Consider the following 72,089-nt stretch of genomic DNA (forward strand, 5'->3'; position numbering starts at 1 on the left):
GTGGGATTCTGAGGACCAAGGTGAGATTTTTTCAAGAACACCGATGCTGCTGGAATAGATGGCAGATGAGGTTGAGATGACAGAAGCGATCTGTCAATGGTGAGAAATGTTGTTCCAAGGAGGTGATAGTGGATAAAGAGTTCACTGACAACACTTCCAAAGTGCATACAGCTCAAAAGTCCCTTCCAAATCCTGAAGCCTTGAGCTTATGACATTGGAAAGTGAACAACTGTGAAATTGTCACTTTTAAACCACTTCTGCAGCTGTCAACTAGTCAAAGCAATGGAGAGTCATTGAGAAGCCAACACACTTACCTGGCATGTTCCACGAGGGACTGGAAACTCGTCAAAAACTTGGTAAAATGGTAAGTGCCTGGTTAAAATCCTTTTAAATACCTTTAAAGTACCTGTTATGCATATTCATTGACTGGCCCACTGCTTGCTGTTGCGTCTGTGATCCGCTTGAGACACTGATACGGAGGCGGTTTAAAAGCAGACTTCTGACCTGCTGTCAATCAGGGCCATTTTGACAGCGGGTCCACCTCCAAACCTGCACTCGCAGGGCTGGGAAAATTCTGGCCTTGAAGCCTCCTTCAATGCTATTATGATAGAAAGATCTACAGGAAAAGGCATAACTGAAGGTAACTCTTTCCTCTGTAAAGTCTTACCTCCAATGTTGCAACGTTCTGCTTTCCAACTGCCCTACACCAGGATATCTGCTAGCTTTAGAATCATAGAATAATACAGAGCAGAAGGACCCATCATGTCTGTACCGGCTCTCTGAAGAGCTACCAATTAGTTCCACTCCCCTACTCTTTTCTTATAACCCTGCAAATGTTTCCTATATATCCAATATCCCTTTGAAAGTTACGACTGAATCTGCTTCTTCCACCCTTTCAGGTAATTCATTTCAAAGCATAACTATCTGTGTAAAAAAATATGTCTTCACCTCCCCTCTGTTTCTTTCACCAATTACCTTAGAGCTGTGTCCTCTAGTTACTGATCCATCTGGCAATGGAAACAGTTTCTCCATAGTTACTCTATCAAAACCCCTTATAATTTAGAATAGTTCTATTAAATTTGCCCTTACCCTTCTCTGCATTACGGAAAACAACCCAAGCTTTCCGAGTCTTTCTACATAACTGATATCGCTCATCCATGATCTGATTCTGGCAAATTTCCTCTGCATCCTCTCCAAGGCCTCACCATCCTTTCATAAAGAATTGTTCACAGTATTCCAGCTGAGGTTAACCAGTGATGTTTAAAGGTTTAGTATAAGTTCCTTGCTCCTATACCCTGTGCCTCTATTTGTAAAGTCAAGGATCCTATATACTTTTTAATAGCCTTATCAACTTGTCCTGTCACCTTCACTGATTGGTGTATGGTGTAGATCTCTCTGTTCCTGCACCCCCTTTAAAATCGTACCATTTAGTTTATATTGCCTCACATCATTCCTCCTTCCAAAATGCATCACTTCACAATTCTCTACATTAAATTTCATCTGCCATGTGTCTCATCTCCCATTTCACCAATCTGTTTATGCTTTCCTCAAGTCTGTTACTATCCTCCTTACTGTTTACTACATCCTGCTCTATACTAAAAATAATATTTTATTAATTTTTATTTTCCCTGGCTAAAATTCAAAGACCAATTTTTGATGAGCGGAGAGATAATATAGAAGAATCTTATTTGGTTTCTTCTCACTTCATATTTTCTCCCTTTCTCTCTTTTCTCCAGGTTTTAATTAAATAAGTCTAATTAGAGAGCTGGCGGGGAGCTCAGTCCTGTGGAGTGCACATCCTCCGGCATGTGGGAAGACCTGGACACTTCGCGCAGCCTAGACAACCATGTGTGCAGGAGGTGTCTCCAGCTTCAACTATTCGAGCTCCGCATTTTGGAGCTTGAGTAGTGGCTGGAGTCAATACGGTGCATCTGTGAGGCTGAGAGCCACGTGGATAGCACGTTTCAGGTGGTCACCCCGCAGCTTAAAAGCGTGCAGGCAAAGGGGAAGTGGGTGACCACCAGACAAAGTAAGAATAATAGGCAGGTAGTGCAGGAGCCCCCCCCCCCCCCCCCCCATGAGTCCATCTCGCTTTCAAACCATTATTCACTTCTGAGCATCGGTGGGGGCGATGGTGCCTCAGGGGAGTGCAGCCAGAGCCAATTCCAAGGCACCACGGGTGGCTCAGCTGCACAGGGGGGAGGGAGGAAGAATAAAAAAGCTCTAGTGATAGGGGATTCTATAGTTAGGGGAACAGGCAGACAGAATGGTATGGTGCCTCCCTGGTGCCAGGGTCAAGGATGTCACAGAGCGGACGCAGGGCATTCTGGGGGAGAGGGTAAACAGCTAGAGGTCGTGGTCCATATTGGGAGCAATGACATAGATAGAAAGAGGTCCTACAGGCAGAATTTAGGGAGCTAGGAAGAAAATTAAAGGGTAGGACCTCAAAGGTAATAATCTCCGGGTTACTACCGGTGCCATGTGCTAATGAGTACATGAATAGAAGGATAGAGAGCATGAACGCGAGGCTGGAGAGTTGGTGTAGGAGGGAGGGCTTTACATTTTTGAGGCATTGGGACCACTTCTGGGGTAGATGAGACCTGTACAAACTGGATGGGTTGCACCTCAACAGCGCCGGGACCAATATCCTTGCTAGTGCCTGTTGGGGAGAGTTTAAACTAGCTTGGCAGGGGGGTGGGAACCTGAGAATAGATTCAATACGGAAGGAAGTAAAGCAGAAATTGGATAGCAAGAATTTAGAAAGCGAATCTGCAAGACAGAGGAAACAAGAATTAGTAAGCAGTAATCAAGGAGGTCTTCCTGTGCTAAATGGTATATACTTTAATGCAAGGAGTATAGCGAATAAGGCGGATGAGCTAAGAGCACAGGTAGATACTTGGGAGTATGACATTATAGCCATTACAGAGACATGGCTGAAAGACAGGCAGGTTTGGTAGATCAATATTCCTGGTTAAAGGAATTTTTAGACAAGACAGTGAGGGGGGTAAAAAGTGGAGTGGGAGTGGGGCATCATGGTATTGATTAAAGAAACTATTACATCAGTGAGGCAGGATATGTTAGAGAGATCATCAAATGAGGCCATATGGGCCGAATTGAAAAAGAAAAAAGGGGCGGTCACACTGCTGGGCATGTATTCAGACCCCCCAACAGTGGGGGGAAGATAGAGGAGCAAATATGTAGGCAAATTGCTGTGAAGTCCAAAAACCATACGGTAGTAATAGTAGAGGATTTTAGCTATCCTAATATTGATTGGGACAAATACAGTGTGAAGGGTATAGAGGGTGCGGAATTCTTAAAATACATTCAAGAGAACTTTTGTAGTCAGTATGTAACAAGCCCAACACGAGAGGGGACGATTTTGGATTTCGTTTTGGGGAATGAAGCTGGGCAGGTGGAAGGGGTTTTAGTGGGAGAGCACTTGGGTGATAGTGACCATAATTCAGTCAGATTCAAGTTAGTTATCGATAAGGACAAGGATAGGACTGGAATAAAAGTCCCAAATTGAGGAAAAGCTAACTTTGCTAAGTTGAAAAGTGATTTGGCCACAGTGGACTGGAAACTGCTACTTGTGGGTAAATCAGTGTCGGAACAGTGGCAGGCATTCAAGGAGGAGATCCGGAAGGCTCAGGCCAAACATGTGCCCTGAAAGAAAAAGGGTGGGAATAACAATTCTAGAGCCCCCTGGATGTCTACAGACTTACAGGGGAGGATAAAGAAAAAAATGGAAGCTTATGTCATATAACAACAGCTAAATACTATGGAATCTTTGGAGGAATATAGAAAGCTAAGAGGCAAAATTAAAAAGGATATTAGGAATGCTAAGAGAGAGCATGAGAAATTCTTGGCTAGTAAAATTAAGGAAAACCGTAAGATGTTCGATAAATATAATAAGAACAATAGGGTAACTAAAGAAAGGGTAGGGCCTATCAGAGATCATGAGGATAATCTTTGTGTGAAGGCGGAAGATGTTGGCATGGTTCTTACTGAATACTGAAAGGGGCAATGCAGATACTGCTATTGAGGAGGCGTGTGAAATTCTGGATGAAATAAACATAGTGAGAGAGGAGGTATTAAGGGGTTTAGCAGCTTTGAAAGTAGATAAGTCCCCAGGCCCGGATGAAATGCATCCCAGGCTGTTGAGCGAAGTAAAAGAGGAAATAGCAGAGGCCTTGACCATCATTTTCCAGTCCTCTTTAGATTTGGGCATGGTGCCGGAGAACTGGAGGACTGCTAATGTGATACCTTTGTTTAAGGGAGGAAGGAATAGGCCGAGTAATTACAGGCCTGTCAGTCTAACCTCAGTGGTGGGAAAATTATTGGAAAAAATCCTGAAAGACAGGATAAATCTACATTTGTACAGGGCCTTGGTGAGGCCACACCTGGAGTATTGTATACAGTTTTGGTCTCCTAACTTGTGAGGAAGGACATTCTTGCTTTTGAGGGAGTGCAGCGAAGGTTCACCAGACTGATTCCCGGGATGGCGGGACTGACATATCAAGAAAGACTGGATCAACTGGGCTTGTATTCACTGGAGTTCAGAAGAATGAGAGGGGACCTCATAGAAACGTTTAAAAATCTGACGGGTTTAGACAGGTTGTGGTGAGGCAGACTGGTTGGGCTGGGTGCTCTTTACCTTTCCGCCATTGTTCATTGTTCATAGGTTTATATGTAACCTTCAGGGCTGCTGACCGAGGGCCGTGCACTCTTTGGCGGCCGGCGCGGAGACGACGGGCCGAATTGGCCTCCTTCTGCGCTGTAAATATCTATGTTTCTATGGGCCCAACTTTCCACACGATAAAAAACGGGTGCCCCTCCGAGCTGGGCGCCTAAAAAAAAAAGAATCGCAATTCTGGAGCGTTCTGCAGCTCCTTCTCTGCCTGGCGCGGCGTCAGGGGGGCGGAGCCTACACTCGCGCCGATTTTGTAAGTGGGAGGGGGCGGGTACTATTTAAATGAGTTTTTTTCCTGCCGGCAACGCCGCGCGTGCGCGTTGGAGCATTCGCGCATGCTCAGTGTGAAAAAAAACATTGGCACTCGGCCATTTTTGTAGTTCTTTGTAGCTGTTTAATTTTTGAACATTTTTTTAATAAAAGCACATTGCCATCAGCACATCAGCACTTGCAGCCTTCTCACTGTCTCCTCCCCCCCCCCCCCCGCGGGAAAGAACGGGCGCCTCCTCTCCCCTCCCCCACCCCCCCCGCGGGCAGAATGGGCGCCTCCCCACCCCCCCGCGGGAAGAACGGGCGCCTCAGGCTGACTGCAGAATTCTCCCTGGCTGAAGCACTTTCACACAGGTAGGAAGATGGTTTATTTAATCTTTTCTTTGCTTATAAATGTTTATTGAGGTTGGATTTATTTGTATAATATTTGTAGAAGTATAAATAAGGATTTATTGTAGAATTTAATGACTTTCCTTCCCCCCCCCCCCACCTCGTTCTGGACGCCTAATTTGTAACCTGTGCCTGATTTTTTAATGTGTAGAACAGGTTTTTTCAGTTCTACAAAAATCTTCACTTGCTCCATTCTACTTTAGTTTGGAGTACGTTTTCACTGTGGAAACTTTCAAATCAGGCGTCAGTGGCCGGACACGCCCCCTTTTGAAGAAAAAATTCTGTTCCAAAGTAGAACTGTTCTACCTGACTAGAACTGCAGAAAAAAAAATGTGGAGAATTGCAATTTCTAAGATAGTCTGTTCTCCACCAGTTGCTCCTAAAAATCAGGTGCAAATCATGTGGAAACTTGGGCCCTATGTTTCTACATTTCCATAGGCAGTTGGTGTTCATGGACTACCTTACTCAAGTGGCCATTGTCCATGTGTGAATCTTAACAGACCATTTAAACATTGGGACAATTATTATGAAATCAGTCATCTCCATACCCAATGTTCATCCATGCAATCTTCCATTAAGGATTATTAATTGCAAAGTAATCAGAGCCAGGAATCATGGCCAAGTTTTCCCACCTATAGGCTGGAATCTTCCCAACCCTGCGAGTGTGGGTTTGGAGACGGGCCACTGTCACAATTGCTGTGATTGACAACAGGGTGGAAGTCCGCTCTGAACCTACCTTCTTGTCAGTTTCCAATGTACTGGGTTTGGGTGCGGTTAACAGACCTGACACCAAGCAGCGGGTCAGCCAATTAACATCATTAAGAGGTACATTAAAGGTATTTAAAAATAATTTTACCAGGGACTTACTATTTTTCTAACTTTTTAGAAGCTTCCCATCACTCGGGCTTCATGTCAGGTAAGTGTGTTGGGTTCTCACTGACATTCCATTGCTTTGACTAGTTGACAGTTGCAGAAGTGGTATAAAAGCTACCATTTCAAAGCTGTTCAGTTTGCAATCTCAGAAGCTGAAGCCTTCAGGATTTGGAAGACACTCTTGAGCTGCATGCAGTTTGGAAGTGTTTGCAGTGAACTCTCTATCCACTGTCACCTCCTTGGAGCAACCTCTCTCACCATTGACAGATCACTTCTGTCTTCTCAACTTCAGCTGCTATCTATTCCATCAGCATCAGTGCACTTGGTCCTCAGAATCCCACCATGGTTAGCCCCAAAACCACCATCATTAAACACACCAGCATCACCACCAACAATACCAAATTTCTCCGCAATCACCTGATGCTGCACAGGATAGAGGGCATCAGCACCCGATCACATTGTTGCCCGGGACACCAGGGATGACCTCACCATGCCCAGATTTACTTCACTTGATGCTGTACACCCTGGCTACCACATAATACGCCAGGTTGGTACCACCCCACACCAGCATCTTAAGAACATAAGAACATAAGTAATAAGAGGAGTAGTAGGCTATTCGTTCCCTCGAGCCTGCTCCGCCATTCAATATCATGACTGATCTTCTACCTCAACTCCATTTTTCTGCACTATCCCCATATCCCTTGATTCCCTTAATATCCAAAAATCTATTGATCTCTGTCTTGAATATACTCAATGCCTGAGCATCCACAGCCCTCTGGGGTAGAGAATTCCAAAGATTCACCACCCTCTGAGTGAAAAAGTTTCTCCTCATCTCAATCCTAAATGGTTGACCCCTTATTTGGAGACTGTGACCCCTGGTTCTAGACTCTCCAGCCAGGGGAAACATCCTCCCTGCATCTACCCCGTCAAGATCTCTAGGAATTTTGTATGTTTCAATGAGATCACCTCTCATTCTTCTAAACTCTAGAGAATATAGGTCTAGTCTACTCAAGCTTGCCTCATAGGACAATGCCCCCATCCCAGGAATCAGTCTGATAAACCTTTGTTGCACTCTCTCTATGGCAAGTATATCCTTCCTTAGGTAAGAAGACCAAAGCTGTATATAATACTCCAGGTGCGGTCTCACCAGGGCCCTATTTAATTGCAGTAAGACATCTTTACTCTTATACTGAAATCCTCTTGTAATAAAGACCAATATACAATGTGCTTTCTTAATTGCTTGCTGTACCTGCATGTTAACTTTCAGTGATTCGTGTACAAGGACACCCAGGTCCCTCTGAACACCAACACGTCCCAATCTCTTATCATTTAAACAATACTCTGCTTTTCTATTTTTCCGACTGTAGTGTCTGGAGAAAGAGTCAGACTGAACACTGTGAGTTCAAAGTAAAGTGTGACCGTAGTCTTTTATTGCAGGTCTCCAGAGTGCCTCTCCAACCTGTGAAGCCTTCTTAAACACCTGTGCTCCCAAGGGATTATGGGATCCCTTGGGACTCCGGGGAATGAGCCCTCTGGTGGCTGTACAGAGTAAATACAAGTCCACATATATAACAACATTCCCCCACAAAGTCAATATGATAACTATTTACAATGTGAGTCGACCTGTGGCCCTTCTTGCCCTGGTTGATCGTGTCGGTGTGAAAGCTTGAGTTGTTGAATCATTTGTTGGGCCCTCGCTGGGCTGCTGTGCAGCTGGCCTTGCTGGGCTGCCTGGTGTGTTGGGCCCTGCAGGGCTGCTGTGGATGATGGGTTCTGCTTCATGGTCAACCGTGGTGTCGGTTGCCACTGGGCTGTGTGTTGGGGGATCAAAAAAGGTAGGGTCCAAGGTGGGTTGATCAAGGTAGTCCGTGAATCTGAGTTTGATTTGGTCCAAGTGTTTCCGGTGAATGAGTCCATTTGAAAGTTTGACCCGAAACACCCTGCTCCCCTCTTTGGCCACAAGGAGTGCCGGGAAGCCACTTGGGACCTTGTCCATAATTTAATACAAATACAGGATCATTGACTTCAATCTCGCGTGACACATTTGCGCTATCATGGTATGCACTTTGTTGAAGCCGCCTGCTCTCTACCTGTTCATGTAGATCAGTGTGAACTAACGAGAGCCTTGACTTAAGTGCTCTTTTCATGAGCAGTTCAGCAGGTGGGATCCCAGTGAGTGAGTGGGGTCTCGTGCGGTAGCCAAGCAGGACTCGGGATAGGCGAGTCTGCAGTGAGCCTTCAGTTACCTTCAAGCCTTGCTTGATGGTTTGCACTGCTCTCTCTGCCTGACCATTGGACGCTGGTTTAAACAGGCAGATGTGACATGTTTCATCCCATTACGGGTCATGAATTCTTTGAACTAAGCACTGGTAAACGTGGCCCGTTGTCGTTCACCAGAACATCGAGTAAGCCGTGAGTGGCAAACATGGCCCGCAGGCTTTCAGTAGTGGCAGCGGACGTGCTAGCCGACATTATCTCACATTCAATCCACTTGGAGTACGCGTCTATAACCATAAAGAACATTTTACCCAAGAATGGGCCTGCATAGTCGACGTGTACCCTTGACCACAGTTTGGAGGGCCAAGACCATAAACTTAGCGGCGCCTCCCTGGGTTCATTGCTTAACTGCGAGCATGTAATACATCTTTGAACGCAGGACTCTAAGTTCGCATCGATACCGGGCCACCACACGTGGCATCTGGCTACCGCTTTCATCATTACGATGCCTGGGTGGGTACTGTGGAGGTCATTGATGAAGGTGTCTCTGCCCTTCTGTGGGGACCACTACTCGATTGCCACACAGAAGGCAGTCTGCCTGTATAGACATTTCATCTTTGTGCCGCTGGAACGGCTTTATCTCTTCCTGCATTTCAACTGGGACACTGGATCAGCTCCCGCGAAGCACACAGCTTTTGACTAGAGATAATAAGGGGTCCTGGCTTGTCCAGGTTTTGATCTGCCGGGTAGTGACGGGTGATTGCTCACTCTCAAATGCTTCCATAACCATGTCTAGATCTGCGGGCTGCGCCATTTCCACCCCCATGGTGGGCAATAGCAGCCTACTGAGAGCATCGGCGCAGTTTTCTGTGCCTGGCCTGTGGCGGATGACATAGTTGTGTGCGGACAACGTGAGCGCCCATCTCTGGATGCGGGCCGATGCGTTGGTATTTATCCCTTTACTCTCGGAAAACAGAGATATAAGTGGCTTATGGTCAGTTTCCAATTTGAATTTTAGCCCAAACAGGTATTGATGCATTTTCTTTACCCCAATAGACACATGCTAACGCTTCTTTTTCAATCATGCTGTAGGCTCTTTTGGCCTTAGACAGACTCCTGGATGCATAAGCAACTGGTTGCAGTTTCCCGAAATCATTAGCTTGTTGCAATACACACCGGACGCCATATGACGACGCATCACATGTTAGTACCAAACGCTTACATGGATCATACAACACGAGCAGTTTGTTTGAGCATAACAATTTTCTCACTTTTAAAAAGGCATTTTCTTGGTTTTTGCCCCAAACCCTAGCAGGGCGCTGAGACCCGGTAAGAAATTACTAAAGTAGTTCAAGAGTCTCAGAAATGACCGCAGCTCCGTTACGTTCTGTGGCCTCGTTGCCTTCTCGATTGTCTCAGTCTTCACATTGGTGGGCCTGATGCCGTCAGCCGCAATCCTCCTTCCCAGGAACTCCACTTCAGGCACCAGGAAAATGCATTTCGAGCATTTTAACCTGAGCCCCATGCGTTTGAGTCGACTGAGAACCTCCTCCAGGTTCTGCAGGTGCTCAACCGTGTTCCGACCTGTGACCAAGATGTCGTCCTGGAATGCGGGACGGACTTCAGTAAACTTCCCATGTTTCGCTGGAATATCGCCGCCGCTGATCGGATTCCAAACGGGCATCTGTTACAAACAAAAAGACCTTTGTGCGTGTTGATGCAGGTGAGGGCCTTCGATGATTCCTCCAATTCCTGCGTCATGTAGGCTGAAATCAGATCCAGCTTCGTGAACGTCTTTCCTCCCGCCAGCGTTGCAAAGAGGTCATCGGCTTTTGGTAGTGGGTATTGGTCCTGCAGGGAGAAACGATTGATAGTTATTTTGTAATCGCCACAGATTCTGACGGTGCTGTCTCCCTTGAGGACTGGGACAATAGGACTGGCCCACTCGCTGAACTCGATCGGTGAGATGATGCCCTCTTTTTGTAGCCGGTCTAGCTCGATCTCTACCCTTTGACTCATCATGTACGGTACTGCTCTTGCCTTGTGATGGATGGGTAGCGCCCCCGGAATTAGGTGGATCTGCACTTTTGCTCCTTGGAATTTCCCGAAGCCTGGTTCGAACAGTGAAGGAAATTTGTTTAAGATCTGGGCATACGAAGTGTCGTCAGCGGGTGATAGCACTCACATGTTGTCCCAGTTCCAGCGTATCTTTCCCAAACAGCTCCTGCCGAACAGCATGGGATCATCGCCCGGTACCACCCAGAGTGGTAGCTTGTGCACCGCTCCATCATAGGAGACCTTTATGGTAGCACTGCCGATTACAGGAGTCAGTTCTTTTGTGTAAGTTCTTAGTTTCGTACGAATTGAGTTAAGACTGGCCTTGAGGCCTTGTTGCACCACAACCTTTCGAAAGTCTTTTTGCCCACAAAGGACTGGCTTGCGCCCGTGTGCAGCTCCATTGACACCGGGAGTCCATTTAGTTTAACGTTCAGCATTATCGGGTTACAATTCGTGGTGAATGTGTGTACCCCATGTATCTCTGACTCCTTTATCTGAGGCTCTGTTTCGTCGTGATGCTCCTCTGCAACCTGGTGGTTTGCAGCTTTAACAGGCTTAGCAGCTCGCATGCACTCTCATTGGAGGTGTCCCATTGTTCCACAGCCCTTGCAAACGTATCCTTTAAATCGGCATGAATGGAAAGGTGTTAATGGCCTTGCATTCATCACCCTTGATGGTGGACTCAGACATCTGCGGACGTGTAGTTGCAGGTATGTGTGACCTGCCCTGTATGTTACGATTTGAAAACATCATCACTTTGTTCACAGTACTTGTAGCAGCACTTGTGTGCTGAGAGACTTGCTTAGTATTGTCACTGGTGGCAATGAATGCCTGGGCTATCGCTATGACCTTACTCAAGGTTGGAGTATCTATAGTCAAAAGTTTGCGAAGTATGGTTTCGTGGCCAATGCCAAGTACGAAAAAGTCTCCGAGCATGTGCTCCAAATGTCCTTCAAATTCGCAATGTCCTGCAAGGCTTCTTAGCTCGGTGGCATAACTCGCCACTTCCTGGTCTTCAGATCTTTTGTAGGTGTAGAACGGTACCTCACCATCAGAACGCTTTCCTTCGGGTTCAAATGTTCACAAATCATCGTAAGATTTTTCCATGGGTTTCGCTGGAGTGAGCAGATTCTTCATGGGGCCATACGTTGGTGCCCCACAGACGGTGAGGAGGATCGCCCTTCGTTTGGCAGCACTCTGTTCCCCATCTAGCTCGTTGGCCACAAAGTATTGCTCGAGTCGCTCCACAAAAGTTTCCCAATCATCTCCCTCCGAAAATTTCTCCAGGATGCCCACTGTTCTCTGCATCTTTGGGTTTGCTATCTGTATCTCGTTGCTAGTTGTAGTGTATGGAGAAAGAGTCAGACTGAACACTGTGAGCTCAAAGTAAAATGTGACCTTAATCTTTTAATGCAGGTCTCCAGAGTGCCTTTCCAACCTTTGAAGCCTTCTTAAATACCTGTGCTCCCAATGGATTATGGGATCCCTTGGGACTCCGGGGAATGAGCCCTCTAGTGGCTGTACAGAGTAAATACAAGTCCACATATATAACACCTACTAAAGTGGATAACTTTCTCCACATTATATTCCATTTGCCATGTTCTTGCCCACTCACTTAGCTTGTCTATATCCCCTTGAAGTCTCTTTGCACCCTCCTCACAACTTACATTCCCACCAAGCTTTGTATCATCCGCAAACTTGGATATATTACATTTGGTCCCCTCGTCAAAATCATTGATATAGATTGTGAATAGCTGGGCCCAAGTATCGATCTTTGCAGTACCCCACTGGTTACATCCTGCTAACTTGAAAATGACCGGTTTATTCCTACTCTCTTCATTCTGTCCGTTAACCCATCCTCAATCCATGAGTATATCTTCCCCCAACCCCTTGAACCCTAATGTTGTTTAATAACCTCTTGTGTGGCACCTTATGGAATGCCTTCTGAAAATCCAAATACCCCACATCCACTGGTTCGCCCTTTTCTACTTTGCTGGTTACAACCTCAAAAAACTCGAACAGATTTGTCAAACATGATTTCCCTTTCATAAATCTGTGTTGACTCTGCCCAATCATATTATTATTTTCTATGTGCCCTGTTACCACGTCCTTAATAATAGATTCTAGCAATTTCCCCACTACTGATATCAGGCCGACTGGTCTGTAGTTCCCCGTTTTCTCTCTCCCTCCTTTCTTAAATAGTCGGGTTACATTTGCTACCTTCCAATCCATGGGAACTGTTCTAGAATCTATGGAATTTTGGAAGATGACAACCAATGCATCTGCTATCTCTATAGCCACCTCTTTCAAAACCCTAGGATGGAGGTCACCGGGTCCAGGGCATTTATTGGCTTTCAGTCCCATTAATTTTGAAAGCCATTCATTTCACACTCATCACCATTGCGAGATGTACCCTTATGTCTCACCATTCACTACAACTAACTAAGCCATTTCCAAAGGTTCGCACAAATCTATCCAAGATCGCAAAGTGTTCAAAATAAAGATTTCAATATTTGACAACACATTAGTAGAAACTCTACATGAACATTGGCTAAAAGACCCAAGTACCTACCCTTGTGTGTTGTTAGTTGTTATGATTGGACAAGGATAAGGGTGAGTGTGAGGGTTGGCTAGTAAGATGGAGATGTGATAATGTAGATAGAGAGAGAAGGATGGGTGGAGGTGTAAGGTAAGTTGGTGTGAGCAAGGATATGCAGGAGTAGGGTAGGGAAGGGTGCTGGGGATGTGATGAGTGGCACAGCAGGATGAGGTTGAATGTGGCTTTGTAATAACATTTCGTGATCTACTGAGATCATTGAAAGGTTTGCATCACTGCAGCCAGCTCCTCCTGACGACATCACTGCTTGTGCCCTCCTGTGCATTGTGCAACCAGGCTGCATTGGTGTCCTGAGGAGGTGTCTTCTGCCCATGGGAATGGAAGAGAACCACCCCCCCCTCCCCACCCACATGCTGTGACTCCCTCCATAAGCATCTGGAGGGAGTTATGGGAGTGCCTGGGTGCAGCCGTGCACCTTTGTACAGTGCTCGTCAGTGTTTGCAACACCTCAATGCTGTAGAACACTGACAGAACAACTGTTAAAATCAATGTGGACATAGTCCCTTTAAGAAAATTGGCAGTCATCCAATGATGTCATCAGACCCGCTTCCTGTTAATTAACCAGGAATCTTGCAGGCTTAACAAACCCAATCTAGGAAAGATTCTTTACATAGTGCGGGCTGATGCCACGGTTGGCGAGATCGCAGCCATAGGCTGGGAACACGGAGGCCAATTTTAGCATTTTCCACTGCTTCCCTGACTAAGGTTAACTAACTAAGCACAAACTATGGGGAAAGAGCAGGGGGGTGGGGCTAATTGGATAGCTCTACCAAAGGTACTAAGATGATGGGCCAAATGGTCTCCGTCTGTGCTGTATCAATCTATGATTTAATGATTAAATGCATTATACAAATTCAGTGTGTGAATTTTATCTTCTTTATGATAAAGTGTCAGTCAGAATTTTGCGATATTTGTGATTCTTTTGTACACTCAATGTTTTGTAAGTTAGTTGCGTTACTCACATTATAAAATAATTGTAGATCTTGATTTTTTTCAAAATAATACAAAGGCCGTTTGTACTGCTTTATTGTTTTGCTTTGATCAAGAAATAATCAGATTTCAATGGTTTGACAGGAAAACAGAGATATTACACTGTAGTCATTTTTTGTTATACAGCTCTGATCGGATGAGACATTAAACTGAGGCCCTGTCTGCTCTCTCAGGTGGACGTAAAAGATCCCATGGCACTATTTCGAAGAAGAGCAGGGAAGTTCTTGCCCGGTGTCCTGGCCAATATTTATCCCTCAATCAACATAACAAAAACAGATAGTCTGGTCATTATCACTGTCATGTATTCAACTGTCATTGTAACCCATGCATAAACTGACCTAAGTTGTACACCGTGAGAACACTGACCACTAGGTGGTGAACTTGTGGGAGACACTCCTAACCTGGACTTTCAGGTATAAAAGGGGAAGCTCCACCCATCTTCTCCACTTCAGTGCTGGCTAATAAAGGTTACTGGTCTCTCTAGTATGGGCTTCGTGTGCATTTGTACTGTATAGTAAGGACATATTATTGGCGACGAGAAACTGGGATTTAAACCACGCGAGCATGGCCACTAGCAGCACAGATGAGAGGTATTGTGTTGGTAATGATTGCAACGACTTTATTGAGAGACTACAGCAAAGTTTCGTCACTAAGGAATGGCTGGGACAGGATTCGGCCGACAAATGCAGGGCTCATCTCCTGGCGGTTTGTGGATCCAGGACATAATCCTTGATGAAGGACCTTCTAGCGCCAGAGAAGCCGGCGGACAAGACTTTTGAAGAGCTCAGGAAGTTGATCGGGGAACACTTTAAACCGGCGAGCAGCATGCACATGGCGAGACACCGGTTTTACATGCACCGGCGGCGAGAAGAGCAAAGCGTTCCAGACTTCCTGGCAGACCTCTGGCGACTGGCGAGCCTATGTAAATTCCCAGATGCATGCAGAGCGGAGATGCTGCGAGACTTTTTTTATTGAGGGCATCGGGCACGCTGGGGTTTTCAGGAAACTGATTTAGACCAAAGACTTGACCCTGGAAACGGCGGCTTTGATGGCCCAGACATTTATCTCAGGGGAGGAAGAGACCAGAATGATGTTTGACAAAAATCTTGGTTTAAATGCAACAAATGGACAGGGAGTCAACATTGTTAATGCGGCACACAGTTCTCCAGGCAGACAGGGCAATCGGACATGCCCGACCATGTAGTCGAACCCAAAGGGGGAGTTCAACAGAGACAATGGTTAGCTGAACGGCGATTCATGCTATCGCAAGGGACAATGCGGCCAGTAATCGGGCCATCAACACCTGTCACTGGTGCGTTTAAGGACAGTTACAGAGACAGTCTGTAACCCTTATCTCTCCACTTCATCTTCCATCTTCTCCACTTCAGTGCTGGCTAATAAAGGTTACTGGTCACAGAATGAGTTTCTCTCTAGTATGGGCCTCATGTGCATTTGTAATGTATAGTAACGACATATTAATCACATTGCTGTTTGTGGGAGCTGGCTCTGCGCAAATTGGCTGCCGTGTTTCCTACATTACAGCAGTGACTACACATCAAAAAATACTTTATTGGCTGTAAAGCTCTTTGAGACATTTAGTAGCTGTGACAAGCGCTATATAAATGCCAATCTTTCTTTTCTTTTAATAATGCCAAACATTTTGCTTTGTGTATTTTATTTGGATTTTGTCAACCTCTGAATAATGCTAGACCCACATTTTCTCTATCTGCTATCAACACAGAGGGAGAGACTATAACTTGAAAAGGTCACACATTCAAACTCCGGACCTGACTGACATGCCATCAGTCGTGCAATCCATGTTGTCAGTTCCAAGGCAAGCCATTCAATGCAGCACTCATTAATCACATCATACTGAGGTGGAAGGAGGAAAGTCGCTAAATCCTATTCAAAGTAAAGTAGGGCAGTTCTCCTGATGATTGGCTAACATTTATCCTGAAACCAACACCACTATAACAGATTATCTGGCCTCTTAATAAGAGCATAAATAGGAGCAGGAGTAGGCCATTTGACCCCGTGAGCCTGCTCTGCATTTTAATACGATCATGGCTGATCCAATCATGGACTCAGGTCCACTTCCCCCCCCGCTCATTGCTGGTTGTGGGATATAGCACAAATTGACTGCCACTTTTTCTTACATTACAACAGTGTCTACTACACTTCAAAACAATTTAATTGACTATAAGACATTTTGGAATGTCTTGAGAGGATATGAATGGTGTTAAATAAATGCAAGTTTGTTCTTAATGAGTGAAGCTGATCAACAAGAAATAAAATGAGATTATTATAACAAAAAGTAATTAGAAAAAATCTGATGTTTGGGATGACTGGGGAATAAGGGTGTATGAGGGCTGGGCTCAACGTGAGAATCTCCAGATTTCCCCTCCCTTCCACTCAAACTGTTATAAATCCCTCTAACTTATTCTCCCCATGCCCAGCAGAACTCATTTGAAGGATTTTCTGTTGTTTTCCATAGGAACAACTTTTCTTTTATTCATTCATCGCTGGCAAGGCCAGCATTTATTGCCCATCCCTAATTGCCCTTGAGAAGGTGGTAGTAAGCTGCCTGCTTGAACCATTGCAGTTCTTGTGGAGAAGGTACTCCCACAGTGTCTTTGGGGAGAGGGTTCCAGGATCTTGACCCCATGATGATTAAGGAATGGTGATATATTTCCAAGTCAGGATGGTGTGTGACTTCAAGGGGATCTTGGAGGGGGTGGTGTTCCCATGTGCCTGCTGCCCTTGTCTTTCTAGGTGGTAGATGTCACGGGTTTGTGAGATGCTGCTGAAGAAGCCTTGGCGAGTTGCTGCAGAGCATCTTGTAGATTGTACACACTGTAGCCACGGTGCGCTGGTGATGCAGAGTGTGAATGTTTAAGGTAGTAGATGGGGTGCCAATCAAGTGGGCTACTTTGTCCTGGACAGTGTTGAGCTTCTTGAGTGTTGTTGGAGCTGCATTCATCCAGGCAACTGGAGAGTATTCCATCACACTTGTGCCTTGTAGCTGGTGGAAAGGCTTTGGGGGGAATCAGGAGACGATACACTTGCCGCAGAATGCCTAGTCTCTGATCTGCTCTTGTAGCCAGAGTAATTATGTGGCTGATCCTGTTAAGTTTCTGGTCAGTGGCCTCAGTGATGTGGTCCCATATCGTTCTTGGCCCCTATGGGTAGAGGACCTCTCTTGCAGTGTTGATCCCCCTGGACAAAGCTGGAGTGCTGCTTGTGAGACCCTGGGTGCCCCTTCCCTGACTTGCTGAGAAGTTTGTGTTAGTGCTGAAGCACTTTTCCCATTTTATGAGGTTCAGAAGGGAATTCAGCTTTACACATTACAACAGTGACTACCCTTCAAAAAGAACTTCATTGGCTGTAATGCGCTTTGAGATGTCTGGTGAAAGGTGCTATATAAATGCAAGTTTTTCCTTTCCTTTTAAGTGCTGAAGACTCCTATTTGGGACTTCTTATTAATGTTAATTTTTTTTAAAGGCAGAAAGGGCTGAAAACTGCAATTTTCACTACAGTTTAATTTTTATTAGTTCCGAAGCATTGCCCTTTTAATTCAATGTCCTTTTAATTTCCCACAATTCCTAGCGAACTCTGTAGTCTCACTTCCAGATGGTGTTGGAAGTTGGAACGCCGCTTCAGGACGGGAACTTCAACTCCCATGCCACAATAATGCCATCAGGATGGGGTTACACAGTAAGTTAGCGCTGGGCTGAAAACCTTTCGCCCCCAGCGAGAATTTTTCCCTGGTAGCATTTCATCCATTTTTAGCGGCTGTTAACTCGAGTTCAACTCTCGTGGGGGACACAAATATTTCCCCCTAGGACTGTTGTCATTGTGGAGGCACTATTGAAATTTGGGCTGTTTAGAAACAAAAGCCTCAATTTACCAATGGAGTGTAAGCCTGACCAGAATTGTTTATTGCGCAGATAGTGCCTGTCTGAAATGTAGATCCCACACTAATTTTGTGAGCAAACTGCAGGTGTGTGAAGCACCTTTGATTTTGATCTTCCTTTTGGCGTCATTTGTTGCTGCAGGATGTAAAGGTCTGCAGCAGCTTAAAGGGGCAGCCATCCTGAAATTTAAAACTGGGGATACAAGGCAAGGTTTTGTGCCAAAAATGTCTGGAAGTTGACAAGTAGGCCATAGAACAATCCACTTCAATGATGAGGATCTTCTTAAGCAAGTGAGGCAGAGGAAGGGGTTTGTTGTCGGCAGTGATTGCAACAGGTCCTGAAAGGGATTGGGAGGAGGTTGCCTCCAATGTGCAAGCCTACTTCACAGTACTACGTACATAGAAGTTCAAAGAAATTACCAAGTAATTCAAGGTCAGAAATCCTACTGCGCTCTTACATTAATTCAGCATGTATGAAACTTACAATCAACTCCCCAGTTTTAAAGTACTTACAAATCTTACCATGAATACCCATGAAGCAATTGAATGCCATTTGTACTCCAGCCTTGCCTGGAAATCTTCCTTCACTCACATCTTTACAATAATTTAATCCAAAAGAACTCTGCCACTGAATTGAGTTGACTGTTGCATATAAAGGATATCACACCCACTACAGGAAGCAAAATGGACATATGCCATATTAGAAAACTAGGAAAAGTTAAACAAGTTCAAAAGTGTTGGCACAGTCCCCAAAAGGCCAGCAATTTAAAAATGGTCCTGGGAAAAAAGCTATGACAACTGAAAGCAAGTAATTACACAGAATGTGCAGTGGGACACAGATTTATAAGTTAAACTATGGGTATAACCAACTTCACTTGAAAGAAGGAGACCCAGTGCACAAGATTTATTTTCATAAACATAAATTTCAGCAGTAAACTAGAACACTTTATTTGGTTCATTTTCCAGTGTTTTGAAATCTGCAATGAACATGGTCACTGCATTTGTTTTCATCTTTCAGGATGCAAGCTAAAGCCGGCAAGACTGCATTTTATGCCCATCCTTGGTTGACCTGCGAAGGTGGTGTTGGTGGGCCTTCTCCTTGAACTGTTGCAGTCCTGGTGATGGTGGTATCTCCACAGAGGTCTTCAGTAGGGAATTTTAGGATATTGATCCAAGTCAGGATTGTGTGTGACTTGGAGGGGAGCTTTAGAGATGATGGCATTCTCATTACATTGCTGCTGTTGTCTTCCTTGGTGGTAAAGGTCACAGGGGAGGGACGTGCTTTCGAAGTAACCTTGCTGAGTTACTGCTGTACATCCTGTAGATCGTATATATCGCAGACACATTGCACTGGTGATGGAAGGGATAGATATTAAGCCTGGTGACCTGGGTGTCAGTCAAGCAAACTGCTCTGTTCTGGATGAGGTCAAGCGTATTGAGTGCTATTGTGACAGCCCCCTTTCAGGTGAGTCATGATTATTCCATCAGTTTCTTGACCTCAGCCCTTTAGATGGTGGAGAGGTTTTGAGGGTTCTTGAGGTGAATCTCTCATCACAGAGTATGCAGTCACTGCCCTGCTCTTTAGACATGTTGTTGCTTATGGCTAGTCCAGTTAGCATCTGATCAGTGGTGACCCCCAATATATCAGTGGTGGGGGACTCATGGTAGTAGTGGCATTAAAGGTCAGGGGGAATTGGCTGGGCATTCCCTTATTTGAGATGATTACAACCTGGCACTTACGCTGCACAAATGTTACCTGCCACTTGTCAGCCCAAGCCTGGATGGTATCTAGGTCCTGTTGTAGGCTGGCTTGGGCTGCTTCATTATTGAGGATGTTGTAAAAGGAGACAAACATTGGAATTATCAGAGAACAGCCCCATTTCTGATGTTATGATGAAGGAAGATCATTGATGAATCAACTGAAGATGATTGGCCAAGGATCCTCCCTGAGGAACTATAGCAGTGATATCCTGGGGTTATGGTGACTGCCTCTGACAACCACAACTATCTTCCTTTGTGTCAGATATGACTTCAACCATTAGGGAAGAAAAATAATTAATTCTCCGAATGCAGAAAAAAAATTTAATAGGTCGAATAATCTGCAAACTATTTAATAGAAATAGATGATATAAAAGATCATCTCAGTGGGACAATGTAAGGCCATTAAAACTACAAAGCAACAGGTAAATAACTAAACTGGAAAAAAGACACGGGAAAGGTCCACAAAAAGAAAAAAACAAAATGCATGAAAGTGGAGAGAAACCCTGTAAATGCAGGAAATTTTAACTGACAACAGACAATGCAAGAAATACACAGTAAGCCCAAAAGATTAAAACTATAGGCCAACAACCGTTCCTCCCATCCCCACCCCCCATACCCACACACTAGTACTCTGTTCTGAGTCTACGCTCAAAAATGTCAATTTGCCTGCCTCCACCATGACTCTGATAGACCAATCCCACATCACCTGCACCATTTTAATTTTATTTCTAAAACAAGACACAGCTAAATTCTGTAATTACTAAAACCAGTGTTCAAATCAAAAGGCTGAGAAATTCCGAGGACAAAGATGCGATGCTTTTCCTGAAGCTTGCATCGAGGTTGGTTCGAATAGTGTAGGAAGCCAAAGGTGGAGAACACATTATGTGAATGGGAAGTGGAAGTTAAAGAGATAAACTACAGAAGGGTCAGGCTCACACTTGGAAACAAAACTGGGGTGTCTGGCAACATTTAATCTCCAGCTGTTCTATTCCATGTAGTTATTTGAGCTGTTATTTCGTCCCCAGTTCTATGATGCTGTTATTTTTTGTTTAGTTTCCATCACAAGAGCTTAAAGGGATAGTTCCTTCAACATTGACACTGTTTCTAGAAGAGAGTGTAGCCTGTACCCATCTCTTCTTTGCACAAGTACTTACCTCTTATACAGACTTTGAATTGCAATATGAGCTGCTGCTGCAAACATTACAATTCACTGTCCCTGCTGCATTTAAACAGACACATTAGGTATAGTTCGTCCACTTAGATTTATGGGGCCCGAAATTCAGTACTGCTGGAAAGCTGGTGTTCCCCCCACCTTTTTGTGGCCTTAGGGCCGAAATTTTTTCGTGGCTGGGCCACCCCATATTCAGCTCCAAAAGTGAACAAATGGGTTCCAGCGCTAATGATCTCTTCCAAAGTGGATTTTTCAGCAGTCTGGCTGTCTTAATTTGAGCGTTATCACCACTGCGAAATTCAGCATGCAGGTAAGGATTTCTAATGAGCCAGCTGCTCCCTGGCCTTTTTAAAGGCCAGCGTTTGCAACAAGGCCCTGAGGGGGGAAGGAAGTTGGAAGGATGGCTGGTGTAAGAGGTGCAAGGAGAACCAACAGGTTCACTGATATGTTGCTGGAGACACTGATGGACGGTGTGGAGGATAGAAGAAAAATACTGTTTCCTGATGTGGGGAGACCTGGCAGTACATAATGCATGGAGAGAGATTACAGGGGAGGTGTCAGGCACCTCCATATATGTGAGGACGCACCCTCCCAGGAGGGTGCTGGCCAGTCTGCACCCGGCCCTTCCAGGGTGGCGATGGGTCGACGCCTCCTAGCTCTGGGGCGATGGGGATCCTCCTCCTCCTCCTCCTCCCGCGCCTCCTCCTCAGGTGATACTGCTGGCTCGACCTCCAGCAGCTGTCCCCTCATGGTGGCCAGGTTGTGCAGCATGCAGAGGACCACGACGATTGTGGAGACCCATTGAGAGTACTGCAAGGTGCACCAGAGCGGGCCAGGCATCGGAATCTCTACTTAAGGATGCCTATGCACTGCTCGATGATGCACCTGGTGGCACAATGAGCGTCATTGTAGGCATGCTCTGGCACTGTCCTGGGGTTCCACAGTGGAGTGAGCAGCCAAGTGGACAGGGGATATCCCTTGTCCCCAAGCAGCCAACCGCAATCCTGATTCAGGCCGGTGAAGATGGTGGGCACACTGGTCTGGCACAGAATGAACAAATCATGGCTGCTGCCTTCCTTGCCCGCTGCTTCTCTGCACAGTGCTGACGGTGGCGCCTTCTCCTGCGTGCTGGCCTGCTTCTGACCGGGTGTGCCAGGTGTCGCCCTCCCAACACTCCTCCCATCCTCAGGGTGAACCCTGCCAAGCAGGTCTCTGCAGCCCACAGGACCCCACTAAAGAGTCAGACCTGAAAGTTGTACAAAAGTACAGGGGTATATGCAAACCTCTGAGGAGGTTTAATGGAGCCAAAACAATTAATAAAATTACACGAAAAGATAAATACTGCGGATGCTGGAAAATGAAATAAAAACACTAATGATTAATAAAACTACATGAAAAGATAAATACTACGGATGCTGGAAAATGAAATAAAAATAATAATAATTAATAAAACTATATCAAAAGATAAATACTGCGGATGCATGCTGGAAAATGAAATAAAAACACTAATAAGTAATAAAACTTTTTACCTACCAAAGGGCCCCAGCGGTGTCACGTTCGAGCACTGCATCGAAAACCTTGTAGGGGCATTACTGGGAAATGTCCTACCTTTTCCTCGGTGAATTTCGTTCTGGTAGTCCCTTTCTAGTGGCCCGTATGCCACAGAGCTCACCACTGAAAACCTTCCATTACTGCGTCTTCACCACGCCGTTTCTGGCGGAAGTGAACACCGCTGAAATCCTCCCCGAGCTGAATAAGGCTCGTGGAGGAAAAAGTACCCGACGTGGTGGCCGATCGATTGATCGGTCAAACTCCGCGCTAGCCGTTCCTTCAGGGATGGTGAATTTTGGTCCATGATCTTTACTCACTTCATAAAGACAACCCATTATCGAAATCACAGGCTTTGCTGTGCTTGGAGAAACTAGGTCAGTGTTGGGCCTGCTTACTTCAATTACAACTGGAGTATTGACCAGTTTGTCAAAGGAATGTATTAATCACTATCTTATTTTGTAACAATGCCACTTATCATGTGAAAGCTGATTGGCAAGGGAACGCATCCTCAGACGGCACTGGGCCCAATTTTGGCCATGACTTGCTCCAATGTTTTTGGAGTAAGTTGGTTTTTCTGGCGTAAGTTGAAAAATGCCATTTTTCCCAATAAACTTGCTCCAGTGTAACTTAGTTATGTACAGTTTTTTTTCAAAAGGGGGCGTTCCCAGCCACTTATGCCAGTTTTGGCCATTTATGCCACTTTGGCCAGCTAAAACTTACTCTAAATCAACTTAGGTCAGCGTATATGGCCAGCTGTGAAAAACATTGTGGGCAGTGAAGAAAGCAGCGCACATTAATACATCGGCAGACATTAGGGCAGGGATAGGGGAGGGAAGGGAACTGGAGAGGACCTCAAACTAAACAACCAAGCACCAAACATTGCTAGGAACAGCACAAACAAGTAACATGCTAATAGAAATCAAGTAAATCCTACCTTCATCTTTAAAGTTGGCCCGAGAAGGCAGTGGGCCGGCCTGTGCGTGAAGCCATTCGGCCTGGGATAGGGGAGGAAGAAGTGCACCGGGAGTCCAGTCGTCCAGGGCTAGGGGCTACAAATGAACAGGTGGGGGTGTGTGTGTGGAAGCAGAGTGACTGAATGCGGCATCGGTGGGGAGGTGGGGGGGGGGGGGGCGGATAGCGAGAGAGAGAGAGTGAGATGCTGGCCTCGATATCAACGGGGAGGCTGGGAGGGGTGGGGCTGGGGAGAGGAGGGAGGCAGTTCACAAAACCCAGATGAGGGGGCGCTACTGAGCACGCGCGCACATCGGACTCGACACAGTTGCCGGCACTGGTTTCTGCGCTGGGCCCCCACTGCACAATGTAAGCCACGCTGGGACACCGGAGACTCGGCAGAGCGGGCAGGATGGGGCCATTTTTTCTGGGCGCCGTTTCCAGCGCGCAAAGTCAGCGCATTTAGGGTAAGTGCGCCAAAAAAAAAAGGTTGGGGAAAATTGGGCCCTATAACCCCATTATAAGAGAGTGGAATTTTGAAACAGCTTGTCATTTCATATACATAGCAGATATTTAAAGAAAAAGAATGGTCAGCACAGTAATGATTTTATATAGCAATCAATAAGCAACAGTTATCATTAAATTATTTGGAAATGAAACTGAAGTTATTTAGATGAATCTTATTTATTTTCTCTCCTCTATAATCTGTTATTGTGCAGCGGGCTCATCTAACAGGGCACGAGTTGTTCCATGGGTTAGATGGTATTATTTTCACCCCCGCCCCCTGCCAAAGGCAAAATGCTTCAACTGTCCAATGGACTTACAGAGAAATTACAAAACAAATGATGCACGTGCCTAGGCAATCTGAACATCAGATACTGCTGGGTCTGACAATTATGAAAACAGTAGAGTAAAGTAAATGCCATCACTGAAATACCAGGTCATATGCCAAAAGGTTAATTGAGCTGGGTGTTGAGAAACAAAAGTGGGATTTAACTTCCATTAAAAAAAAACATAATCTGTGAGATTTGTGGCTTTCTAATACAAGATATACCATAAATTTCTTAATCAGATTATCTGGTCGTTATCACATTGCTGTTTGAACATAAGAACATAAGAAATAGGAGCAGGAGTAGGCCATAAGGCGCTGCGAGCCTGCTCTGCCATTCAATAAGATAATGGCTGATCATCGACCTCAACTCCACTTTCCTGCCTGATCTCCATATCCCATGATTCCCCATGACCCCAAAAATCTATCTATCTCAGCCTTGAATATATTCAGAGACTCATCATCCACAACCCTCTGGGGCAGATAATTCCAAAGATTCACAACCCTCTGAGTGAAGAAATTCCTCCTCATGTCTGTCTCAAATGGCTTACCCCTTATCCTGAGACTGTGCCCCCTAGTTCTAGACATGCCAGCCGGAGAAACAATCCCTCAGCATCTACCTTGTTAATCCGCTTCAGAATCTTGTATGTTTCAATGAGATCACCTCTCATTCTTCTAAACTCCAGAGAGCAAAGACCCTTTCTCCACAATCTCTCATCATAGGACAGCCCTCTCATCCCAGGAATCAATCTAGTGAACTGCGTTGCACCGCCTCCAAGGCAAGTATATCCTTCCTTAGATAAGGAGACCAAAACTGTGCACAGTACTCCAGGTATGGTCTCACCAAAGCTAAACTATGGCCAGGGTCCCAAATGGCTTGCAGGGACAGTAACAGACAAAGAGGGAAACAAACTACTGGTTGTACAAATGGACAATGGCCAAACCTGCCGGTGGCATGTAGACCAAGTAAAAAGTAAATTCACTGATAACACTGAAGAACCAGAGGCAGACTACAATGTGGAACTCACACCACATCTGGTGGATAGACAGGTGGAATTGTCTACCTGTGCAATTGTAGCAAAACTTCTTTACTCTTATATTCCAACCTCCTTGCAATAAAGGACCAACCCTTATACATGGCCTTCTTTGACCTCACAAAGGCCTTCGACACTGTCAACTGCGAGGGATTATGGAGCGTCCTCCTCAGATTCGGCTGCCCTCAATGGTTTGTCACCATCCTCCGCCTGCTCCACGATGACATGCAAGCCGTGATCCTGGCCAACAGATCCACCACAGACCCATTCCACGTTCGGACCAGGGTCAAGCAAGGCTGTGTCATCGCACCAACACTCTTCTCGATCTTCCTTGATGCAATGCTCCATCTCATCCTCAGCAAGCTCCCCGCTGGAGTGGAGCCAAATTACAAGACAAACGGAAATCTGTTCAACCTCCAGGGCCGATCCAAGGTCGCCCCATCCTCCATCATTGAATTACGGTATGCAGACGACGCTTGCGTCTGCGCACATTCAGAGGCAGAACTCCAAGCCATCGTCGATGCCTTCAGCGAGGCGTACAAGAGCAAGGGCCTTACACTAAACATCCATAAGACAAAGGTCCTCTACCAACCTGCCCCCGCCACACAACACTGTCCGCCAGTTATCAAATTCCATGACGAGGCCTTGGACAACGTGGACTATTTTCCATACCTCGGGAGCCTACTATCAGCAAGGGCAGACATCGATGACGAGGTCCAACACCGCCTTCAGTGTGTCAGTGCAGCCTTCAGTCTCACCTGAGGAAGAGAATGTTTGCAGACCAGGACCTCAAACCCGGCACCAAACTCATGGTCTATAGAACAGTAGTGATACCTACCCTCCTATACGGCTCAGAGACCTGGACTATGTACAGCAGACACCTCAAAACACTGGAGAAGTACCACCAATGCTGCCTCCACAAGATCCTGCAAATCCATTGGCAGGATAGATGCGCCAACGTTCGTGATCTCACTCAGGCCAACATCCCTAGCATCGAAGCATGGACCACGCTCAATCAGCTCCGTTGGACGGGCCACGTCGTCCACATACCCACTACTAGACTTCCAAAACAAGCGCTCTACTCGGAGCTTCAACACGGCAAGAGAGCCCCAGGTGGGCAGAGGAAAAGTTTCAAGGCCACCCTCAAAATCTCCTTGAAAAAGTGAAACATCCCCACCGACACCTGGGAATCCCTGGCCCAAGACCACCCAAAGTGGAGGAAAAGCATTTGGGAAGGCGCTGAACACCTTGAGTCTCTTCGCCGAGAGCAAGCTGAAGCCAAGCGTCGACAGCGGAAGGAGCGCGTGGCAACCCAGGCTCCCTACCCACCTGTTCCTTCAACCACCGTTTGCGCCACCTGTGACAGAAACTATGGGTCCAGCATTGGTCTCTTCAGTCACCTGTGAACTCATTTTTAGTGTGGAAGCAAGTCATTCTCGACTCCGAGGGACTGCCTAAGAAGAAGAAGCATAAAGGACAACATGCCATTTGTCTTTCTTATTGCTTGCTGTATCTGCATGTTAGCTTTCTGTGTTTCTTGCACAAGGACACCCAAATCTCTCTGAACACCAACATTTAAAAGTTTCTCACCATTTAAAAAATATTCAGTTTTTTAAAATTCTTCCTACCAAAGTGAATAACCTCATTTCCCTGCATTATACTTCATCTGTCACCTTACTGCCCACTCACATAGTCTATCTATATCCCTTTGCAGATGCATTGTGTTCTTCTCACAGCTTACTGTCCCACCTAGCTTTGTATCATCAGCAAACTTAGATACATTACACTCGGGTTATTAATATAGATTCCAAATAGCTGAGGCCCCCGCACTGATCCTTGCGGCACCCCACTAGTTACAGACTGCCAACCTGTGGCCATGAGATAGGAGCGGCGTCAGTGGCTGGCTGGCAGCTGAAGGATCAACACCGGACGCACGCAGCTTTTCAAGGGGGCTGAGGCCATTCGGCCACGCTTAAGGGGCGGCGTCAGTGGCTTGACGGCAGCCGAGTCCTTTTAAAAATGGGTGAGTGCCAATGTTAGTTTGACTCTGCGCATGCGCGCACGCTCCAACGCGCACGCGCAGGGTTGCCGGCACCACGTTGGCTCATTTAAATTGGACCCGCCCCCCACTACTTACAGAATCGGCGCGAGTGTTTGGCTCCGCCCCCCGCTGTGAAGAGCGCGTCACGCCAAGCTGAGAGCGAGGTCCGAGGAGCCGGAGAATATCGAAGTTTTTTTCTAGCGCACTTTTAGGCACGAAGAACAGGCGTCCAGCTTGGAGGTGTGCCGTTTTTGGCGCAGGCCGAAACTTGGGGCCTATGTTTCTATCCCATGAGCCCTTATCTTGTGTAATAATCTTTTATGTGGCGTCTTATCAAAGTCTTTTGGAAATCCAAATATACGACATCAACTGGTTCCGCTTTATCTACCCTACTAGTTACATCCTCAAAAAACTCGAATAAATTTGGCAAACACGATTTCCTTTTCATAAAACCATGTTGACGCTGTCTAATCATGTTATGATTTTCTAAGTGCTCGGACACCACTTCTGTAACAATGTATTCCAGCATTTTCCCGACGACTGATGTCAGTCCTTTAGTTCCCTGTTTTCTCTCTCACTCCTTTCTTGAATAGCAGTGTTAAATTTGCTACCTTCCAATCTGCTGGGGCCGTTCTAGAATCTAGGGAATTTTGAAAGATCAAAATGAATGCATCCACCATCTCTGCACCCACCTCTTTTAGAACCCTAGAATGTAGGCAGTCAGGTCCAGTGGATTTGTTGGCTTTTAGTCCCATTACTTTCTCTAGTACTTTTTCTTTACCTTTATGAATTACATTAAGTTCCTCACCCTCATCAGACCCTTGGTTCCCACCACTTTAAGTATGTTTTATTGCATCTTCTACTGTGAAGACAGATCCAAAATATTTGTTTAACTTTTCTGCCATTTCCTTATTCCCCATAATAATTTCTCTTGCCTCAGCCTTTAAGGGACCAATGCTTACTTTTGCTACTCTTTTCCTTTTTACATACTTGTAGAAGTTCATACAATCTGTTTTTATATTTCTTGCTGGTTTTCTCTCATAGTCTATTTTTTCCCTTTTTATCAATTTTTTGGTCATCTTTTGCTGGTTTCTGAAACTCTCCCAATTCTCAGGCTTGCTATTATTCTTCGCAGCATTAAATGCATCTTCTTTCAATCTAATGCTATCCTTAACTTCTTTAGTTAGCCATGGATGGATCACTTTTCCTGTGTAGTTTTTTTGCTCAATGGAATGTATTTTTGTTGAGAATTATAAAATATTTCTTTAAATGCTAGCCACTGCTTATCAACTGCTTATCACCTTTTAATCTATTTTTCCAATCCACCTTAGCCAACTCACCCTTCATACCTATGTAATTGACATTATTTAAGTTTAAGATTCTAGTTTCCGAATTAGGCAAGGCGCTCTGAAACGTAATGTGAAATTCTATCATATTATGATCACTCTGCCCCAAAGGATCCTTTACTATGAGATTGCTAATTTACCCTGTCTCATTACACAATATTTCTTGATTAATATTCTGTCCAATGGTATAGCTACTGTTAGGGGGCCTATATACTACCCTCAACAGTGTTTTCTGTCCCTTGTTATTCCTTACCTCCACCCATACTGATTCTACTTCCTGATCTTCCGAGCCAAGATCCTTTCTCTCTGCTGTCCTTTTGTCATCCTTTATCATCCGGTCTACCTCCCCCCCCCGCCCCCCTCCTTTACCATTCTGCCTGTCTTTTCGAAACGTCAAGAACCCTGGAACATTTAGTTCTCAACCGTGATCACCTTGCAACCACTGTAATGGCTAATAGATCAAACCCATTCAATCTCTATTCGTGCCACTAGTTCATCGATATTGTTCCAAATGCTTCGTGCATTCAGATAAAGAGCTTTTAATTTTCTTTCACCATTATTTCCTGCTTTGACCTTATTCTCTGCTGCACTGCTACTATTAAACTCTCTGCCCCTTCCTGTCACACTCTGCTTATTTTTATCCAAATTGCTACACTGCTCTATTGCATTGATTTTTGTATTTAGATATCTACATTTCCCCTTACCTGACCCCTCCACCCACCCTCCCCCCGCCATTTTTTAGTTTAAAGCCCTGTTTATTCGATTCACCAGGACGCTGGTCCCAGCCCGACGGAACAGAACTGGTGCCAGTGCCCCATGAATTGAAACCCCTTCCTCCCACTGTTCTCTGCAGCTGCGACAGGGAATTACAGAGGTTGTGTTGCCTGCCCAGTGCCTGAGTTAAGGATATCTCCACTGTTTTAGCCACGCATTTAACTCTCTGATCTGCTTGACCCTATGCCAATTTGCATGTAGCTTAGGTAGTAATCCAGAGATTATTACCCTTGAGGTTCTGCTTATTAATTTAGACCCGAGCTCTTGAAATTCCCTCAGCAGAACCTTATTCTTAGTTCTATCTATGTCATTGGTTCCTACATGGACCACGACAACTGGATCCTCCTCCTCCCACTCCAAGTTCTTCTCCAGCCGCGAGGAGATATCCTTAACTCTGGCACCGGGCAGGCAACACAACCTCTGGAATTTCCTGTTGCAGCTGCAGAGAAGAGTATCTATCCCTCTGACAATACCACGGTGCCGTGATCAGTTTACCCATCCTCCCTGCAGTCCTTTTCCTCATCTGTACAGGTAGCAAGTACCACATACCTGTTGAACGGGGTGAGGCTGAGGCTCCTCCATTACTGCATCCTGGGTCCCCATACCTTCCTGACTCGCAGTCACACCCTCCTGTCCCTGACCATTGACTAACTCTAAAGTGCTATTGAACCTTAAGGATGTGACTGCCTCCTGGAGCAAAGTGTCCAGGTAACTCTCCCCCTCCCTGATGCATCACAATGTTTGCAGCTCGTACTCCAGCTCAACAACTCTGAGCCGAAGTTCCTCGAACTGCAGACACTTCCTGCAGATGTGGTTGCTCACGATTGGCTCGCCCTCTGCCAGCTCCCATATGCCGCAGTTACGACACACCACCTGTCCTGCCATCTCTAACCTTGTTTGATTCAATCGATATTTTAGTTTTGTTTAATTATTTTATGTTTTAAGTTATTAATTTAATAAATACTAGCAAGTTACAGTTTTTCAGCTCTTAATTTGACCCCTTTCCCTAACTTAGAAAACAAAGAAAAGTTTGTGGGAGCTTGCTGTGCACAAATTGGCTGCCGCATTTCAAACATTACAATATCGGCTACACTTCAAAACTTGTGCATTGACTGTAAAGTGCTTTGGGACGTCCTGAGGTTGTGAAAGATGCTAAATCAATACAAGTCTTTATTTATTTATTGTGATATGAAAATAAACCAGATTTTAATCAATGTGTGTCATTTTTATCGAACCCACCAAGAACCATAAATGTTAATTTGAGACATGAAATAAAGTGAAAAATATACGTATAATCCAACTGAATTTAATTAAAATTCTATGAAGGTCTTAGTGCATTTCTAAAGAAAAATAGCATGTAAAAAAGATGCTTTGCTATGATTTTGGAAAAGCAGCTCTTGGATAAGTATTTCCACAGGTAATTTAGCCAGCCCGCAAATGGGTCTTCATACTGATTCATAATTGCAATCTTTCAGAATTTTTTCCTTGTTTGCCAGCATTTATATTCTAATTTAAAGAAAAGCTTTTTCCCTAGTGCGCTTTACTTTGTGAATATAGCAGTTAGCATAATCATCGTCAAGCAGCTCCCAGTTGTACTAGTTTTAGCTGTAGAAGCTGTAGTTTATCTCCTTATAGTTTAATCATCTTCAAAAGAGACAGTCGGTGTCAGGTTTAAAGATAAACCAAGCAAAACTCTCTCTCTCTCATATATTCATATGTATATATATGCAACTTGAGCCCTTGGTATGTGAATAAATGGAAAGATTTCAGGATAAGAAGGTGCATGGCCACCTTCAAATATTCTGGGAGCCGCAAAACAAGTTATGCATTTACAAACATCAATTTGACCTAACCAGACATGCTCTTAACTTATATCAGAAAAATAATATGTGGATAAATTTGCTAAATGTGTGAGTAACCTGAATGGGAAGTCTACTAGTTTCAGGCAGATTTGGATGCAAAATGTTGACAGTTTAACTATGAATTTTCTTTTTATGAGATGAAAATAAAGGATTAATGGAAAATTTGTGATAACTACAATAATACTAAAAAGAGGTCAATACTGAAGAGAAGAAAATATTACAAGGTTTATTGCTGTTCAAATGTGTGCTTTTATTTGGGAGAAGAATTTAAAATGAATTTGGTGTTCATTGAATTGTCAGGGAACCCACTGCTGCAATATAGAATTTTTTATTTTTTGAATTCCATGTCAGCATCAGTAGTTCCTAGTTAAGACTAGATTTCACACTTTTTCATGATGGCTCTGAATTTGGGTTAATTGAATCTGACAATTTGGATTCAAATTTCCAGCATCTGAACTTGAGGATCTCCAAAGCTACAATCAAAAATCTGAGTTTGGTGGCTGGAGTCTGCCATTCAAAAGTTTTAACATACAACTGTTCCAAAGGGTCCTCACAGTGGTTTCACCTCCACTAAGGAACAATGTTAATAATTGACAATGTTAATTTCTGTGTTGTCTTGACATCTAGTGATGGAATGAAACTTTTTGACATACTGATCAACTACGATCTATTTGAATGGCTTGAGGGGCTGAGTGGCCTTTTCCTGCTCCGATGTACATAGAGGGATATTCCATTCGATTGCAAAGAAGTTGCTCTATTTTTTCTCTCTTTTTAGCTATTATTTTAAATTCAAGCTGAAGATTTTAAATATATATTTTTGAGGATATATTACTTTTTATGTTTTTGTCCTTGGTTTTTCTTTCCTTTGGGTTTCACCAGGTACTATATGCGCTGTAATTGAGATTGTAATGGGTGCCCTATTTCCAGTCTTCCAACTGGTATGGCTGAGAACACACATCATACCACTGCTTAGTAGCTCTGGTAGTAACCGGTACTAAAATGCTAATAATTTTTCAACATATCTCCATGGCAGCATATCTGAGATCTGAGCAGAGCAGGTCTCCAGTCGTCCTGGTTCAACCCCTGCCACTGTATAAAAGCCTAGCTCTGTCAAGCCCATGTGGTGGCTAATGTGCAATGGTCACCACACGTTAATAAAATTCACGCACAGGCATCTTCCACCCCCTCAACTGGAGTTCAGGACTGGAACATCGGGTCCTTCATTGAAACATCTGTGAACTCTCGTGGAAGCAAGTCATCCTCGTTCGAGGGACCGCCTATGATGATGATCTGAGATTGGAAGTTCAGCAAGCTGGGAAAGAAATCTGAGTTGCACTACATATATTGGTATTCTAAAACTCTATGCCAGAAATGTTTTATTAGTGATGCTCGGATGACAGCATGATTTACAAAGGGTTTGATACCATACATTCTGCGCGTTGCCACCCTTAAAAAGTATTCACTCTTGGCTCTTCGCTTTCTATTTGGCATGAACTTTTCTTGAAATATAGCCACAATACTGGGACTAGTTTAAAATACAGTGCACACTGCTGCCAAAAAAGAAGATTGATTATCTTGGATCTGACATGAGGAGATATAGATGTTTTGTTTGCTAATGCAAAAATGCTCCAAAAGCATGCAAATGTGAAATCTGTCCTTTTATTCAAAGGCAGTATAAAACCTTTCTGAATTATTATTAACTATTATGTTAAATACTAAATCTTTATTTGTGATTTATATTCTAACTATATCTGGTTTGAATTTTTTTCAGATTGTTGAGATTTTGCCAAGTATAAAATTAAGCCTATAATATTTTTCTTTTTGTCACTAATACAGCAATATAATTGTTTTGAGTTCCCTACTTACCATTACTTTATTGCGTGACAAATCCAAGAAAAATGTAGGCAGCAGCATCAACCTGTGTACATAGCTGTCTTTGACCTCACAAAGGCCTTCTACTCTGTCAACTGTGAGGGATTATGGAGTGTCCTTCTCAAATTTGGCTGTCCTCAAAAATTTGTCACCAACTTCCGCCTGCTTCTTGATGACATACAAGACGTGATTCTTACCAACAGATCCACCACAGACCCAATACAAGTGCAGACCGGGGTCAAGCAAGGCTGTGTCATCGCACCAACACTCTTTTCAATCTTCCTCGCTGCAATGCTTCATCTCATCTTTAACAAACTCCCTGCTGGAGCGGAGTTAATCTACAGGGCAAGCAGGAAATTGGTTAACCTCCGACATCTCCAGTCCAGATCCAAGGTTGTTCCAACCTCTGTCATTGAATTACAATATGCAGATGATGTTTGCGTTTGTGCACACTCAGTGTCCGAACTCCAAACCATCGTTGGCACCTTCACTAAAGTGTACGAGAGTCTTGGCCTTACATTAAACATCAGTAAGACAAAGGTTCTCTACCAACCTGCCCCTGCCACTCATTACTACTCCCCGATTATCAAGATCCATGACAAGACCTTGGACAATGTGGACCACTTCCCATATTTTGGGAGCCTACTATCAGCAAGGACAGACATCGATGATGTATTCCAACACTTCAGTGTGCCAGTGCAGCCTTCGGCCGGCTGAGGAAAAGAGTGCTCGAAGACCAGGATCTCAAACCCGGCACCAAGCTCATGGTCTACAGAGCAGTAGTGATACCCATCCTATATGCTTCAGAGACATGGACTATATACAGTAGGCACCTCAAAGCACTGGAGAAGTACCATCAGCTCATCTTAGTGTGGAAGCAAGTCATCCTCGACTCTGGGGGACTGCCTAAGAAGAATAAGCATCGCAGTGTTAAATCCATATATGTTTTAATTCCTCTCATTCTAACTCCCCCCACATTTTCTCTTCTGCGCGAATCCTCCAGCTGGAAAGGGAGGACAGTTTGGGCCGCTTTTGTTCTGCTCCATTACTCCAAACATTACAATGCGTAGTTCAGAGTAAACTGCTCTTAAATAGCATTACAGTGGAGCTCGATCCTCTCCTCAACTGAGTTCCACTCGTAGACTCCTAGCACTGAATAATAATCAGGAATGGAACTTCCTGACAAAATTTCCCCTGCTAGCCCAGATTTGAATACATATGTGTTAATATTCTCAGAACTATGGGGCTCAATTTTCCCCGTTCAGTTGCCCCATTTTTTTGGTGTGCGCCGTTTTTTTTGGCGTATTTATTTTTTTCAAAGTTTCCCCCTGCGATCTGCACCGGCGTAACTGACTTAGTTATGATTTTTCTTGGTCAGTTGTTTTTGACCTCATGTCTGCGCCGGTTTTTTCAATTGTTCGCAGTTTGGCCAACATTTTTTTCTCTTAGATCGGCGTAACTGGCCACTCCCGAAAAACCTTCTGGTGAGTTAAGAAAACCAGTGCACATTCACAAATCGGCGCTGAAAGACGCCATTGTTTTTAAATCGAGGATTTTGTAGGAAGTCAAGAACACTGTCAAAATCAATAATAAAGTTCAACTTTTTTTTAACCTGTCAACGTAGAAGTGTAAATTTGTTGGATTTCAGAAGTTCTCTCATTATTTTACTCACTCACACGCCACCAGCGAACGTCTTGAAGCAGGGCTGGAGGGTCGTAGCTTTGGCCGGCAGAATCGGCCTCGCGCCCGGACACGGCGACTCAGAGCTTGGCTACAAAACAAGCTGTGGGGGAGGGGGGTTGAGGAGAGAGAGAGAGCGAGGTGCCGATCAGAAGGCTTGGAGCCGGGGGGGACGAGGTGCCTTCTGCACTGAAGACTAAATGAGTGGGGGGAGAGAGAGAGAGAATTCACAAAACTCCAATTAGTAAATAGGGGTGCGGTGGGTTGCGGGGAGGAGAAAGGATAAGTCACACTCCAGATCTTGTGGTGGTCACCACTGCACAGTAAGCTTCTGCAACTTGGTTCCAGCGTTTCTTCATTTCTTTGGATGGAACCTTTTATGTGACCTCTGTTGGTGTCCAGCTCCTGCCATCTGTTCTCAATCACAGTAACTAGTGTCTCCACTTCTTCCTGTAACAAATTCTTGGTCCTTGCACCGCATTGCATCTTGTATTGCTCCAGCTGTGATTTTTCCAATGCTCTCACACAGCACTCCTTCTCACACACACAACTGGCTCTTTAAAAATGGCCGATTGCCAAATCCGAGCTGTGCTGAGCATGTGCGTCCATTAGAATGACGTCAAAAATGTAACTTTTTTTACCTGCGCATGCGCAGAAGGTGCAGCTTAGTTTTTTGGCGCAGACAACAGGCTCCACCGCCCCCCCCGAGACAACTGGACACGCTGTGCAGTGTCAAATTTGAATTATACATCGGGGAAACTTTGGCAAAATATTTCTGCCGCATTTCTGGCTTAGAAAAACGGACATAATTCTGGCAATCTGCCAGAAAACGGGATTGGGGAAAATTAAGCCCAAAGCCTCTAACTTCTTCTATCATAATGAAACTCATTTGTATCCTTCCATGGCTATGACATTCTTCCTGAAGTAAGAATCCCAAAACTGAGATTTTAGGTTTTGAGGAGAGACATAGGCCCCAAGTTTCCACATGATTTGCGCCTGATTTTTAGGAGCAACTGGTGGAGAACGGACTATCTTAGAAATCGCAATTCTCCACATTTTTTTTTCTGCAGTTCTAGTCAGTTAGAACAGTTTCACTTTGGAACAGAATTTTTTCTTCAAAAGGGGGCGTGTCCGGCCACTGACACCTGATTTCAAAGTTTCCACAGTGTAAACGTACTCCAAACTAACTTAGAATGGAGCAAGTGAAGATTTTTGTAGAACTGAAAAAACCTTGTCTACACATTAAAAAATCAGGCGCAGGTTACAAATTAGGCGTCCAGAACGAGGTGGGGGGGGGAAGGGAAGTCATTAAATTCTATAATAAATCCTTATTTATACTTATACAAATATTATACAAATAAATCCAACCTGAATAAACATTTATAAGCAAAGAAAAGATTAAATAAACCATCTTCCTACCTGTGTGAAAGTGCTTCAGGCAGGGAGAATGCTGCAGGAGGCCTCACAAGTTGAGGCAGCCGTTCGTTCCCGCGGGGGGGGGGGGGGGAGGCAGCCGTTTGTTCTCGCGGGGGGGAGAGGAGGAAGCCGTTCGTTCCCGCGGGGGGGGGGGGTGGGGAGGGAGTGCGGGACCGACCGACCGAACGCAGCGGGGAGGGAGGAAGCCGTTCCAGCCGGCGGGCGGGGAGGGTGAGGGAAACGGCTGCCTCAACTTTCTGAGGCCTCCTGCAGCCTTCTCACTGCTGCAAGAAGCCTCAGTGCTGATGTGCTGATGGCAATGTGCTTTTATTAAAAAATGTTCAAAAATTAAACAGCTACAAAGAACTACAAAAATGGCCGAGTGACAATGTTTCCATCACACTGCGCGTGTGCGAACGCTCCAACGCGCACGCGCAGCGTAGCCGGCAGGAAAAAAACTAATTTAAATGGTACCCGCCCCCTCCCACTTACAAAATCGGCGCGAGTGTAGGCTCCGCCCCCTGGGCGCCGCGCCAAACAGACATGGAGCTGCAGGGCGCTCCAGAATCGCGCGTTTTTTTTCCGGCGCCGTTTTCGGCGCGAAAAACGGGCGCCCAGCTCGGAGGGGCGCCCGTTTTTTATCGCGTGGAAACTTGGGGCCTAAGACTTGCATTGTATTTCATTGAAGAAGAGAAGATGAGACAGAACATGATCCACGCCTCTAAAGTGCTGGGGTATTACTTAACTTAGATTGACCCACAGAAAAGCAGTTGATACATTTTAGATATGCTCTTTTACAATAAAACACAGATCAATATCTGGCTGGGATATTATTGAAGGTTATAGAGAAGATGAAATGTTCCATGGAGGTCAATGGTTTCTTTGCTGCTGGAATTGAACATTAGCTGTGGGAATGATTCAGCCAAGTTTGAATCATTTGAGTCAATAGATAGCCTGGCATCTTTCCTGTGGGAGTGAGAATGTTTTCTCAAAAGATTCAATACCTTGGTTAGAATCCATAGCAGGTTGCATAGTCTATATGAGACCTAAACACAAGAACAAAGACTTTGAACATGATCAAACTGATTGTATTGAATTTATACAAACGTGTAAGCTCATGAGCCAAGAACATTAATTAATATGTGCTTAACAGGACTCATACTTATATTGTTGAAGAGATTTTGTGGTCAGAGGCGAACGAACAGCGCTAGCTGTTGATTACATTTGCACTTGCCCACAGACTTTCTATGGAGATTTGCATTGCGACTTGCAGTTATTAGAAATTCAAAACAATGCGGCATCCTTTACAGGAGTTTGGATCTGTGTGAACAGGGAAAGCAACTTTAAAAAATTCATTCCTGGGATGAGGGTGTCACTGGCTAGGCCAGCATTTATTGCCCATCACTAATTGCCGTTGAGAAGGTGGCGGTGAACCAGCTTTTTGAACCGTTGCAGTCCATGTGGTGAAGGTACTCCACAACGCTGTTAGGGAGGGAGTTCCAGGATTCTGACCCAGCGACGATGAAGGAACGGCAATTTATTTCCAAGTTTGGATGGCGTCTAACTTGGTGGGGAACTTATAGATGATGGTGTTCCCATGCACCTGCTACCCTTGTACTTCTAGGTGGTAGAGGTCGCAGGTTTGGGAAGTGTTGTTGAAGAAGCCGTGGCTAGTTGCTGCAGTGCATCTTGTAGCTGGTACACACTACAGCCATGGTGTGCCGGTGGTGGAGGGAGTTCAAGGTGGTGAAATGGGCTGCCAATCATGCGGGCTGCTTTGTCCTGGGTGGTGTCGAGCTTCTTGAGTGTTATTGGAGCTGCACTCATCCAGGCAAGTGGAGAGTATTCCATCACACTCCTGACTTATGCCTTGTAGATGGCGGAAAGGCTTTGCGGAGTGAGGGGGTAAGACACTCACCACAGAATACCCAGCTTTTGACCTGCTCTTGTGGCCACAGTATGTGGCTGGTTCAGTTAAGTTTCTGGTCAATGGTGACCCCCAGGATTTTGATGGTGGGGGATTCGCTGGTAATGCCATTGAATGCCAAAGGACGTTGGTTAGACTATGGTTTGTTGGAAAGGGTCATTGCTTTGCAATTGTGTGGTGTGAATGTTATTTGCTACTTATCAGGCAAGCTTGAATGTCATCTAGGTCTTACTGTAATCAGGCATGGACTGCTTCATTATCTGAGGAGTTGTGAATGGAACTGAACATTGAAATCATCAGTGAACATCGCAACATTTGCCCTTATGATGGAGGGAAGGTAATTGATGAAGCAGCTGAAGATGGTTGGGCCTAGGACACTGCCCTGAGGAACTCCTGCAGCGATGTCTTGGGATGAGATGATTGACCTCCAACAATCACAACCATCTTCCTTTGTGCAAGGTATGACTCAGGCCAGTGGAGAGTTTTCCCCCTGATTCTCATTGACTACAATTGTACTAGGGCTCCTTGATGCCACACTCGGTCAAATGCTAACTTGATGTCAAGGGCAGTCACTCTCACCTCATCTCTGGAATTCAGCTCTTTTGTCCATGTTTGGACCAAGGTTGTAATGAGGACTGAAGCTGAGTGATCCTGGCAGAGCCCAAACTGAGCATCGGTGAGCTGGTTATTGGTGAGTAAGTGCCGCTTGATAGCACTGTTGACAACATCTTCCATCACTTTGCTGAAGATTGAGAAGAGACTGATGAGGCGATAATTGGCCAGATTAGCCAATCAGATTGAAGAATCCTTACTGAGACCTGCTGAGATCTGAATCGCGACCACAGCCCACAGACTTCCTTTAACAAAGGCATGATGGGGGATGGGTGGTCAATTAGCTCCCCGGTATTCTGGCCTCTTGGAACCCGCCAGCTAAAGGAAGGCGAGGACTGCTGGATCCAGGAGGTAAGTGCCTTTCCACTTAGCTGCTATATCCAGCGTTTGCTCCTCGCCAATCCCCCGTGATCGGACAACCACACTCAACCCTTCCGACCTCCCCCGTCGTGAGGCCACTGATGTCCGACTCCCTGTCAGGCCCCCCAACCTCCGATCCCCCGCTGGCCTCCAATACCTGGCCCCAGGCACCCCTTCGGTCTTCCGGCTTCCAATTCCCGACCTCCTACAAGCCCTCTGGCCTTCCGACACCTGGCCCCTGACCCCCTGTGTGACCTCCGATCCTTGACCCCCGTCCCCCGTCCCCCTGTCCGACCTCTCATCCTCGGCACCCTCTGATCCCGGCCTTCTTACCCACCACCTCGATCTACAGCCCTCTCTGATCCCGACCTTCTTACCCCACCCCGATCTCTGGCCTCCTCCATTCCCAGCTTTATTACCCCACCCAAAGCCTCCGATGCCTCCCTCCCTCCTCTATGATACCCACCCGACAGCTAGCCAACCTTTCAATCTGTGGGCGGGAAACAGAAACAAAATTTTAATCAGGCCCTGCCGTTAAATTCTCCACGCCTCCAAGTTAAAATTTGGCAATTGTGTGGCGTGAATGTTATTTGCTCCTTATCAGGCAAGCTTGAATGTCATCCAGGAGAGTCTAAACCAGGAAATGCAAGTTAGAATATTTAATTTAATGCCAAATTATGTAGAGAAAGTGAAATAAAGAGAGAGAAAGAAAGATGGGATTAGGAGAGAGAGATAAAAGAGACAGATAAAAAATGTAAAAAAAAAGGTTTATTTTAATGTTTTAATTTTTAAAAATCTCGAACAATAATTAAAATCTGAAGGAATGTGACTCCACACTTTTAAAAGTTAATTTTCAGTACCAGGGAGGTTGTTTCGCAGTAATTAAGACTTAACATGCCGTTAAAAATTCACTTACACTTGAATGGACAAGCCCTGAATTTTTGGGGCATGTTTAGTGGATGTCTATCTCATAAATACAGCAACTTCATGCCCTTCCATGTACTTGAATGCCGAATCTCTCGGTGAGATGCTATTATAGCGAAGTTTGTGGAGGGGCAGGGCAACTCAGCCAGCCACTTCCTGATTTCCACATTTAACTGCATATGTACAGATGCTGGAAGTTGTTGTCTAATTTACTCCTTAATAACGGTGAGTGCTGATAGTCTCACCTTTATTTTTACCGCAAAATCCATTGATTTACTGCACTAAATGCGCTATATAAATGCAAGTTATGTTGCTGTTTAATGATAATAATTGGAGACTGCAACATCCAAAATAACAGACCATGAGTTTGGTAAAAAAATAAATATAACACCCGCCAGAATCACGACATCCAGCAAAAGCTTTGCATATGTTTTACAAGGTGAAATCTGGCAACACCTTTCTGGCAACATCAACAATTTCTCGTTTAGCACATCAGTGTTTGCTTCCAGCTCTTGTTCATAGAGACTCACGTGTTCATAAGCAGCAGCACAGACTAGTTGGGCCAAATGGCCAGCTTCTGTGCTGTATATTCGATGTAATTCTCTGCAAGAATTGGTTGATGGCTACATTCATAAATCATTCATGTGCTTTCAATATTCCTCGAGTGTTTTAACTAACTTAAAGACTTTGTTTAAAAATGACTCGGCATGGGTATTTTAGTTTGGACCCAGGAATGCACTTCATTTGATTAGTATTGAAGGCTTCTGAAAAATCCAGAAAATATATTTCCATATTGACAATTTCCAACTTCACTATAAATATTAATCTCATTTTCATAGAATTCTTTTGGACAGCAGCTCAATTGGCAGCAGGAAGTAATCGTTTATGATCTGAGCATGGACAGGCATCTGTATTTATTGACCTTGTGAGTTACCTAAAGCATTATAAATCAAGATTAGCATGCCAATCGCCAAAGATTAAGGAAAGCATCATTGTGTAATGTGCACATTTGTGTAACAATTGCACATTTAGAAAACAATTGGCCAAGAAATTTGGGCTAGATGCACTTCCAAGCCTCAAATATGGCAGGAACAACAATGTAGTAAAATGTCCCAAAGCGCTTCACAGGGGAATTATGTGACAAAAGTAGAAATTTGGACAGATGAACAAAAGCTTGGTCAAAGAGGTAGGTTTTAAGGAGCATCTTAAAGGAGGAAAGAGAGGTAGCGGGGAGGAGAGGTTTAGGGAGTGAATTCCAGCGCTTAGGACCGAGGCAACTGAAGGCAGCGCTGCCGATGGTTGAGCAATTATAATCAGGGATGCTCAAGAGAGCAGAATTGGAGGAACACAGATATCTGGGGGGGGAGGGGGCTGGAGGAGATTAAGAGATAGGGAGGGGCGAGGCCATGGAGGGATTGAAAACAAGGATGAGAATTTTGAAATCGGGGCGTTTCTTAACCAGGAGCCGATGTAGGTCAGCGAGCACAGGGTTGATGGATGAACGGGACTTTGTTGCAAGTTAGTACATGGGCAACCGAGTTTTGGATGACCTCAAGCTTACATAGGATAGAACATGGAAGGTCAGTCAGAAGTGCATTGGAATAGTTAAGTCTAGAGGTAAAAAAATAGCATGGATGAGAGTTTCAGCACCGAATAAGCTGAGGCGGGTCAGAAATAGGCGATGTTACGGAGGTGGTAATAGGCAGTCTTAGTTAGGGCGCGGATATGTGATCGGAAGCTCATTTCCGGGTCAAATATGACACCAACGTTGTGAACAGTGTGGGTCAGCCCCAGACAGATACTAAGGAGAGGAATGGAGTCAGTGGCTAGGGAATGGAGCTTGTGGCGGTGACCGAAAACAATGGCTTCGGTCTTCCCAATATTTAGTTGGGAAAATTTCTGCTCATTCAGTACTTAACGTCGGACAAGCAGTCTGACAATTTAGAGATTGTGGCGAATTTGAGAGGAGTGGTAGTGAGGTAGAGCTGGGTGTCATCAGCGTACATGTGGAAACTGACGCTGTGTTTTCAGATGATGTCGCCAAGGGACAGAATGTAGATGAGAAATAGGAGGGGGCCAAGGACAGATCCTTGAAAAATAGTAGGGGATCAAGGATAGCTCCTTGAGGGACACCACATGTAATGATGTGGGAGTGGGTAGAGAAACCATTGCAGGTGATTTTCTGGCTACGATTAGATAGATAAGAATGGAACCAGGCAAGTGTAGTCCCACCCAGCTGGACGATGGTGGAGAGGCATTGGAGGAGGATGGAGTGGTCAACCGTGTCAAAGGCTGCTGACAAATCGAGAAGGATGAGAAGGGATAGTTTACCTTTGTCACAGTCACAAAGGATGTTATTTGTGACTTTGATGAGAGCTGTTTCGGTACTGTGGCAGGGGTGGAAACCTGATTGGAGAGGTTCAAGTATGGAGTTCCGGGAAAAATGGGCACGGATTTGGAAGGCGACAACACTTTCAAGGACTTTGGAGAGGAAAGGGAGGTTGGAGATGGGGTGGAAGCACAAGGTCATTATGATCTGGAAGTGCGCCACCCGCCATATTGGTAAAGACCAAAAAATTCCGTTCAGTGCCGAAGCCTGAAACAGGATTTAGCCCCTTTGCATATGCAATTAAGGGAATTAGTGACCATTTGAGATGCTCATTGCAAGATTGGTTTGCCCTGAGTGACTTAGGATAACCAGGTCTACAGGGCTGCACTCAACAAGTTACAGTTTTAAAATATACTGAACTGCATGTTGAGCCAGGAGGGGTAGGAGTACTCCTTGTGATCCCAAATTAGAAGTTTGTGGGCCGCTCCTGATGGCTTCCCTCCCCCCTGATCGCTGCTGCTTCTCACCCCGGTCAACGCTACCTCAACCCTGGTTACTGCTACCTCCAAACCCAATCTCCCCCACCTTCCCAACCTGGCTGCCCTCCTTCCTCGCTTACCTGAGGCACCTGAGTGTTATGGCATGTGTTCACCTGAAGAATGGAGAGGGTTTGTTGAGGGTGACTATGAGGGATAGGCATAACATTGCTTAAGGATGAAGGTGAGTGTGAGTGATGGATGGATAGATGGGGTTATGAGTAAGTGCATAGACAGAGAGGGATGGGTACACCTGCAAGGTAAGTTAGTGTGAGGAGTGATGTGCTGGAGTAGGCAGAGTGAGGAGTTAGTGATATATAGATCAGGATGTAGGGCAATGCGCCAATGCTCTCACCTTTCCTTTCCTGGTTAGGTCACTGATGCGCTTCCTGCATTCGATCCAGGAGTGTGACACCACACTCCACCTGGGCAACCTCCAACCAAGCTTTCTTTGTGTCACCAGCAGGCTTCTTCCTCCCATCACTAGGGAACAGTATCTCCCTCCGGGTCCTTACAAACCTGGACATGAGTGCAGCACGTCTGTCATTGTAGCAGGGCGCAGCCCATTGCAATAGTGCTTTGTCTCTCCATGGCAATGCAACTTCTTCAACTTGCATGTTTGGAGTGTCCCTTTAAATACTGGAGTTGAGATCGCGTCATGCGGGTCGCCATCATGCCCTCTGACGCTAATTGGACGGGAAACCCGGAAGTAAAATGATAATGAGGTGGCTGAGTTAAAAAGCCACTGACAGACGTGCTGCACTTACGTTCGGGTTTCCCCACGCGCTATCGTGACCTTCTGCTCCTTCTAGACCATGATTTTAACCTAATGCGCCCGACGCGAATGGGGCGCTTTCGGGCTGTGTCCAAATGTTATTGACTTCAATGGATCTGAAAAATCGTGGGTTGTATTATGTATGATTAAAGAGTCAGACTGGATACTGTGAGCTCAAAGTAAAGTGTGACCTTAGTCTTTTATTGCAGGTCTCCAGAGTGCCTCTCCAACCTGTGAGGCCTCCTTAAGTACCTGTGCTCCCAAGGGATTGTGGGATCCCTTGGGACTCCAGGGGATGAGCCCTCTGGTGGCTATACAAGGTATATACAGGTTTACATATATAATAACACTCCCCCCCCGCCCCCCCCCCTCCCACCCCCCCAAAGTCAACTGTGTAACTATTTACAAGATGAGTCGATCTGGGACCTTTCTTTCCCTGGTTGATCATCTCGGTGCAAATGCTGGTTTTGGTGAGTCGTTTGTTGGGCCCTCACTGGGCTGCTGTGCAGATGGCCTTGCTGGGCTGCCTGGTGTGGTGAGTCCTACTGGGCTGCTGCGGGTGATGGGTTCTGCTTTGTGGCCAACCGCGGTGTCGGCTGCCACTGGTGCGTATGTTGGGGGGTCAAAGAAGGTAGGGTCCATGAATCTGAGTTTGATTTGGTCCAAGTGTTTCCGGTGAATTAGTCCATTTGAAAGTGTGACCCGAAACACGCTGCTCCCCTCTTTGGCCACAATGGTGCCGGGAAGCCACTTGGGACCCTGTCCATAGTTCAACACAAATACAGGATCATAGATTTCATAGAATAATGTTCGCGTGGCATATTTGCGCTAACATAATATGTACTTTGTTGAAGCCGCCTGTTCTCTACCTGTTCATGTAGATCAGGGTGAACTAATGAGAGCCTTGTCTTAAGTGCACTTTTCATGAGCAGTTCAGCAGGTGGAATTCCAGTGAGCGAGTGGGGTCTCGGGCAGGCCTCGGGATAGGCGAGTCTACAGTGAGCCTTCAGTTACCCTCTTTAAACCCTGCTTAATTGTTTGAACTGCTCGTTCTGCCTGGCCATTGGACGCTGGCTTAAATGGGGCAGATGTAACATGCTTGATCCCATTACGGGTCATGAACTCTTTGAACTCAGCACTGGTGAAACAAGGCCCGTTGTCGCTCACAAGGACATCAGGCAGTCTGTCCGTGGCAAACATGGCCCGCAGGCTTTCAGTGGTGGCAGCGGACATGCTTGCCGACATTATCTCACATTCAATCCATTTGGAGCACGCATCGACAACCACAAGGAACATTTTATCCAAAAACGGGCCTGCATAGTCGACATGGACCCTGGACCACGGTTTGGAGGGCCAAGACCATAAATTTAATGGCGCCTCCCTGGGTGTATTGCTTAATTGCGAGCATGTGTTATATTTGTGCACGCAGGACTCTAAGTCCGCATCGATACCGGGCCACCACACGTGGGATCTGGCTATCGCTTTCATCATTGCGATGCCTGGGTGGGTACTGTGGAGGTCACTGATGAAAGTGTCTCTGCCCTTCTTGGGGAACACTACCTGATTGCCCCACAGAAGGCAGTCTGCCTGTATAGACATTTCATCTTTGCGCCATTGGTACGGCTTTATCGCTTCCTGCATTTCCACTGGAACACAGGGGGGTGGGGTTCTTGTGAATTTTGCACCCCTTCAGGGGACACAAGGAAGACTTGACCATGCTCCCCACCCTGACTAGAATTTAGGGCAGAAGGTAAATGGGGCTGAAACCAGACAAAATCAAATTCTGCCCCAAATTCCAGTCCTGCTGTGGGCATTGCACTCAGTCTCTAGTCTACAGCTGTTTGTTAGCTTTGTGGCACTGAAAGTTTTGAAAAAAGTCACAATCATTTTGCATTGCAATATTCTTGAATAAGAACATAAGAACATAAGAAATAAGAGCAGGAGTAGGCCCAATGGCCCCTCGAGCCTGCTCCACCATTCAATAAGATCATGGTTGATTATCGACCTCAACTCCACTTTCCTGCTCATTTCCATATCCCTTGATTCTCCTAGACTCCAAAAATCTACCTATCAGCCATAAATATATTCAGAGACTCAGCATCCACAGCCCTCTGGGGTAGAGAATTCCAAAGATTCACAACCCTCTGAGTGAAGAAATTCTTCCTTATCTCTATCTCAAATGACCTACCCCTTATCCTGAGACTGTGCCCCCTAATTCTAGACACTCCAGCCAGGGGAAACAACTCTCAGCATCTACCCTGTCAATCCACTTCAGAATCTTGTATGTTTCAATGAGATCACCTCTCATTCTTCTAAATATACTCAAGAGAGTATAGACCCATTCTACACAATCGTTCATCATACGACAGCCCTCTCATCGCAAGAATCAATCTAGTGAACCTCCGTTCAAGGCAAATATATCCTTCCTTAGATAAGGAGACCAGAACTGTACAATTGTAGCAAGATTCCTTATTCTTATACTCCAACTCCCTTGCAACATGCTATTCACCTTCCTTTTGTTTGCTGTACCTGAATGCTAGCTTTCTGTGTTTCTTGCACAAGGACACCCAAATCTCTCTGAACACCAACATTTAAAAGTTTCTCACCATTTAAAAAATATTCTGTTTTTCTATTCTTCCTACCAAAGTGAATAACCTCACATTTCCCTACATTATACTCCATCTGCCACCTTACTGCCCACTCACTTAGTTTATCTATATCCCTTTGCAGACGCTTTGGGGTAGAAATTGCCCCCCCCCACCCGAAACGGGGCGATCACGTTGGTTTATACCGCATTTGCGGTTCAGGTCGCCTCTTGAGCGACATTCGGCTCTTTATTGTTGTTTTTTCCTTGAATTATAGACCGGTCAGCCTGACATCGGTAGTGGGTAAGATGATGGAATCAATTATTAAGGATGTCATAGCAGCGCTTTTGGAAAGAGGTGACATGATAGGTCCAAGTCAGCATGGATTTGTGAAAGGGAAATCATGCTTGACAAATCTTCTGGAATTTTTTGAGGATGTTTCCAGTAGAGTGGACAAGGGAGAACCAGTTGATGTGGTATATTTGGACTTTCAGAAGGCTTTCGACAAGGTTCCACACAAGAGATTAATGTGCAAAGTTAAAGCACATGGGATTGGGGGTAGTGTGCTGACATGGATTGAGAACTGGTTGTCAGACAGGAAGCAAAGAGTAGGAGTAAATGGGTACTTTTCAGAATGGCAGGCAGTGACTAGTGGGGTACCGCAAGGTTCTGTGCTGGGGCCCCAGCAGTTTACACTGTATATTACTGATTTAGACGAGGGGATTAAATGTAGTATCTGCAAATTTGCGGATGACACTAAGTTGGGTGGCAGTGTGAGCTGCGAGGAGGATGCTATGAGGTTGCAGAGTGACTTGGATAGGTTAGGTGAGTGGGCAAATGCATGGCAGATGAAGTGTAATGTGGATAAATGTGAGGTTATCCACTTTGGTGGTAAAAACAGAGAGACAGACTATTATCTGAATGGTGACAGATTAGGAAAAGGGGAGGTGCAACGAGACCTGGGTGTCATGGTTCATCAGTCATGGAAGGTTGGCATGCAGGTACAGCAGGTGGTTAAGAAAGCAAATGGCATGTTGGCCTTCATAGCGAGGGGATTTGAGTACAGGGGCAGGGAGGTGTTGCTACAGTTGTACAGGGCCTTGGTGAGGTCACACCTGGAGTATTGTGTACAGTTTTGATCTCCTAACCTGAGGAAGGACATTCTTGTTATTGAGGGAGTGCAGCGAAGGTTCACCAGACTGATTCCTGGGATGGCGGGACTGACCTATCAAGAAAGACTAAATCAACTGGGCTTGTATTCACTGGAGTTCAGAAGAATGAGAGGGGACCTTATAGAAACGTTTAAAATTCTGACGAGTTTAGACAGGTTAGATGCAGGAATAATGTTCCCAATGTTGGGGAAGTCCAGAACCAGGGGTCACAGTCTAAGGATAAGGGGTAAGCCATTTAGGACCGAGATGAGGAGAAACTTCTTCACCCAGAGAGTGGTGAACCTGTGGAATTCTCTACCACAGAAAGTTGTTGAGGCCAATTCACTAAATATATTAAAAAAGGAGTTAGATGTAGTCCTTATTACTAAGGGGATCAAGGGGTATGACAAGAAAGCAGGAATGGGGTACAGAAGTTGCATGTTCAGCCATGAACTCATTGAATGGCGGTGCAGACTAGAAAGACCGAATGGCCTACTCCTGCACCTATTTTCTTTGTTTCTATGTTTCTATTAATACGGAAGTCGCTCTTAATGGAGGCGGTGGCAACATCTGATGGGCGGATATGGGGCGCAGGTAACATTGAGGGGCAGATGTTGGGGGTGGTGTGGAGTGAAGACATCACGGCACCGCGTCACCTTGTATTTAAATACATGCTGACATAGCTTCAAATTTTGAATTAAAATACAGTTGAAACTTTTAAATACAATTCTACCGTAATATGAACACTCTGCCCCGGGGGATCCTTTACAATGAGACTGCTAATTAACCCTGTCTCATTACACAATGCAAGATCTAAAATAGCCTGTTCCCTGGTTGGTTCCATGACGTATTGTTCTAGGAAATTGTCCCGAATGCATTCCATGAACTCGTCCTCCAGACTACCTTTACCAATTTGATTTGTCCAGTCTATATGAACATTAAAATCCCCCACGATTATTGCATTACTGTTGTTACAAGCTCATACTATTTCTTGATTAATATTCTGTTCAACGGTATAGCTATTGTTAAGGGGCCTATGTACTACGCCCACTCGTGTTTTCTGGCACTTGTTATTCCTTACCTCCACAAATACTGATTCTACTTCCTGATCTTCCGAGCCAAGATCCTTTCGGGCCTAAATTGACCACCGCTGGAAATGGGGCACGTTTCGTCTGTTTTTACTGGCGTGGTTGATGTGATGGCCTCTTGAGCAAAATTCCACTCTTTGGCTTTTTTTCAGCGGATCGGAAGTCGGTTATAACGGGGGCGGATGTGCAGTGGTGAGCGGCGGTGAGCACACTAGAGAGGCAGAGGTTGGGGGCGGGTGTAGTGCCCGCCGCTGTCAGTCACCAGCATAGCGCTGATGACGTCATCATGGTGCCGCGTCACCATGTCTCTCCCCTTCACTTTAAGGGGAGATCGGTGCAATTCTTTACATTTGGCCCACTAGGCCATCAAGAGGGGATGCCAGGTTGCCTGTCGACGGCCCGGCCGAACCTGGGGGCTTAATTGTTGGCCTGACATGGCAGTTGGCTGACAAAAAAAACATTGCTGCCGCTGCAGTAGGTCCTCCCCTTTAATGGGAGCCGCACCACCATTTTAGAAGCACTGCAAACACAGTGCACCACCAGAGAAAGCTGCTGGTGGCTACTAGTGGTGGCAGCAAGATTTTCTCGCCGTAATTTTGCCATCGGGGGGATCATCAGCGGTGCGTGCTCTGATGACACACTTAGAACAGATCGGCAGCAGCGGATCAGTATGGGGGGAGCGGGTCACCGCTGGGATACCACAGGAGTGGAATTTTCAAAATGGTGGCCATTCTACAAAAAATCAGTGGTCATTGCACTCCGCAGTGTGGCCACCGCAAATTGGCGGTAACAAGATTTAAGGGAAGGGGCAATTTTGGCCCCTTTCTCTCTGCTGTCCTTTTGTCATCCTTTATTTTCAGGGCTACCCTGCCTTCCTTTAACATTCAGCCTGTCTTTTTGAAACATCAAGTACCCTGGAACATTTAGTTCCCAACCTTGGTCACCTTGCAACCATATAATGGCTATTAGATCAAACCTATTTATCTCCATTTGTACCACTAGTTCATCAATCTTATTACAAATGCTCCATGCATTCAGATAAAGAGCCTTTAATTTAATTGTTTTACCATTATTCCCTGCTTTGACCTTATTCTCTGCTGCACTGCTATCATTAAACTCTCTGTCCCTTCCTGTCACACTCTGCATATTTGACCCAAATCACTACACTGCTCTATTGCATTGATCTTTAGACACCTAACTTTCCCCTCACCTGACCCCTCCCACTCATTTTTTTGTTTAAAGCCCTATAAGGGAACATATTTGTTACCATTTGCATATGATTGCATTGAGCAATAGAAAAACTTTAGCTTATCAATATAGGATTGTTCCAAAACTACTGCAGTGAAAATCGTGGGGTGCTGTCAACATAAAACCACTGTTAAATGGACGGATGGTTATCCTGGTGTTTCTGCCTCCTTTTTTGGCTTGATCAAAATGCTATCTGAAGTGATTGTTGTGTCTTCTCAGTTCCCTTTGGCGGTCACACTAAAGGGAAGGAATGGCAGTTCTGCATTGGTTTCCTCCTTTGCTATGGATGCCTGCATGAAGCACTTCCTGATGAAGTTTCCTTACAGAGTGATTAATTGCCATTGGAAAAGGAACAAATTGAAAACTGGACCATTTAAAAAGAAATTGAAGGCTCTACATCCAGCATAGTCAGTCCTCTTATTCTATGATAAAATGCAAAAACAAAACAATCCGTCTCCCCCCCCACCCACTTCCGCTGAGGTTGGCATCTTGGTAGTGCTGAAAATGTCATGAGTGTCTGCCAACATTGTTCAGTTACCCCTGACACCAGGATTTTGGATGGGGTCAGGTGCGCATCATGAGCCAGATAAAAGTTCAGTCCCACCCTGATGCACCCCAGGAATCTGTCCACGGACCTCTAGGTTCATGTGTCAAGGTACTTCGAGTGTCTAAATGACTAAATTATAGTAAACAGAGGCTAAGCACGATCTCTGAAGATACAAGTTTAAACCTAGCCTGAAGATGCAAGATGACCTCTACACACCTATGGCTGTAACGTTGCTTGTGAGACAAGTGTTAGAAATTTCAATCACCACTAATGATAGGGCTTAAAACACTTTAATCTAAAGTCTACACTGGTTTAATTTGGTTCTATTGAGCAAAAATGTATTTGTTTTGGCCTTTTATACCACAAATGCACATTTATATATGCTGGGCCAAAAATTTTATTGTTTTAGAACAATGGTCCTTGGAATGAGAATAAATTCAGAACTCTAGCCACCATGGAACTGGATCCAGTCAGGATCTGTATCTTCTTTGCCATTTCCCTTTGTATCACCAATTATCCTCCCTTCCCTCCTCTCTTCTCCTGAAGGCTTTACCTCATTGTTGGAGTACAATTTCACAGTTGCAGGTTTCACACTGCTACCTCACCCACCTAGTTATTATTTCTGGGTGAGCTTTGACAGTGAATGCTGGCAAACTATTTAAATGTGGGAAGTACCACAACTGAGTCTGATACTGTCCTTACTTGATGTCTACACTTGCACTTCAATCAGTGTTGAGTAAATGGTGGTCAAGAGCAGGCGATCGCAGGCTGTTTGCCCTCTCCCTACCCCCAGGGGCAATGAAATCACTTGTAGGTTTCAATCATGACTCCAAGTGAGATCAGCTAACTCAGTACAGACCAGGGATAGATCCTGGAGATTCATGGTCTGTAGAGCTCACTGGGTAAGTTCACTTGGCTTGAGAGAGATGTAATATATTTCTAGTGAAGGTAAAATTTACTGTTTATCTGGTGGGAATTCCTTTCAGGGTCGTGTGCCACTTATTGAATTTTTTGTAGATCGAAATGAATTTTGTTCAAGTTGTGCATGATCTCTTTTCAATTCATAGAGTTCCCATATAGTCCATTTTCGAGGCACTAAAGGAATTTTGCCTACCTCAGCGGGTCCGGTGTGGGCAGTGGCCATGACGGGTTGTGACCCCGCTGCTGGCTCCATCCTGCTGCTGAAAACAAACTTACATTAATAGGGCCTATTAAGCCCGCCCAAAGTGTTACCGGCCCAATTAAATGGAGTGGGTCTAATGATGTCATTCATGACAAGTTTTCAGCTGGGATCTTTAAAGGGACCATGGCCATATTAGATTTGATGTTTAATCTAACATAGTGCTGTCAGTGCACTACAGCATTGGAGTGCTGCAAACACCGACAATGACTGCACAGAGGCAGAGGGCTGCACTCAGGTTCTCTGATGACTCCCTCCATCTGTTTGTGGAGGAAGTCAGAGCTTGCAGGGAGGTCCTCCTCCCTTCTGATGTGCGGAAGAGACCTCCCCAGGAGATCAAAACAACCTGGTTGCAGATTGCAGAGGAGAGCACAAGCAGGGATGTGGTCAGGAAGACCTGGGTGTGATGCCGCAAACATTTCAATTATCTCATTAGATCAGGAAACGTTAGTACAGTCAACGTCATCCTGCTGTGCCTCTCATCACATCCCCATCACTCTGCCTTCCCTACCCTACTCCTGCACATCCTTACTCACACCAACATACCTTGCACCTCCACCCATTCCTCTCTCTTTATTCTTTATCTGCATAATCACATCCCCATCTCACTAGCCACGCCTCACACTCGCCCTCATCCAATTGTATCATCTAACAACACACAAGCATCGGCACTTGGGTGTTTTATCCAATGTTTATGTAAAGTTTCTGTTAATGTGGTGCTAAATATAAAAATCTTGATTCTCAACACACTCAGTTGGACAGATTTGTGTGCACCTTTGGAAGTAGCTTAGTGAGTTGCAGTGAATGATGAGACATAACGGTACCTCCTCAATGGTGGTGAGTGTGAAAGGAATGGCTTGGGTATTGTAGGGATGCTTTATGGTGTTGGTGTGGGGTGTTACCAATCTGCCGCATCATGTGGCAGCCATATGGGTGTATAGTGTAAAGGTACCGCTGTCAAAAATATCAACTTTCCCAACCGACCGCCACTGATCGTACCCACTACCACCCTGGAAAATTCCGGCCATTATATTGATCACTATTTCGCACTTCTCAATCTGTCTCAGCCATCTTTGCTGCAGGTAGCAGGAGTCCTAAAGATCACTGGTTGCTTTTCTTTCAATGTTGGCTCCAAGGTGATAGTATTTCTCTTTCTCAGTACTGCAGTTCCTCAGTGCCTTCACTATATTTTTCTTATAGCTGGTCTTGCTTTTCTCTGATATCCCTTCTTGTGTCCATTAAATCTCTCTTTAAGAGAAATTCTCCTGTTTTTTTAATAGCAACAAAGGTTATGGGGAAAAGCCTACAGAAGATTTGCTTAAATTAACCAGAGGAGCTTACCATCCTTCAGGATATTCTGACTTTTGGAATTATTTTTTTAAATTCCAATATTGATGCCCAAGCTCTATATTCTTATAATTTTCTGTTTTATCATCCATCACATTATTTTTTTAACCAAGCGCACAATTTTAAAGTTTTATATTACAGTTATAGAGCTCAATTTTCCCCAAGCCCATTTTCTGGCGTATTGCCAGAGTTACGCCCGTTTTTCTAGGCCAGAAATATTTTGCCAAAGTTTCCCTGATGTATAATTTGAACTTGGCGCCGTGCAGCGTGTCCAGTCACCTTGGGGGGTGGAGCCTACTGTCTGCGCCGAAAAACGAAGCTGTACCTTCTGCGCATGCGCGGGAAAAAAAGTTACGTTTTTGACGTTATTCCAATGGACGCGCATGCTCAGTACAGCTCGGATTTGGCAATCGACCATTTTTAAAGAGCCAGTTGTGTGTGAGAGAAGGAGTGCTGTGAGAGCATTGGAAAAATCGCAGCCAGAGAAATACAACGCGGTGCAAGGACCAAGAATTTCTTATAGGAAGAAGTGGAGGCACTAGTTACTGTGATTGAGAAAAGGTGGCAGGAGCTGGACACCAGCAGAGGTCACATAAAAGTTCCACCTAAAGAAATGAAGAAATGCTGGAACCAGGTTGCAGAAGATTACTGCGCAGTGGTGACCACCACGAGATCTGGAGGCCAGTGTAAAAAGAAATGGCAGGACCTTGGTGGAGTAGTTAGTGTAAGTATTATTTTCATTTATTCAATGCAATTGCAATTGTAAATGTGACCAGCTGTATATGTCCCACCCAACAGAAAGATATCCTCTCTAAAAAGTTATATTTTCATCTTTGCAGAGGAAAATGGCACACAACAAACAAGAAAGAACTCGAACAGAAGGAGGCCCGGAAAATCTGCAGCCATTGGCAGAGAGGGTTGCTGCTTTGATGGGTCCTGCCTGGGGAAAACCAATCAGTACTGCAATAGCTGGGCCCACACTCGAGGGAGAGGGTAAGTCCTGCAAATTCATCATGATCCTTCCAATCAGCCTGCTGCCTGGCCTGCAATGTGTGAGCCTACTCATGTCACCCACCCTGTCCCTTTCTCTGCTGCTAACCATTTGACTTTTCTGTTATCTTTTATAGAACTTGGGGCCAACCCTGACAATGCAGAAGAAGATTTAGACGAGGATGAGCCTGAAGAGGAGAACATCTTCCAATCCAACCCTCCAGACCAAGAACATGGGAGTGAGGGGGAGGGGATGGAGCTGAATGAAGCTCCCACTGTTGTAATGACTTTGGAGGAGTTGCCGCTCATGGAGGTGACAGCCCCTTCCGTGACTAGTGATTTGAGTGTTGGTGGAACATTCCATGGTTTCACACCTTCCGAGGTTGTGGGTCCCAGTGGTGAGGTGCAGCGAGACACACCCAGGGCCCCACCGTCCCAGGCTGCGGATCCCAGAATTGGGGTACAAGCCACACCTGTGGGGAGAAAGGGAAGGAGAGATCAACCACGCTCTCCTGAGGTACAGGATCTCACAGATGTGGTTCAGATGATGACATTGAGTGCGGAGGAGCATTGACCTTACCCGATCAGTCCTGGACACCATCAGTGGGATGAGTGATGAGGTAGCAGGACTGCCGGGAGAAGTAACAGCAATGGCACGAGAACTGGGAATGATATTTGGGACCATCAGTGAGGGAGTAGTGGCCATGAGGGAGGGAATGTCAGAGGTAGTGCAAACCACATCACTGACCTTGAGGGAGGGAATGTTGCAGGTCGTTGAGACACTGTCAGGGCACATGAGGGACGGCATGTTGGAGTTAATTGCTGCAATAAGGGAACACGCCCAGACCCTGCATCCATTGATAGGATCAACTGTCACTCCCACTCCAATCCCCACATCAGCCTCTGAAGAGCCCACAGCCGGGCACTTCAACTTGCTGCCTGACGCCGATGTCCCCCACGTTCAAGAGGTGCGCAGTACCCAAGAATAAGCTTGGTACCAAGCCCAGAAACACTGTGCCACCGCCTGTGGGCAGGGATGGTGGAGTGCCCAAGATCAAGCGCAGCGGACGGTCTTAGAATAAGGGGGATGAGATTATTGTTGTTGTTATTATTATTGTTACTGTTGTAACTGTTCTCAAATTAAAAGTTTTTTGTAAGTTATGTAAATTTACAAGTTTATAAGTGATCTTAAAGTTTTTAAGTGATTTTAAAGAGTGATATTAAAGTAAAGTTTGATACAAGACTAATTTTATTAAAGTTAAGTTAAGTACATTGGAAACTTTTGAATAAAATATATTTTACATTAAAACCGAATCATGTTCCATTAACACAATACAACATTACGGAACAGCTCCAAACAGTAAACATGTCCATGTGGAATAGTTGTTGCTGAGCGCTCAGGCATCAGCAAAGCGTTCATGGATGAGCAGCTGGCGCTAGGTTCAAGCAATCGTTAAAAGGGCACAATGGTCCGCCCTCCTCCTCCGCCGTCGTGCTCTGGCCTCAGGCACTTGCATGACTTCCTCATCCTCGTCATCATCTTCCTGCTCGTCATCTGCATCTTCCACATCATTATCATCAGCCACTCTCACCGCAGGTGGGTCTTCCACTACCAGGTGTTGCTACCTCATGATGGCTAAGTTATACAGGATGCAGCACACAACAGTGAACTGACCCACAATCTCAGGGGAGTACAGCAAGTAGCCACCAGAATGGTCCAGGCATCGGAAACACTGTTTCAGTATGCCAATGGTCCTCTCCATGATGTTGCGCGTCGCAATGTGCGACACCCTAAATTGGCCTGGGTTTTTATCTGGTTTTTGCCTCTCCCAGGACATCACATGACTCCAGTTAGGATGGAGTGTAGAATGTTTCAGGGGTGTCGCAGTTGTGTGAGGTGGACTGGTTGGGCTGGTGCTCTTTGCCTTTCCGTCATTGTTCATAGGTTTATATGTAACCTTCAGGGCTGCTGACCGAGGGCCGTGTGGCTCTTTGTCGGCCGACATGGACACGATGGGCTGAAATGGCCTCCTTCTATGCTGTAAATTTCTGTGTTTCTATGTTTCTATGTTGTATTTACAGTCAGCTTCCGTCCGGATTACGTGTAGGGGAGTCATGAGCCAGGTGGCGAGGCTGTACCCATTATCTGGCAGTAGCCAGCTCTGTCCTTCTGGCTGCTGCTGAAACATGGCAGATATACTGCTCTTGTATAGGATGAACGCATCATAGGTGCTGCCAGGGTATCTTGCATCAACTGACATGATATGATGCATGTCGTCACACACGAGCTGCACATTAATGGAGTGGAGGCCTTTTCTGTTCCTGTACATCTCGAAATCCTTCAAAGGTGTTCGCAAGGCAATGTGGGTACAATCAATGCAGTCCTGTACCTTTGGGAAACCAGCAATCCTGAAGAAGCCCACAGCTCTGTCATGGATGGCTTGGGCAGTCATGGGGAACTTTATGAAGTCATTCCTATGTGTGTACAGTGTTGCATGTTGAGAGTTGGTGCACACATCTCCAGTTGTAACTTGATATGATCCAGAGGCATAGAATGAAAGTGCTGCTGTAATCTTCACTTCAACTGACAAAGCAGTCCTCCTGATGCTTCGAGATTGGAGGTCTGCTTTGACCAACTCATAGATCTCACTTACAACTTATTTGTGGAAACGCAGCCTTCTGACACAGTCTGCATCACTCAGGTGGAGGTACGAACGCCTGTCTCGATATACCCTAGGTGGGTAAGGCTTCCTGCAGTTTAGTTCCAACAGATCCCTTACAGACCCAATCCACGTCCGTACCGGAGTCAAACAGGGCTGCATCATCGCTCCAACCCTCTTCTCAATCTTTCTCGCTGCCATGCTCCACCTCATAGTCAACAAACTCTCCGCTGGAGTGGAACTAAACTACAGAACCAGTGGGAACCTGTTCAACATTCGCTGTCTCCAGGCCAAGACCACCCCAATCTCTCTCGTCGAGCTACAGTACGTGGATGACGCCTGCGTCTGCACACATACAGAGGCTGAACCCCAGGACATAGTCGATGTATTTACTGAGGTGTATGAAAGCATGGGCCTTACGCTAAACATCCGTAAGACAAAGGTCCTCCACCAGCCTGTCCTCGCTGCACAGCACTGCCCCCCAGTCATCAAGATCCACGGCGCGGCCCTGGATAACGTGGACCACTTCCCATACCTCGGGAGCCTATTAGCAACAAGAGCAGACATTGACAACGAAATCCAACACTGCCTCCAGTGCGCCAGTGCAGTTTTCGGCCGCCTGAGGAAAAGAGTGCTTGAAGACCAGGCCCTAAAAACTGCCACCAAGGTCATGGTCTACAGGCTGTAGTAATACCCGCCCTCCTGTATGGCTCAGAGTCATGGACCATGTACAGTAGACACCGCAAGTTGCTAGAGAAATACCACCAACGATGTCTCCGCAAGATCGTGCAAACCCCCTGGGAGGACAGACATCCTCGACCAGGCCAACATCCCCAGCATTGAAGCACTGACTACATTTGATCCGCTCCATTGGGCAGGCCCCATAGTTCGCATGCCAGACACGAGACTCCCAAAGCAAGCGCTCTACTCTGAACTCCTTCATGGCAAATGAACCAGAGGAAACATTACAGGACACCCTGAAAGCCTCCCTGAAAAAGTGCAACATCCCCACTGACACCTGGGAGTCCCTGGCCAAAGACCGCCCTAAGTGGAGGAAGTGCATCCGGGAGGGCGCTGAGCACCCCGAGTCTCATCACCGAGAGCATGCAGAAATCAAGCGTAGGCAGCGGAAAGAGCATGCAGGAAACCTGTCCCACCCACTCTTTCTCTCAACGACTATCTGCCCACCTGTGACAGAGACTGTGGTTCTCGTATTGGGCTGTTCTGCCAGCTAAGGACTCATTTTTAAGAATGGAAGCAAGTCGTCCTCGATTCCGAGGAACTGCCTATGATGATGAAGGCCTCCTGCCCAGCACCCTACGGGCTCTGATGTTCCTGATGCAATGAAGTCGAATCAATTGTCTCCTACATAGCACCATGATGTGGAAGGCTCGCACAAGGTATGCAATTGCCAGTATTGCCCCCATACTTAAATTTAATCTTTGAAAGAAGCTCAAAATGGCAGGAAAGCAGGCAACACAGGTTCGCAGTTGTATCTCTCCAGGTCTGTATGGATGGACCACACCCAAAGGTCTTGTGACTTCTCTCTCCCCCCCACCTGCCTTATTTGGAGTCTTGTGACTTCTCTCTCTCCCTCCCCCTTCCAGGGCTCCTCCAAACCTTCCGATCGGCACCTCTCTCTCTCCTCCCCTTCCCCTCCCCCCGCCACGGTTTGTTTAGTAGCCGAGCCCTAAGTCCCGAGCCCCTGTGTCCAGGTGCGGGCCCGATTCTGCCAGCCCTGCTTCAAGATATTCGCTGGTGGCGTGTGAGTGAGTTAAAAAATGAAAGAACTTCTGAAATCCAACAAATTTACACTTCTATGGTGACAGGTTAAAAAAAAAATCAAACTTTATTATTGATTTTGACAGTGTTCTTGACTCCCTCCAAAATCTTTGATTTAAAAACAATGGTGTCTTTCAGCGCCGATTTGTGAATGTGCACTGGTTTTCTTAACTCACCAGAAGGTTTTCCGGGAGTGGCTAGTTACGCCGACCTAAGAGAAAAAAATGTTGGCCAAACTGCGAACAATTGAAAAAACCAGCGCACACATGAGGGAACTATGCTGTAAAAAAAACCTGGCTGAGAAAAATCGTAACTAAGTCAATTACGCCGGTGCAGAGTGCAGAGGGAAACTTTGAAAAAAATAAATACGCTAAAAAAACAGCGGTGCCAAAAAAACGGCGCAAATGAACGGGGAAAAGTGAGCCCATAATTCCTAACTGATAATGTTGAAGCACTATCTCAATCAATTTTTTCAGATGTAACATTTTATATAATCATAATGGAATCACTATTTTATAAAGAAGACCCAACATCAATCCAAAATTGGTTCAGTCTAACCACAAATATTACCCTTCTTCCATTACTTCTCTGTAAACATAGTCAGATTGATTAGATATACTGCAGAGGTTTGTTACTCTGTTTCCCTGAACACTAACATAAATGTATTGAAAATGCAACTTCACTGAGGTAACCTTGTGCTACAAGAGTAACTGACGATATAAAAAAGTTTAAATACAATGTACAGTATAAGAGAGGTTTGGCCACCAATAAACTTGCTTTTAAAAAAGTTTCATTTTTATTTTATAATAATTTTACAGTTGCAACAGTAATATTCATTGCATATGGACTATACCTTACTTTACCAATATACATTATAAGCAGAATAGTTCAGTACCTGGCATAAAGAATGTTTACTTTAATGCAATCCTTAAATAAGGCAATCAAAACTTCTACCTTCTGTTAGGTCCAGTAGTCTCATGGTATTGACATTATTGCCTGTAGTATACTATACACATTTCTGAATAACTGGAACCTGTCAAGCAAAATATATAAATTTTACATAGAATTACATAGCATATACAGAACAGAAACAAGCCATTCGGCCCAACCAGTCGATTCTGCGTTTATGCTCCACTCATGCCTTCTCTCATTCTTCCCCATCTAAATCTATCAGCCAGTGGCATAACTAGAGGATGTGGGCCCCAATGCAAACATAGATCAAGGGACCCTCTATCTCTACCCCAACTTATTGGGGGAATAACATAACCAGACCCTCTCCATTTTAAGACCCAACTTATTCACTGTTATGTAATATGTTTCTGAAAACAACCTTTTTTTGTCATTTTTTGGAAACGGGCCTTTAGGTCTCCAGCACGAATCTCTTCATATCTGTTGTTAGGTTTTCTGGGTAATTAGCAATATCAGTTGGATTTTCATCATTAATTAAATTTTCCAATTCTACGTTCAAGTTTCGGTTTTCGACATTAGTGATTCACAGAAATAGATGCGATTTGTCTGTGTTTTTTTTCTTGATCTTGTCTGCATTTTCTGTTTCTGTATGATGTTTTGGTAAAGACGAGGATGTTATGTCTGTGCAGGTTGTGGATTCTATCGCTATTACTGTCGATACTTGTGTAGTATTAAAGCTCGTACTCGTACTACTGGCAGTGAAGAAACTTGACAATTTTGGAATTTTATTCATTTCCTTTCTCAAAGCTTCAACTGATTCTCTTTTCTTTTTTCTTTTTGCCATGCCACTGACACTTTTTTTCTCCATGGTAATAAGAATAATAAAAACTAATAAGAACAATTTACAGCTGTTGTCAGTTGATTTTCACAAGAGAGCAAATGGTTTTTACAATAGTCAGCACCACCTTAAGTTTTCAAAATATAAAATAACTTTATTTAGATATAATTAAAATACAGATGTTCAAAAATGTATTTTTATAAATAAAATATAGAGCATCGACTTTTATTAACATAGAAACATAGAAAATAGGTGCAGGAGTAGGCCATTCGGCCCTTCTAGCCTGCACCGCCATTCAATGAGTTCATGGCTGAACATTCAACTTCAGTACCCCATTCCTGCTTTCTCGTCATATCCCTTGATCCCCCTAGCAGTAAGGACCTCATCTAACTCCTTTTTGAATATATTTAGTGAATTGGCCTCAACAACTTTCTGTGGTAGAGAATTCCACAGGTTCACCACTCTCTGGGTGAAGAAGTTCCTCCGCATCTCGGTCCTAAATGGCTTACCCCTTATCCTTAGACTGTGACCCCTGGTTCTGGACTTCCCCAACATTGGGAACATTCTTCCTGCATCTAACCTGTCTAACCCCGTCAGAATTTTATATGTTTCTATGAGGTCCCCTCTCATTCTTCTGAACTCCAGTGAATACAAGCCCAGTTGATCCAGTCTTTCTTGATAGGTCAGTCCCGCCATCCCGGGAATCAGTCTGGTGAACCTTCGCTGCACTCCCTCAATAGCAAGAATGTCCTTCCTCAGGTTAGGAGACCAAAACTGTACACAATACTCCAGGTGTGGCTTCACCAATGCCCTGTACAACTGTAGCAACACCTCCCTGCCCCTGTACTCAAATCCCCTTGCTATGAAGGCCAACATGCCATTTGCTTTCTTAACCGCCTGCTGCACCTGCATGCCAACCTTCAATGACTGATGTACCATGACACCCAGGTCTCTTTGCACCTCCCCTTTTCCTAATCTGTCACCATTCAGATAATAGTCTGTCTCTCTGTTTTTACCACCAAAGTGGATAACCTCACATTTATCCACATTATACTTCATCTGCCATGCATTTGCCCACTCACCTAACCTATCCAAGTCGCTCTGCAGCCTCACAGCATCCTCCTCGCAGCTCACACTGCCACCCAACTTAGTGTCATCCGCAAATTTGGAGATACTACATTTAATCCCCTCATCTAAATCATTAATGTACAGTGTAAACAGCTGGGGCCCCAGCACAGAACCTTGCGGTACCCCACTAGTCACTGCCTGCCATTCTGAAAAGTACCCATTTACTCCTACTCTTTGCTTCCTGTCTGACAACCAGTTCTCAATCCATGTCAGTACACTACCCCCAATCCCATGTGCTCTAACTTTGCACATTAATCTCTTGTGTGGGACCTTGTCGAACGCCTTCTGAAAGTCCAAATATACCACATCAACTGGTTCTCCCTTATCCACTCTACTGGAAACATCCTCAAAAAATTCCAGAAGATTTGTCAAGCATGATTTCCCTTTCACAAATCCATGCTGACTTGGACCTATCATGTCACCTCTTTCCAAATGCACTGCTATGACATCCTTAATAATTGATTCCATCATTTTACCCACTACCGATGTCAGGCTGACCGGTCTATAATTCCCTGTTTTCTCTCTCCCTCCTTTTTTAAAAAGTGGGGTTACATTGGCTACCCTCCACTCCATAGGAACTGATCCAGAGTCAATGGAATGTTGGAAAATGACTGTCAACGCATCCACTATTTCCAAGGCCACCTCCTTAAGTACTCTGGGATGCAGTCCATCAGGCCCTGGGGATTTATCGGCCTTCAATCCCATCAATTTCCCCAACACAATTTCCCGGCTAATAAGGATTTCCCTCAGTTCCTCCTCCTTACTAGACCCCCCGACCCCTTTTATAACCGGAAGGTTGTTCGTGTCCTCCTTCGTGAATACCGAACCAAAGTACTTGTTCAATTGGTCCGCCATTTCTTTGTTCCCCGTTATGACTTCCCCTGATTCTGACTGCAGGGGACCTACATTTGTCTTTACTAACCTTTTTCTCTTTACATATCTATAGAAACTTTTGCAATCCGTCTTAATGTTCCCTGCAAGCTTCTTCTCATACTCCATTTTCCCTGCCCTAATCAAACCCTTTGTCCTAAATTTTCCATCTGAAAGAAAATAAATATTGTAGTGCTTTTCGGTTCTATTTCGCTTTTGTTTGTTTCAATTTCACCAAAATATTTCCTTATCTTAAAAACTAATTATTTAATTTAAAAAATTGTTTCAACTTTGCTTTTGTTCGGTTCAATTTCACTTTAAAAATGAACACTGAAACAAATCAACATTCAATTCCAACAACTCGTCAAAATTACGCAAAAATAACTAATGAACGACAAGAAACAATAATAAAAAATAATAACGATGGAAAGAAAGTTTCTGAAATTGCAGCATACGAGAGATTACCTTGCATTACAGTGAGAAGTATTATAAAAAGATACTTAACAACAGGAATCGTAGAAAAATCGTCAAAGGATACCCGATAGCAAAGAGTCCCTCTTAACCAAGATGGAAGAAGGCCTTAGTGCTATAACATCAGGGGATTGTGTTGGATATTACCTCAACATGAAAAGATATATTAGGATGTCTTTAACCGGCTGGACCTCCTGCTGCGACTCAACGTGACTTGGGCCTCCCGGTTGGACCTCCTGCAGCGGCTGGACGACTTGATGTGACCTGGACCTCCCGGCTGGACTTCCTGTGGCGACTGGGCGGCTGGACCTGGCTATTAGGCCTCCACCTCCTTTTCCCCCATCTGGGCCTCCACCTCCTTTTCCCCCATCTGGACCTCTCCTTCCCCACTGATGGCCTGGTCTCCTCTCTTCCTCCAGCAGGTGGTGAGTACAATGGCTGTGAACCCCCTGCCCCCCCATTCTGAACCCCAGTGCACCACTGGCCCCCCAATGCCTGCCCCCAACCAAGCCTTGGACCACCTACCATCAAGGGCGCTACTCAGCGCCGAGCCTGGGGCCAGCACCTCGCTGTAGGCAATTAGGCCCATATAGCAGTGCCTGGTCTCCAGTCATCCTGGACCCCCATGTCACTGGACCAAGACCTCGCTCAGCTAATTCCGTGTGGTAGCCGATGTGCAATGATCACCCCACGTTAAAAGAAATCACGCACAGGCATTTTCCACTCTTCTAACATGAAGTTCGGGACCTGGAACGTCAGGACTCTCATGGATAACCCCAACAGCGACAGACTGGAACGCTGCACTGCCATAGTTGCCCGGGAACTTAGACGCTTTGATATCGACATCGCCGCCCTAAGCGAGACCCGGCGGGCAGGGGAAGGCCAGCTCAAGGAACAAGGTGGAGGTTGCACCTTCTTCTGGAAAGGGAAACCAGAGGAAAACGCTGCCTTCACAGAGTCGGCTTCGCCATCAAAAACAAGCTGGTCGACCGCCTCAAAGACTCCCCCTGCGGGGTTAACGAACGCCTCATGATTCTTCGACTCACACTATCCCAGAACCAATGCGCCACAGTCATCAGTGCATACGCCCCAACATTCGATGCAACAGATGAGGCCAAAGAAGGTTTTTACTCCAACCTCGAAAAATCCCTGACCTATGTCCCCGCGGGTGACAAATTGATCCTCCTCGGCGACTTCAACGCCAGGGTCAGCAAGGACACAGACCTCTGGGGAGGCATGATTGGCAGAGAGGGGGTAGGGAAAGCCAACTCCAGCGGTACTCTACTCTTGATAAAATGTCTAGAACATGAACTTGTCATCACCAACACCCTGTTCCACCAGAGGGTCAAATATAAGGCATCGTGGCAACACCCTCGCTCCAAACACTGGCACCTGCTCGACTATGTCATCGTCCGAGTCAGGGATCGCAAGGATGTGCGCATCACCCGCGCCATGACAGGAGCTGACGACTGCTGGACGGACCACTGCCTAATCCGATCCATCATCGACATCAACATAGCCCCAAAGCAGAGGGGGCAGCAGAAGTAGTGCCGCAAAAAAGTCAATGCCGGGCACTTAAGGACCCAGCTAAGGGAACCCTTTGCTGTCAGCGCCTCACAGCCAACCTGGCGTGCCTTGATGATCCTGAGATGCTGAATGCCCACAGCGCTTGGTCTGCTCTCCAGGCCTCTATAACCAGTGCCTGTGAAGAGATGCTTGGTCACTCAACCAGGAAACACCAGGATACATCAGGATTGGTTTGATGAGAATGATCAGGAGATTTAAGAACTAATAGATTGCAAGTGCAGGGCATTTCTGAGCCTTAAACAGCAACCCAACTCGGGAGCAGCAAAGCAGCATTACAGATGGCTCAAGGCTGAGGTCCAACAAAAAATCCGGGAAGAACAGGTGGTGGATGAAGAAAGCACAGGATTTACAACAACTGGCCGTCAGCCGTGATGTGTGAGGATTCTTCACCGCTGTCATGGCCACATACGGACCAAACTCCCAAGGCCCAACCCCACTCTTGGCCAAGAACGGGGAAACACTCATCAAGGACACCGAGGCAGTCAGGGCCCGTTGAAAGGAACACTTCGAAGGTCTCCTTAATCGAGACTCTGCCTTTGACACGAGTGTTCTCGACTCCATTCCGCAGCATATTACCCGCCACCACCTCAATGAGACCCCAGCACTGCACGAGGTAGAAAAGGCCATAAGACAGCTAAAAAACAACAAGGCTACAGGAACAGATGGAATCCCTGCTGAGGCACTGAAGAATGGCGGAGAGGCATTACTGGCGAGAATACATGACCTCATCTCTCTCATCTGGAGGGAGAAGAGCATGCCGGGAGATCTTAGAGATGCAGTGATCGTGACCATCTTTAAAAAAGGGGACAAGTCCGATGGCGGCAACTACAGAGGAATCTCCTTGCTATCAACCACCGGGAAAGTCATCGCTAGAGTCCTCCTCAACCATCTTCTCCCCGTGGCCGAGGAGCTCCTCCCAGAGTCGCAGTGCGGATTTCGTCCCCTCCGGGACATGATTTTTGCAGCGCGACAGCTGCAGGAAAAATGCAGGGAGCAGCACCAGCCCTTATACATGGCCTTCTTCAACCATACAAAGGCCTTTGACACTGTCAACCGCAAGAGTCTACGGAGCGTCCTCCTCCATTTCAGATGCCCTCAAAAGTAGGTCATCATCCTCCGCCTGCTCCACGACGACATGCAGGCCGTGATCCTTACCAACGGATCCATCACAGACCCAATTCACGTCTGGACCGGGGTCAAGCAAAGCTGTGTCATCACCCCAACCCTCTTCTCAATCTTCCTCGCTGCCATGCTCCACCTCACAGTTAATGTGCTCCCCGCTGGACTGGAACTAAACTGCAGAACCAGTGGGATGCTGTTCAACCTTCGCCGGCTCCAGGCCAGGTCCAAGACAACTCCAACCTCTGTCGTCGAGCTACAGTACGCGGACGATGCCTGCGTCTGTGCACACACAGAGGCTGAACTCCAGGATATAGTCGATGTATTTACCGAGGAGTATGAAAGCATGGGCCTTATGCTAAACATTAGTAAGACAAAGGTCCTCCACCAGCCTGCCCTCGCCGCACAGCACTGCCCCCCAAACATCAAGATCCATGGCGTGGCCCTGGACAATGTGGACCACTTCCCCTATCTCTGGAGCCTCCTATCAACAAGAGCAGGCATTGACAATGAGATCCAACACCGCCTCCAGTGCGCCAGTGCAGCCTTCGGTCGCCTGAGGAAAAGAGTGTTTGAAGACCAGTCCCTCAAAACTGTCACCAAGCTCATGGTCTACAAGGCCGTAGTAATACCTGCCCTCCTGTATGGCTCAGAGACGTGGACCATGTACAGTAGACACCTCAAGTCACTGGAGAAATACCACCAGCGATGTCTCTGCAAGATCCTGCAAATCCCCTGAGAGGGGATTAGCGTCCTCGTCCAGGCCAACATCCCCAGCATTGAAGCACTGACCACACTTGATCAGCTCCGCTGGACAGGCCACATAGTTCGCATGCCAGACACGAGACTCCCAAAGCAAGCGCTCTACTCGTCCACGGCAAACGAGCCAAAGGCGGGCAGAGGAAACACTGCAAGAACACCTTCAAAGCCTCCCTGATAAAGTGCGACATCCCCACTGACACCTGGGAGTCCCTGACCATAGACCACCCTAAGTGGAGGAAGTGCATACTGGAGGGCGCTGAGCTCCTCGAGTATCGTCACCGAGAGCATGCAGAAATCAAGCGCAGGCAGCAGAAGGAGCGTGCGGCAAACCAGGCTCCCTGCCCACCCTTTCCTTCAACGCCTATTTGTCCCACTTGTGACAGAGACTGTGGTTCTCGTATTGGACTGTACAGCCCCCTCAGAACTTATGCTAAGAGTGGAAGCAAGTCTTCCTCGATCCGAGGGACTGTCTATGATGATGATGAAACAGAAGCCACATTAATTAAAATGTTACTTATTATATATCTTATTAATATTTGACTTGTATAGTAATTTAAAATTTTAGGAAAATTGAATCAAAAACAATTATTAAATAATTCGTTTTTAGAGGTTAGGGAATTTTTGCGGCGAAGTTGAACCGAACAGAAGCGAAATTGAACCGAATTTTTTTATTAAATAATTCGTTTTTAAGATAAGGAAATATTTAAGCAAAATTGAACTGAACAAAAGCGAAATAGGACAGAAAACCCTATAAAATGAAAAGTTTGAAAAAAAATCCTAAAGTTCAAGGGCCCCCTTCAGGCGAGGGCCCCAATGCCACTGCATTGGCTGCAGTGGTGTAGTTACGCCACTGCTATCAGCATAACCCTCTATTCCCTTCTCCTTCATATGCTTATCTAGCCTCCCTTTAAATGGATCTATACTATTCGTCTCAACTACTCCCTGTGGTAGCAAATTCCATATTCTCATCAATCTCTGCATAAATACGTTTTTTCTGAATTCCCTATTTGATTCTTGGTGACTATCTTATACTGATGGCTTTCAGTTTTGCTTTTTCCATCTATTCTAGCAAAACCTCTCATAACTTTGAAGACCTCTATTAGGTCGCCCCTCAGCCTTCTCTTTTCAAGAGTAAAGAGACCCAGCCTGTTCATCCTTTCCTGATGGGTGTACCCTCGCATTTCTGGAATCATCCTTGTAAATCTTCTCTACACCCTCTCCAGTGCCTCTGTCTTTTTATAATATGGCGACCAGAACCGTACCCAGTGTGTGGTCTAACCAAGGTTCGATACAAGGTTAGCATAACTTCTCTACTTTTCAGTTCTATCCCTCTAGAATTTAACCCCAGTGCTTGGTTTGGTTTTTATTTGGCCTTATTTATCTGCGTCGCTACTTCCAGTAATTAGTGAATTTGCACTCCCAAATCCCTCTGCTCCTCTACCCCATTTAAACTCGTATTTTCCAAGTAATGTATGACCACCTTATTTTTCTTATCAAAATGTAATACCTCACACTGTGTTGAAATTCATTTGGCAATTATATGCCTACTTTACAAGTTTATGAATGTCTCATGTAATTTATTGCAGTCCTTCTCAGTAGTGACTAACCCTCCCCCAATTTGGTGCCATCTGTAATTTTAGAAATTATGTTTTTGATTCCAAAGTCTAAATCAATAATATAAATTGTAAACAACAATGGTCCCAGCACACTTTCCCCTTTCTGCCACTCTGAACAATAACCCTTTACTCCTACTATCTGCTGGAGAGTGACACAGTTAATTCAGAGACTAGGGTCCTGAACTTAAAGAAAGGTAACTTTGATGGTATGAGACGTGAATTGGTTAGGATAGACTGGCGAATGATACTTAAAGGGTTGCAGGTAGCTAGGCAATGACACACATTTAAAGATCACATGGATGAACTACAACAATTGTACATCCCTGTCTGGCGTAAAAATAAAACAGGGAAGGTGGTTCAACCGTGGCTAACAAGTGAAATTAGGGATAGTGTTAAATCCAAGGAAGAGGCATATAAATTGGCCAGAAAAAGCAGCAAACCTGAGGACTGGGAGAAATTTAGAATTCAGCAGAGAAGGACTAAGGGTTTAATTCGGAGGGGGAAAATAGAGTATGAGAATAAGCTTGCAGAGAACATAAAAACCGACTGCAAAAGCTTCTGCAGATATATGAGGAGAAAAAGATTAGTGAAGACTAATGTAGGTCCCTTGCAGTCAGAATCAGGTGAATTTATAATGGGGAACAAGGAAATGGCGACCAATTGAACAAATACTTTGCTTCTGTCTTCACTGAGGAAGACACGAATAACCTCCCGAAAATACTAGGGGACGAGGGTCTAGCGAGAAGGAGGAACTGAGGGAACTGAGGGAAATCCTTATTAGTCAGGAAATGGCGTTAGGGAAATTGATGGGTTTGAAGGCCGATAAATCCCCAGGGCCTGATAATCTGCATCCCAGAGTACTTAAGGAAGTGGCCCTCGAAATAGTAGATGCATTGGTGGTAATTTTCCAACATACCATGGACTCTGGATCAGTTCCTATGGATTGGAGGGTAGATAATGTAACCCCACTTTTAAAAAAAAAAAGGGAGAGAGAAAACAGGGAATTATTGACTGGTTAGCCTGACATCGGTAGTGGGGAAAATGCTGGAGTTAATTATTAAAGATGTAATAGCAGCGCATTTGGAAAGCAGTGACAGGATCGGTCCAAGTCAGCATGGATTTATGAAAGGGAAATCATGCTTGACAAATCTTCTAGAATTCTTTGAGGATGTAACTAGTAGAGTGGACAAGGGAGAACCAGTGGATGTGGTGTATTTGGACTTTCAAAAGGCTTTTGACAAGGTCCCACACAAGAGATTAGTGTGCAAAATTAAAGCACATGGTATTGGGGGTAATGTATTGACGTGGATAGAGAACTGGTTAGCAGACAGAAAGCAAAGAGTGGGAATAAACGGGTCTTTTTCAGAATGGCAGGCAGTGACTAGTGGGGTACCGCTAGGTTCAGTGCTGGGACCCCAGCTATTTACAATATATGTTAATGATTTAGACGAAGGAATTGAATGTAATATCTAAGTTTGCAGATGACACTAAGCTGGGTGGCAGTGTGAGCTGTGAGGAGGATGCTAAGAGGCTGCAGGGTGACTTGGACAGGTTAGGTGAGTGGGCAAATGCATGGCAGATGCAGTATAATGTGGATAAGTGTGAGGTTATCCACTTTGGTGGCAAAAACAGGAAGGCAGATTATTATCTGAATGGTGACAGATTAGTAAAAGGGGAGGGGCAACGAGACCTGGGTGTCATGGTACATCAGTCACTGAAGGTAGGCATGCAGGTACAGCAGGCAGTAAAGAAAGCAAATGGCATGTTGGCCTTCAGAGCGAGAGGGTTTGAGTTTAGGAACAGGGAGGTCTTGCTGCAGTTGTACAGGGCCTTGGTGGGACCACACCTTGAGTATTGTGTTCAGTTTTGGTCGTCTAATCTGAGGAAGGACATTCTTGCTTTTGAGGGAGTGCAGCGAAGGTTCACCAGACTGATTCCCGGGATGGCAGGACTGACATATGAAGAAAGACTGGATCGACTAGGCTTATATTCACTGGAATTTAGAAGAATGAGAGGGGATCTCATAGAAACATATAAAATTCTGACGGGATTGGACAGGTTAGATGCAGGAATAATGTTCCCGATGTTGGGGAAGTCCAGAACCAGGGGTCACAGTTTAAGGATAAGGGATAAGCCATTTAGGACCGAAATGAGGAGAAACTTCTTCACTCAGAGAATTGTAAACCTGTGGAATTCTCTACCAAAGAAAGTTGTTGAGGCCAGTTCATTAGATATATTCAAAAGAAAGTTAGATGTGGCCCTTATGGCTAAAGGGATCAGGGGGTATGGAGAGAAGGCAGGAGTGGGGTACTGAAGTTGCATGATCAGCCATGATCATATTGAACGGTGGTGCAGGCTCGAAGGGCCTAATGGCCTACTCCTGCACCTATTTTCTATGTTTCAATGGGCACAAGTTTCGGGCCGCGCCTAGAACGGCACAGCCTCGACCTGGATGCCCGTTTTTCGCGCCACAAAGTGCGCCTAAAAAAAAACTTACAGATTCTCCGGTTCCCTGCAGGCCCTCTGGAGCTGGGCGCGGCGCAGCACAAGCTGTAGGGGGCGGAGCCAGGTCCCTGCGCTGAAAACAGTGCCGGGACCTCTGCACATGTGCGCTACAGTGGGCGCGCATGTGCAGTAGCTCCAGGCGCCCAAAACTGTGTGGGAGGGGCCTGAAGCACGCAGCCCCTAACCCTGGCCGAATGGCCTCACTGGGGCTGCGTCGATAAGGCTGCCTCCCACGCCCAGCTCCTGCTTCCTCCGGACCGGGACCCGACCAGACTCCCGCTCCCCTCACTGCCCCCCCGGACCGCACCCGCAACCCGACCTCCGCTTCCCCCGCTCCCGACCTTCCCCCCCAACCCTCTGACCTTCGCTCCCAATCTCCGCTCCCGATCTCCGCTCTCGACGCCCCCCACCCCCCCGACCGACCTCCGCTCCCGACACCCCCTACCCCGCTCCCAACCTCCGCTCCCGACCTTCCCCCGACCGACCTCCGCTCCCGACCTCCTCCCCCCCCACCGACCTCCGCCCCCCCTCCCGACCTCCACCCCCCCGACTTCCGCCCCTTCTCCCCTCCCGATCTCCGCCCCTCCGCCCCGACCTCCATCCCGATCGACCGACCGCCCGACCGAACCCCCTCCCCTCACCCCCGACCCCCCTCCCCTCCCCCCTGACCCGCGCTCCCGACCCCCCACCCCAGACCCCGGACCCGACGCCACCTACCTGTCAATCCAGTAACTCTAAGCTCGAAGTCTTGTGCCCGGCCGTGCCCAGCCCGTTCAGCCTCTCTGTCCTTTCTTTCTTTCTCTCTCTCTCTCTCTCCCTTCTCTCTCTCTCTCTCTTTCCCCCTTCTCTCTCCCTTCTCTCTTCTCTCCCCCCCTCCCTCCCTTCTCTCCCCCCCTCCCCTCCCTCCCTCCTCTCCCTCCCTCCCTCCCTTCTCTCCCGCACTCCTCTCCAATCTATAGGAACTGATCCAGAGTTCATGGTATGTTGGAAAATGACCACCAATGCATCCACTATTTCTAGGGCCGCTTCCTTAAATAATATGGGATGCAGATTATCAGGCCCTGGGGATTTATCGGCTTTCAATCCCATCAATTTCCCTAATGCCATTTCCTGACTAATAAGGATTTCCTTCAGTTCCTCCTTCTCACTAGACCCTCAGTCCCCTAGTATTTCCACAAGGTTATTTGTGTCTTCCTCAGTGAAGACAGAACCAAAGTATTTGTTCAATTGGTCTGCAATTTCTTTGTACCCCATTATAAATTCACCTGATTCTGACTGCAAGGGACCTATATTTGTCTTCACTAATTGTTTTCTCTTCACATATCTATAGAAGCTTTTGCAGTCAGTTTTTATATTCCCTGCAAGCTTCCTCTCATCCTCTATTTTCCCCCTCCTAATTAAACCCTTTGTCCTCCACTGCTGAATTCTAAATTTCTGCCAGTCCTCAGGTTTGTTGTTTTTTCTGGCCAATTTATATGCCTCTTCCTTGGTTTTAACACTATCCCTAATTTCCTTTGTTAGCCACAGTTGAGCCACCTTCCCCGTTTTATTTTTATGCCAGACAGGGATGTACCACTGTTGAAGTTCATTCATGTGATCTTTAAATATCTGCCATTGCCTATCCATCGTCAACCCTTTAAGTATCATTCATCAATCTATCCTAGCCAATTCACGTCTCATACCATCGAAGTTACCTTTCTTTAAGTTCAGGACCCTAGTCTCTGAGTTAACTGTGTCACTCTCCATCTTAATGAAAAATTCTACCATATTATGGTCATTCTTTCCCAAGGGGCCTCACACAACAAGATTGTTAATTAATCTTCTCTCATTAAACAACATCCAGTCTAGGATGGCCAGCTCTCTAGTTGGTCTATTGGTCTAGAAAACCATCCCTTATACTCTCCAGGAAATCCTCCTCCACTGTATTGCTACCAGTT

The sequence above is a fragment of the Pristiophorus japonicus genome, chromosome 10 (assembly GCF_044704955.1).
Source record: "Pristiophorus japonicus isolate sPriJap1 chromosome 10, sPriJap1.hap1, whole genome shotgun sequence".
In the NCBI taxonomy this organism is placed as follows: domain Eukaryota; kingdom Metazoa; phylum Chordata; class Chondrichthyes; family Pristiophoridae; genus Pristiophorus; species Pristiophorus japonicus.